Source organism: Hyaena hyaena, unplaced genomic scaffold (assembly GCF_003009895.1).
Source record: "Hyaena hyaena isolate Hyena2069 unplaced genomic scaffold, ASM300989v1 scaffold_652, whole genome shotgun sequence".
NCBI classification, from domain to species: domain Eukaryota; kingdom Metazoa; phylum Chordata; class Mammalia; order Carnivora; family Hyaenidae; genus Hyaena; species Hyaena hyaena.
Genome location: NW_024081284.1, coordinates 150,413 through 221,927, shown reverse-complemented (window position 1 = coordinate 221,927; position 71,515 = coordinate 150,413). Strand labels below are relative to the sequence as shown.

General features: G+C 44.3%; 2 protein-coding genes across 3 annotated transcripts in view; one reads left to right on the top strand and one right to left on the bottom strand.

Moving 5' to 3' along the window:
- DCDC2 (doublecortin domain containing 2) overlaps positions 1–25,639 on the top strand; it is a 164,614-nt gene extending 138,975 nt beyond the window's left edge. The window contains exons 9-10 of the mRNA XM_039216724.1: positions 19,509–19,913; positions 23,989–25,639. Coding sequence (XP_039072655.1) covers positions 19,509–19,913; positions 23,989–24,093 — 510 coding nt within the window. The 3' untranslated portion in view covers positions 24,094–25,639. The remainder of the gene's footprint in view (positions 1–19,508; positions 19,914–23,988) is intronic.
- Positions 25,640–50,626: 24,987 nt separating this feature from the next.
- On the bottom strand, positions 50,627–65,749 carry NRSN1 (neurensin 1). Of its 2 annotated transcripts, XM_039216703.1 has the most exons (4): positions 65,644–65,749; positions 63,810–63,882; positions 56,600–56,797; positions 50,627–51,571 (listed from the first exon to the last, which is right to left on the bottom strand). In XM_039216703.1, exons 3-4 carry the CDS (start codon positions 56,786–56,788, stop codon positions 51,173–51,175), a joined length of 588 nt encoding a protein of 195 aa, XP_039072634.1. In that variant the 5' UTR covers positions 56,789–56,797; positions 63,810–63,882; positions 65,644–65,749; the 3' UTR covers positions 50,627–51,172. The 2 variants fall into 2 exon arrangements, with proteins under 2 accessions (XP_039072634.1, XP_039072633.1); XM_039216702.1 differs by lacking the exons at positions 63,810–63,882; positions 65,644–65,749 and having other exon boundaries at positions 56,600–56,812.
- Between the last annotated feature and the right edge of the window lie 5,766 nt (positions 65,750–71,515).

The following is a 71,515-nucleotide window of genomic DNA, read 5'->3' as shown; positions in this document are numbered from 1 at the left end:
TCAAGAAAGGAAAAATTCTTATATAAGAAAGGACGTGTAGTCATTGGATACTCCTTGGCTCAGCTATGAATGACACTTACATACACTCCCTTTTGGGCCATAGCTATTAACTTCTCTGTACTGATTTCCTATCATCTAAATGGTTCATATTAAAACTTTAGTCAAAGGGCCATGAACAGAGGTGTATGTGTGTGCGCTTGTACGTGTGTGTGCATGCGTGTACGTGTGTGTGCATGCGTGTGTGTATAAATACATCGGTAGTCAGCCAAGTAATTTGTGCCTGAAAAGCAGATCAAGTTCTAGAAGTAAATGTTGAGGCCTCTGCTGGGAGTCGGTTCCCCATGGATCTCTTCAGCAGAAATTACGAGCAGAGGCACAGACCACCTTTACCTGAACTATCTTTTCAAGGATGTTTGAACAACCTTGAAGGACAGACCTAGTGGCTTCCTCTGGAACAGCCATTCTCAGCTGGAGACATTCTTGCCTCAAAGGCTATTTGGCAATTTCTGGGGACATTTTTGACGGTGACAGCTGAGGGACTACTGGCCTCTGCTGGGAAGTGGCCAGGGATGCTGCTAAATCATCTCATAATACACGGCAGCCCTCACAACAGAAAACTGTTTGGTCCAGAATGTTAATAGCAGTGAGATTGCGAACACCTGCTTTAGGGCAAAGGCCTGGTTTGTTTATTGTCTGATGTAGTAAAGATGACGTCTTCCTGTGGTGCCAAGGGCAGGCGGGCTTACTGTCTATTATAAAAGATGTGGTGCCTTTGAACTGGGTGCTCCAAACAAGCTAAAAGAGTAAATTTTGTGTGATGTGTATTTTAGCACGATGAGAGTGTTCAGAAGAAGAAGATCTGGGTCCCCTAAGCTGAGGGCTCTTTCCCTGAAATGTAAGCCTCAGTGTATCACCTCGCCCGCCTTCCCATTGCCCTGTGGGGGCGACGCCTCCGGGAGCGGGTGCGAAGGATGGTACTCTGCTGCTGTGAGCAATAAACTTCTTTGTCTCTGACCTGAAGTCTTCTATCTTCCACCACATCCGTGAAACCAACGGCCTGCTAGTGGGCAGGCTTGTAAAGTTTCAGACCCCCCGTCGCCCCTGATAGCACGGCTGCATGGGGCGTGGTGCGTGTGTGCTTCAACGCGTGTGTAACCGCAGACTAATTCCATCTAAGATCATGGCTGAATTCTGTTCCCACGCCCAGGCTCTTGCCATTTCTTAGAGATAGGCTAACAATCCTGCATCTAGTACTACTTCCAAACCTGTGGAAAACGGGAGAATGGCACATTAAAAAAAAATGTATTTGGGGAGGCCAGAATCAGTATCTCTTCTCAGGAGAGAGTTTAGGTCTAACGGGAATAAAGTTTTCTTTTAAAAATTTATTATTATTTATTTTTGTATGCACACTCCACATCAGTCTGGTTTCTCCTAAGCGGTAGAGCGAGTGCCTGACTAACCAGTACTCGTGTTACACACTGGCACCAATGACTCATGTGGTCTGTATTTATTTATTTATTTAAAGTTTTATTTTATATTTTGAGAGACAGAGACAGAAAGTGCACAAACAGGGAACAGGTAGAGAGTGAGGGACACACAGAATCTGAAGCACGCTCTGGGCTTTGAGCTGTCGGCACAGAGCCCAACGTGGGGGTCGAACTCACAGACCCGTGAGATCATGACCTGAGCAGAAGTTGGGTGCTTAAACTGAGTGAGTTACCCAGGAGCCTCTCATGCGTCCTTTATACATTGATGCTTTCCCAAGCTAAAGAGGTGAGAAATGAGCCTGTTCCATTATAGTCAAGGACGCTGCCTCTGGTACGTAAAGGCTGGATGGGAGGGCACAGTGTCTCAGAAACACAAGAAATAAATATGTGTAAAATAGGCAAATGAGCAGTTACAGTTTACATTTTGTTCCATTTGAGAGAAGAGGGCAGAAGGTGGGGATAGAAGCTTTCCAGTGGTTTTGGATTACTTTGTAGCTTTCCTCGTCCATTTGCAGTTGATTTTGAATAGTAAAATAATGAGAATTGCAAGATATTTTTATGCTAAGTAGTTTCATTAAATAGCATTTAAGCTCTTTGGCTAGAGCAGTGAAACCTTTTTTCGTTTTGTTTTTTATTGCTCATCAGCAACTTTTTTTTTAAATATTTTTATTTATTTCTAGGAGAGAGAGAGAGAGACAGCGTGAGCAGGGGAGGGTCAGAGAGGGAGGGAGACACAGACTCTGAAACAGGCTCCAGGCTCTGAGCTGGCAGTCAGCACAGAGCCTGACGCGGGGCTCGAACCCACGAACCGCGAGATCACGACCTAAGCGAAAGTCGGACGCTTAACCGACTAAGCCACCCAGGCGCCCCTCGTTTTGTTTTTTAATTGGAAGTTGTGATCTATGTCCTTATTTATTTAAAACTTAGTAAACCCTTAACAGTAAAGTTAACATATAATATTTTTTAAAGTTTTAATAAAGATTATAACGAAAGTAGCGACCACGTGCCACACTCCTCCCCACCTGGATTCCCGCTCCACGCAGGTAACCCATTTGAACTGGTCCAGCTCTTTCTCGTAGAATTCACTCTATTTCTAAACCATACATCCTTCTCTCCCTTCCACGTTAATACCTCTGAAATCTTGGGGACTTTTGGTCTTAGAAGCGATTGCATGTCATAATGTAAATGGCTTTTTTTTTTTTTTTTTTTTTTTTACTTTTAAGAAGCACATAAAATAATAGAGATCCTTTTACTAGGTGACATCTCAAACTTGATATAAAGTAAGTTTCATGATTGTGCTTGACAAACTTAGATATGATTAACTTTATCCCTAATGAATGTGGAAATTTACTCACTCTTGTCCCCCACCCCGCAGTAAGGCCACAGGCGTACGAGCACACGCTTGTGACTGTCTTCCTTGTTCTTGCCACTTTAATTTTCTGATGATTTCTGGCTGAGTCAGTATTTAATCTCTACATTATTTTTGCTGTTAATTGAGGCACAGAGTGGGCTCCGGTTCCGCTTCCTTCCTTGCGTGACACTCTCTTCCTCCCTCCCACTTCAGTTGCCTTTTACCCCCCTTTCATGTATGTAGTTTTCTGTGCAGCTATGACCGAGCAATCTCTAAACTCTGCCAGGCGGTTGATTTCCTCGTGGTGTACTCACGCACACGCAGTGATGATGAACTTCCCGCTTCATTTTTCCTTCAGACCCTTCATCATCTGTCTCAGGCTGGGTAACTATTCTCTGGCTCTGCTTTTTCGAGTTATCCCGCTATTTGTCTTTACTGTTATTTTGGGAATTTCCTTCACTTCTCCAGGGCATAGATCTCCTATTCCTTGGTCTCCACATCGCCCTCTTTCCTGGACACACCTTCGTTTTTTGAGGAACTCACCCCCTAGTAGCCTCCTGGGAACAGCTGTGTGAGAATCACATTGTTCTGGAGACTTTGCGTGTCTGAACATGTCTTTTTTTTTCTACTCAAACTTGACTGTATGGCTGGGTATAAAATGTTCGGTTAGACAGTGATTTCTCTCAGAATGTTGAAACCACTGTTCAATGTCCTTCCATCCGGAATGCCATTTGGGAAGTTTCATAACCTTTGTAAATAATCCCCTTCCCCTCTCCGGATGCTCTTTTGTTCCTGGTGTTCTGGAAGTTTCCAGTTATGTGCCTTGTTGCAGCTTCTTTTGCTTACTGGACTGCGTACTCAGTGGACTTTTAAATTTTGGAGATGTTTGTTTTTCAGTTCTAGAAAACTTTTTTTGAACTATCTCTTTGATGATTTCCTTCTCCCCTCCTCTCTTTCTGGAACTGCAAATGTTTGGAATCTTTTTTTCAATGTTTATTTATTTTTGAGAGAGAGAGAGAGCGAGCGAGCACACATGAAGGAGGGTCAGAGAGAGAGGGAGAGAGAGGAATCCTAAGCAGGCTCTGCACTGTCAGCACAGAGCCCGATGCAGGTCTTGAACTCATGAACTTGAGATAATGACCTGAGCTGAAATCAAGAGGTGGATGCTTAACTGACTGAGTCACCCAGCTGCCCCTGCACATATTTGGATATAGGCCTTCTTAGATTGACTCTCCACTTATCTCTCCTTTGTTGCATCTCTATAATTTTTTTTTCTATTTTCTCAACTTCTTTTAAAATAAAAAAGCATTTACCTTCCATCTATTGATTTTGTTGTTACTATATTTTTAATTTTTAAGAACTCTTTCATATTTTTTGAATGTACATTTTTGTAGCATCACGCTCTTGTTTTATGGATGTGATATCTTCTTTTATATCTCCAAGGACTCTTCCATTATTTTAAACATTATTTTCCTGACATCTCTCTGTTTCTTTTGGGTATCTTTGCTTCCTTATGTTTTTATCTCTGCCTCATTGTTAAAGGCTTTTCTTGGCTGTCGGGTTGGATTTTTTAAAAAATTGAAATACAGGGGTGCCTGGGTGGCTCAGTTGATTAGGCGTCTGACTTCGACTCAAGTCGTGATCTCACAACTTGAAGTTCGAGCCCTACATCAGGCTCTGTACTGTCAGTGTGGAACTTGCTTGGGATCCTCTGTCTGCCTCTCTCTCTACCCCTCCTCTGCTTGCTCTCTCTCTCAAAAATAAATAAACATGATAAATTTTTAATTTGAAATATATCTGACATCTGCCATTGTATAAATTTATAGTGTGTGTCCATTTAGGTTCAGAGTAAAGAACTGAGGAAGCTCTGTACAGGCACAACTCCTCAGGTGGGGGGCGTTTCACTGTAGGATGATTGGTTTTTGCCATTTCATTGGCAGACTTCCATTTTTTAATATCTGTGTCATTCTTTTGGGTTGATCTCTTTTCTTTGAATGGAATCTTTCATTCTCTTGCCTGGCAGTGCGCTTTGGGGATCTGACTATGGGAAGGGGGCTTGGGGACCTTGCTGTTAAGTAAGGAGGCTTATTCCTCTTGTTTCAGGGACAGCGCCCTTGTTCTCAGCTTGGCTCTAGTCCAGCTCTCCTGGAGTTCAACATCTTTTTTCTTTCTTTCTCTCTCTCTTTTTTTTTTTTTTTTTGAGAGAGAGAGAGAGAGACAGCATGATCAGGGGAGGCGCAGAGAGAGAGGGAGACACAGAATCTGAAGCAGGCTTCAGGCTCTGAGCTGCCAGCACAGAGCCTGACACGGGGCTCGAACCCACGAACTGTGAGATTATGACCTGAGCCGAAGTCGGATGCTTAACCAACTAGGCGCCTTTGTGATTCAGCATCTTGAGAGAGAAAACATCCTGCATTTCTCAAGGGCAGGGAGGGCATCTTGGGCATCTATCTGCTTCTCTTAAAGTCCCTAAGCCAATCCCCTTATTTTTAGTCACACCTCTGCCCCTTCTTCCAGAGATAGATGGTGCCTCCAGTCTCAGCTTTCTGGAGGTTTTCCAGTGTGCACGCATTTGCTTCTTGGCTTCCCCTCCCGCAGGGCTGCCTCACTTCTGCTGTTACCGGCCCCACATCCTTTGGCTTACCTGTCTCCCAAGTTTTGTGGCTGTGATTTCTTTTGAGGCTTCTGCGTCCTTACAGGTTTATCCCTCTTTTTTTTTTTTTTTTTTTTTTTTTAATTGCCTTTACTGACAGTTTAGAGGGGCATCAGAAAGGAGCTAAGAAAAAACAAACAAACCCTGACGTTTGTTCAGTTTGCTGAGTTTAACCAGAGGTCACTTCCACACTAATTCACCACGGGGAAAAGACACTGACTTTACAGAACCTACGCTGGATGAGACAGCGGCAGCTGTGGCCATGCCTCCTGGGAGAGAGTCCGCCTTGGCTGGCCTGGGGCCCGCTGTACCTTCAGAGGCGGGGTCCTCTTCAGTGCGCCCCAGATGGCGGCACACCTGCGCCACTTGCCCAGCCCCTGGGGGCATTGGCCTTTGTGATTATTGATCTACACATACAGAGCCAGTGCCGTATAAGGGGCGCCTGGGTGGCGCAGTCCGTTAAGCGTCCTACCCTCCATCTTGGCTCAGGTCGGGATCTCATGGTTTGCCAGTTCAAGTCCCACATCAGGCTGTGCATTGGTGGTGTGGAGCCTGCTTAGGATTCTGTCTCTCCTTCTCTCTGCCCCTCCCCTACGTGTTCTTTCTCTTTTATAATAAATGCACTTTAAATAATGCCATTAAAAAAATCTGTAGTCTAGAGGCTGTAACCAGAAACGAGAGGTCTGAAGTCCGATGATGCCCGTGGACGTAGCTCTGTGTTCTGAGCCCTCGTGTGGTCTCCCCACTTACCCACCCTGCACTTGTGGGGCTCAGCCGCCCCCCGTGGCTTCTCCCGTGACAGGCGGGCTGGGTGTGGAGCTTGCCTGTGGGACTTGTTCCTGTGTAATAAAATGCACAGGAAGATGAAGGAGGCTGTTTTTTCTGACCAGACCCTTTGGTCTGCTTCAGTGGAATGTCTTTGTCAAAATCAGAATTACAAAATGTTGAGAACCATTTTTGGTTGAAAGGAAGCTTGTGCAAAGGCCCTGTTTGGGCATCAACGACACAAGCCCCTCGTCTTCCCACAAAAGCACAGCCTGTTGATGTCCACACAGGTGCCCAGGGCTCCTGGCTTCCAGCTTGCATCCGTGTCTCCCTGTCTCCCTCAGAACACCCCGAGGAAGGGCAGTGGGGGAAATTCGGGACATCTGATTATCCCACCAACAGCAACACGTTCCATCTGCATGAAGGGCTACTCGGCAGTCACTGCCTTTGCTGAAGGGAAAGGCAGCAGCATCTCCCCCATTCCTCATCTTCAAGTCCCGTCCTCCCCGCGAATCCTCTTCCGTGTCACCGCGAGCCTGGTGCGCAGCTGGAGGAGTTTACAGGCGCTGATCCGGCCTCTTAATTTCTTCTTTTTCTTTTTTTATTATACAGCCTTTTTAAAAAATAGTTTATTGTCAAGTTGGTTTCCATATAACACCCAGTGCTCATCCCCACAAGTGCCCTCCTCCGTGCCCATCCCCCCCCTCCCCCCCACATCCATCAGTCAAACCACATCTTCTTGATCCATTCGTCCATTGATGGACACTTAGGCTCATTCCATGATTTGGCTATTGTGGAGAGTGCTGCTATGAACACTGGGGTACATGTGCTCCTATGCCTCAGCACTTCTGTATCCCTCGGGTAAATTCCTAGCAGTGCTATTGCTGGGTCTTGGGGGTTCTATTGTTAATGTTTTGAGGAACCTCCACACTGTTTTCCAGAGGGGCTGCACCAGTTTACATTCCCACCGACAGTGTAGGAGGGTGCCCTTTTCTCCACATCCTCGCCAGCATCTAGAGTTCTCTGATTTGCTCATTTTAGCCACTCTGACTGGCGTGAGGTGGTATCTCAGTGTGGTTTTGATTTGTATTTCCCTGATGAGGAGGGATGCTGAGCATCGTTTCATGTGTCTGTTGGCCATCTGGATGTCCTCTTTGGAGAGGTGTCTGTTCATATCTTCTGCCCATTTCTTCACTGGGTTGTTTTTTGGGTGTGGAGTTTGGTGAGTTCCTTACAGAGCCCTTTATCTGATTTGTCATTTGCAACTATCTTTTCCCATTCCGTTGGTTGCCTATTAGTTTTATGGATTATTTCCTTTCTGGCTTCTTAATTTCCCTGTGCATCAGCATCGAGGCTTTTTGTGACATCCTGTTTGTGGACTTCTGCTTACTTGATGGAAATGCTGTAAAACATTAAAACGTAGCCTTCAGGGGTTTCTGATGTAAGAGAAAAATCAACATTTACTTCTAAAGTGAGAGAACTTAACGGGGATTTCTTTTTTCTAATGATGACTAGAATATTCTCAGGCTATCCAAATATATGTTTTCTTGTTTAAAAAAATGTTTATTTATTTTTGAGTGCGTGCACTTGCCTGCACATGAAGGAGTGAGAGTGAGAGAAAGAGAGCGCGAACGCACACGTGCACAAGCGGGGAAGGGGCAGAGAGAGAGGGAGACACAGAATCTGAAGCAGGCTCTAGGCTCTGAGCTGTCAGCACAGAGCCTGATGCAAGGCTTGAACTCATGATCTGTGAGATCATGATCTGAGCCAAAGTCGGATGCTTAACCAGCTGAGCCCCCCAGGTGCCCCTAAATACATGTTTTCACTGTATTATACCTTCCCGAATGGTCATTGTTGGAATGTGGGGAGTGTCATTGTGGGCTGGGTGAGCCAGCTCTCAGCAGGTGGCGGGCCAGAGCTTCCCTTTGCTGGGTCCTCACAGGGTCACATCTGTGAATATAACCATCCTTTCTGTAGGTCATGGTACCTCAAACCATGTCTAAATGTTTTTTTGTTTTGTTTTGTTTTTGTTTTTGTTTAGTTTAGTTGTGTTTTTTTTGTTTGTTTTTTTTTTGCCTTTTCCCTCTATGTAAACTGAAAACAGGAAGCAGTTCTTTGCTGTCATGAAAAATTATTTCATGGAGCTGATTATTTCGAAACACCTCATTCAGCTTGGGTAGGAGATGACTTTTAGTTTCCATGGCAATGGAAATGAAAACCAGTGAGGGTACTTCTGTGTTTTCAACACCAGTGTCCGAGCTCTGTGGGTGAAATCTGCAGAAACGCCTGTCCACTGGGGAGCCGGAAACTACCGCTGGCTCTTTCTCAAAGCGCAGATGTAGCGAGAGTGTCACGTGAGAAGCGGACGTACCCAAGGTGGTCAGTTTTCTTTCTTTTTGTGTCTGATCCCTGGTTCCTGGTGGGAGTGTGTTTCGGGGAGGGGGAGTGAGAGACTTGGTGGTTAGGTAGGACACCTGGACTAGAATGTTCTAACTTGCTCTGTTGTCTCAGATAGCAAGGGTCTTCAACATTAACACACATGCCTCAGGGATTCCGACGTAAATATAAAAACCAAATTTCTTTTTTTTTTTTAAAGTGTGTTTATTTAGAGAGGGAGTGCAAGTGGAGGAGGGGCGGGGGGTGAGAGAGAGAAAGAGAGAGAGAGAGAGAATGCAGGTGGGGGAGGGGCAGAGAGAGAGAGAGAGAGAGAATGCAGGTGGGCGAGGGGCAGAGAGAGGAGAGAGAGCAAATCCCAGGCAGGCTCCGTGCTGTCAGCACAGAGCTTGACCTGGGCCTCGAACTCACAAACCATGAGATTATGACCTGAGCCGAAGTCTGACGCTTAACTGACTGAGCCACCCAGGCGCCCCAGCATTTACTTCTAAAGTGGATGGGACATTAGCTATAGGTCTCTGTTTAGATGCCTTTCCCATTTCTAATTTTTCGTGCTGCCGTGACCCTCAGAAGTGTGATGGGAGTTTTCAAGTGCAAATCATCTCAACCGCCTGGTCTGCCTGCGCAGATGCCATCCAAGTAATTGATGCTTTCGATATTTTGTGACTTATTTCCATATGATTTCCATATTCCATCTTCCTTCCTCTTACCACTCAGGAATCCTGAGTTAACCTTAGTAAGCTGCATGCATATTCTCAAGAAATCCGGAACACTCGTGGTTTCCCCTGAGGCGTCCCCGGCCAAGACGCAGCTGGCAGTAGTAGCTTCCGGACCTTTCTGACTTTCCATGGAAATCAACCATTATCTCAGACTGTCCGCCACCAGACGAGTAGTGAGATATGCATATGAGCAAGTGCAGGCAAAAGTCACTAGCAATACCGACCCTGGTGTCCTTTTAAGGAGAAACACCGAACTTTTCTAGTGGGACTTTTCTAATAACAATATTAAGAGCCATTGTTTACGGTAAATAACATGCTTTCTGAAAGGTATGAGATCTCGGCTTTCTTAGAAACACTGCTGTGTGTAAGGATACATATTGTCTACAGTTTTGCATATATGTACACGTCTGTTATTCTAGCTGTACTGTGAATGTCCTTGATGACCAAGAGGCGGAGGAACTGCAGTCATTTAAATGACTTCTGTGATTGTTGAACTATTATGTACATCGGCTTAGTGAGTATCATGGAGAGGGTATAATGAATATCCTTTCTTGACTCGGGTGAAACATAGGAACTGTACTTTATGCAGGATAAAGGATTCCACAGCTACTCACAGGCACGAGCTAGTCCTGAGATTTTAGGATGGATGGACTCTGGAGAAGCCATTGCTACCAAAACACTGGTCCTCATAAAATTTTGTCACAAGTTGTGTAAAATTTGCTGTAAATACCAGAGGAGAAGATGTAAGCATAGATAAGAGTATCTTCCTGATTTATTGCCTTTGCAATGCTCAGTTTCCTTTTTATAACGTGGCTCTTAATAAAGGCAGGCAGGGCGATGTGATTACGATAAACCTGGTAGAACTGTCTTTATGGCTAAACATCGTTCTGTCAACAGTCAGTCCTGTATCCTACCAACTTTCTTTCAAAAAAAATTTTTTTTAAAAATTTATTAAGGGGCGCCTGGGTGGCTCAGTTGGTTGAGCGCCGACTTTGGCTCAGGTCATGATCTCACGGTTCATGGGTTCGAGCCCCATGTCGGGCTGTGTGCTGACAGCTCAGAGCCTGGAGCCTGCTTCGGATTCTGTGTCTCCCTCTCTCTCTGACCCTCCTCTGCTCAGGCTGTCTTTATCTCTCTCCCAAAAATAAATTAAGAAACATTTAGAAAATTTTTTTTAATAAAAACCGTGAGGTCATGACCTGAGCCTAAGTCAGCGCTCAACCAAGTGAGCCACCCAGGCAACCCAAATATTCTCAATTTTCAATAAAATTGGTATTTTTTAAACTGGTATTTTTTTAACATAAAAATACTATTTTTATGTAAAGAGGCATTATTTCGAGGTACCATTTACAATTAGAGACTTTAACCCAGAGGGTCTTTCTGAAGCTGTGCATTTGTGACCAAGCTATGACCAGGCACCTTGGGGAAGGCCAGTAAACGTGAGCCTCTTCACCATCTCTGCCTTCCTGAAGGTACATACTGCTTTGGCTTTTACCTGTAGGGGGCACCTTTGTGTTTAATTCAAGACAGTGAATATATAATCCCATGGCACACATGGGGATGGACACAAAGATGAGTAAGAAAGAGCCCTTGCTTCTAGAAACTTCCAGATGGCCTCTGTAGAGCCACAGCTTATATTTCCCCACTATTCCATACTCATTCGAAACATTGTTGGTGGCATCTATCTGATAGCAGCTCCCTCTACTGTTTTCGTCTCACACATCAACAGCGAATAATTGCACACAATGCGGAGTGCATTGAAAGCCTTTGCGCGACCCGTGAGGACATAGGTAGGGTGTGCTGGCTGCCTGAGGGAGCCAGGAAGGCCTGGAGAGAAGGCGAGTCTAACGGAAAGGTGTGCTGACGGGCTTCTTAAGGAAACGGGAAGGGAGAGGGAGAGAGAAGAAGGAATATGAATCTGAACGTGACTGTGTTTGGGGCTGGGGAGGGACAGGGAAGTACTTTGTGGTCTCAGCTGCCATAACAAGGTACCACCGATGGGGTAGCTTCAACGGTTGATGGTTCTGGAGGCTGGCAGTCTGCCGTCAACGTGTCAGCAGGGTGGTGTTTTCTGAGCTCTCTCGTTACGTGGAAGTATCTTCCTGATGTATTGCCTTGGCAGTGCCGTGACTTGCACGTTTGTCTGGCTGTCAGATGGACGTCTTCTCCCTGTGTCTTCACATAGTCTTTACTCTGTGCGTGTCTGTGTCCTAATATTTTTTTTAATGTTTATTTTTGAGAGGGAGAGGGAGAGTGGGGAGGGAAGGGGCAGAGAGAGAGGGAGACACAGAATCCCAAGCAGACTCCAGGGTCTGAGCTGTCAGCACAGAGCCCGACGTGGGGCTCGAACTCACCAACTGCGAGATCATGACCTGAGCTGAAGTTGGACACTTAACGGTCTGAGCCCCCTAGGTGCCCTGTGTTCGAATCTCTTATAAGGATGTCAGCTGTGTTGGATTAAGACCCACGCTATGGGCTTCATTTTATCTTAATTACTTCTTTCAAAGCCCCATCTCCAAATAGTCACACTCTGAGGTACTAGGAGTTGGGACCTTAACACTTAAGAGAGAGAGAATCCCAAGCTTCTCTGTGCCACCAGCGCAGAGCCCAGTGTGGGGCTCGAACTCACAAACCAGGAGATCATGGCCTGAGCCAAAATCAAGAGTCAGACACTTAACCGGCTGAGCCACCCAGGCCCCCCTCCACAGGTAAATTTTGAGGCGATACAGTTCAGCCCGAAGCAGTGAGAAAATGGGGTTTGTCTCTGGCCCGACGCTGCCTGATAGATCAAAGGGCTAATATTCAGGGAACGCAGCTTTTGAAGTCTTGTGTCTGTAAGACGGGGGCCCAGATGAGGGGAGAGGGAGGGGGAGACGCGGAACCCAGCTCAGCCAGCCAGTCCCTCCGTCTGTCTTTCTGTCTGTTACACCATAAGGGTGGGGGCTCAGCAGGTCCCCAGGTACCGTGGTGACCAGTCTGTACCCTCCTGGGAGCCCTGTCCCTCAGCTGGAATCTTGGTAAATTTTTTTTCAACTGCGGATGAAGCGTATGGGCCCCTGGTCCCGTAGCCCGCGGCAAGATGCTTGACTTTTCCTCAGGCTCCGTTTCCCGCCCTGCCTGCTGTCGGGAAGGTGCGGTGCGAACATCCCCGTGAAAGTGCTTGGAGGAGCCTAGTGTCCTGCTACTCATCTGTCGTTTTTGTCCCCATAACTGGCTGCTGCTGGCCTGCCCCCCAGCACACGACGAAGTACGCGACCCGGGTGTACATGCTAATTCATGCTTGGGTTCTGGGTACCTCTTGCTGGCACATCTCTGACTCTAAAATTTTTTTTAATGTTTTCTATTTCTGAGAGAGAGAGAGCGAGAGCAAGCATGAGCAGGGGAGGGTCAGAGAGAGGGGGAGACACAGAATCTGAAGACAGGCTCCAGGCTCTGAGCTGTCAGCACAGAGCCCGACGCGGGGCTCGAACCCAGGAACCGTGAGGTCATGACCTGAGCCGAAGTCGGACGCTCAACCGCTGAGCCACCCAGGGGCCCCGGCACGTCTCTGACTCTAGAGGGTGGCTGGCAGTTGAGAAACCCACACGGCTACTGGGTGGCAGACTGGTTGTGACAGCTGCAGGCAGGGAGCTCTGAAGCAAGGAGTCAGCAGCCGTAACTGAGAGCAAGGATGGCTCGTTTATGAAAATCACGCCGAAGGGTCTCAGGGGACCAGACGTGTACACCGGGGCCTGCATTTTAACTGCCTTGACCGAGAAGGGCAAGACCGTCGCTAGGTGCCTCCGTGTGATGTTTTGTTTGCGTTCCCGTGCGGGAGGCTTAGAAGGGAGACGCCTCCGAGTAGCCCGTCTGGAACACGCTTCCATCAGCGCGAACCCCTCAGACAGCCCCTCGACTCCCTCCATTCAATGGCCAGAAAAGTGGGGGTGATGACAGTGATAAGCATATAGCTTGTCAAGTTTACAAGGGTCTTTTATGTGCAGGGTCCCGTTTGCTCCCTCCCTCAGCCCTGCGTGTCGTCGCGGCCGTCCTCAGATTCCCAGGGGTGCGGCGAGGGGAGGCGATCGCGCGGCCTGAAGCAGCCGGCAGCGCGCATCTCACGTCGCCGGGCTGTGCCAGCCTCGCCCGAAGCGCCAGCAGCAGACACAGACCTGGTGCAGGGCCCCCGGATCCTGCTCAGGTGCGGACACGGTCTCTTCGGGGTCACCTGGGCCCTGGCTCCTGCCCGGTGGAGGCGCCCTGTGATCGGCCCTGGGGGAAGGACCTTCTCCCTCCCCGTTTCCCTTCCTCCCTCCTCGCCACGTCTCAAGTCGAATGGCTGTTTCTTTGTCTTACTTTTTCCTTTGGGTTCCCTGCTCCACCCTCCCCACGTCCCCCAGCCCCTCGCTTTGGCTGCCGTGTCTGCCCCTCTGTGTCCAAATTATTAACGTTGCCAGGGTCTTCATCCGGCTCTCTGAGGTGTGGGTGGACGGGGGTGCTGTGCTCGGTGACTTCGCGCCGGGCCGTCCCACGTAGCCGGGCGGTCAGACAGGTCCAGCCAAGTGGATGGAGGCTGAGAGCTACCTGGGGAGTTTGGAGAAATTAAATAGTTCCAAAGGTTTTTGTGGTGGTGGTTGTGGGGGGTTGGGGGAGTAGGAGTATTTTTCTAGCACTTTCTGTATTTTAATTCTAAGTAAGCTGCTGGGCTCCGATGTGTTTGTTAGTTTGTCCATCAAGCTTTGTCATCGTTCGACGTGGCCAGTGACGACCTACCAGGAATCCCGGAATATTTTGTGATGCGAAGCTCTTTATACCCGAGACAGGAGGCGTCTGCCCGGACTGCAGTTGCAGAGCAAGCAGGGAGGTGACCAGAGGTTGGGCCCTGAGGTGGCACATTCTGTGGGCACGTTAGCAGACACAGAGAGGTGGCCACGTAGCTCTATGCGGTGGTCAGGAGTTGGGGCATACAGTTTCCTTGAAAAGCGAAGCAAGATTCTCATAACATGAAATTAACAGTGAACCATTCTATTTTTTTTTTTTAAGTTTATTTATTTTGAGAGAGAGAGGGGGGCGCACAGGGATAGAGAGAGGGAGAGAAAACCCTAAGCGGGCTCCACGCTGTCAGCCCAGAGCCTGCCTCGGGACTTGAAGTCAGGAGCTGAGAGATCATGACCTGAGCCGAAATCGGGAATCAGATGCGTAACCGACTGAGCCGCCCCGACGCCCCTAACCGTTAACCGTTCTTAGATACACGGTTCTGTGGCCTCCAGAACACCCGCGATACCGTGCCACGCTTGTCTAGTCCCAGGGCGTCTCCCGTCTCCCCGAAAGGAAACCTCAGGCCTGGTAAGCAGCCTGTCGCCGTCTCCCCCCCCCCCGTCCCCAAGCCTGGCCGCCACGCCTCCGCTTCCCAGCTCTGTGGTCCCACCTGTTCTGAGCGGTGCGTGGAAGGGAAGTCCTACAGCCCGCGACTCTGTGTCTGGCCTCGCGCAGAGCCGCCTGCCCGCCCGGGGGGGGCCGCCCCCACGACCCCCTAAGGACCGCGTGCTCCCGCGTGAACTCTCCTTTGTGGGCGCCCACTGCCGGGGCCCTAACGCCAGGCCGGGGTTGTACGTGCGGAAGCAGGGTCGCCCTGGAGAGAAGAGGGAAAGGACGGAGGAAATGTGCGTCCTGCTGACCGGTTTTCTCTTCCTCGGTGTCCAAAGGACCGCTCCCTCCCACCGCCAGCCCCCTTCCTCTTGTGGAAGGCGTGTTCTTTTGTTTCTCTGCAGGCCTTCAACACGGTGTAGATTTTATCTGTGTGTGTGTGTGTGTGTGTGTGTGTGTGTGTGTGTGAGAGAGAGAGAGAGAGAAACCCAGTGTTCCTTCTGGGGATGATTTGATTGATGTGTGCACTGGAAGCATCTTTAATAATTTAATGCCTGCTTCAAAGGAGATTACACCAAAAAGCACATTGCTTTTCATTTATTCATTACAGATCTGTCATGGCAGAACTTTTGTTTGTTTGTTTGTGTTTTGGCCTGAATTGTAGTGTTGCAGTAATAATAAATTGTCTTCTACACTCAGGACATTTTAAAGGATTATGCACTTTTTAACTCACGCTACCGTCTTATTTAAATTGGTCAGATCGGTATGGTAGCGCGCCTTGATCTTTCGCATTTCGTCACGTCGAGCTAACCAGATGTGGCGTCGTGTGAGGCCTGTACAACAGCCCTGTCGGGAAAGTCTAACAGAAAGAACGGGACGGAAGTGTAACCCCGCGTGTGAGTGCTGGTGCGAGGGGAGAACAGAGCCTCGGTTCAGGGCCGGCGTCTCCTTCCTTGTAGAGAGGCTGCGGTCTGTCCCCGCCGCTCGAGTGCAAGGGAGGAAACGCTGTACGTGTTTGGGAGCTGGGAGTGAAGGAGACTAGGATGCGAAACACAGAAGTAAAAACGGAAAACCGACTCCCACTCGTTTTGCAACATTAGCTATAAATCCCGACTTCAGGAGAAACAGAAGTAAGTCACCTCAGCAGACTTGAGCGAGCTCTTGGAATATGCCTCCAGAGAGACCGGGGACAGATCCAGATTCCTAAATGACCCCGGTGAATTCTGAGTTTTCTCTGCTACTGTTATTAAATATTTGTTTTTATTGAAAAAAAATCTATATCACTTCCCTTCGAAACCAAAACCAAGCCTTGGTGTTCGTGGGGCAAGTTTAGGTTCACTGACCATTTCCGGGAGGGTGGAGCGCGACCGCCTTGTTCTCAGGAATAACCGGCAAGGCAGTCGGCCCCTGCTGGCCGGCCGTGCGGTGCTGTTTCTGCTTTCTGTTTATGTAATGGCTCCGGGACTCTGCCTAGCAGTCTTTATAGTGTTCCCTCCCTAGATCACAGCAAAAGTCTTTAATAGAAATCCAGAAATGTTTGTGCTTTGGGGTTAGTAATTATTTAAACATGAAAAGCAGTTTTGCCTTGTTGCATCCCGTCTTCTGGCCGCTGAAAGTGCACTTGAATGTACCTGCGGTAGCGACCAGGTGAAACGGCAGCTTCTCCAGTTATTTCTTGAAGGAAGAAAACCAGGACTTTGGGACAGAGTACTGCCTTGGGTTCAAGTCCTGGCCCTTCCTGTTCCCCACCACGTGATGCTGGTGCGGGAAGCGTAGAGCGGCCCCTCACTCCCCTCCCGCATGTGACCGGGAATGCGAAGCCGACCCCGCAGGGTTGGTACGAGGGTTTCACCAAGCGACGAACAGATAAGCCCAGGGCACGACCTTCTGACAGGTGCTCCACATTCATACCGCACCTGTGAGAGGCGGTCCCGTGGGCTTTCAGTTGCCGCCACCAGAGGCCGCCACGCCTAGCATGGAGGGTCCCTGTCCTGATACATTAATGCGCCTGTTACCTTACTGCTCTGAGCTCCTGGATGCCAGAGGCTGTCTGTCGTATTTGTCTCTCAATGCCCAGCATCTAGGGTGCTGCTCAGCACAAGGGGTGCTCTGGGTCCATTCACGTGTGACAGAGCCCTCCTCTGGGTGTCTCTTGGGGTCACACAGTGAATACCCTCATGTCCTTCAGAGTCACTAAGAACAGAGCCTGCTGTCTCAGGGCTCGGGACCCTGTGGCCTTTTCTTGGCTTCTTGTGACACGTGAGTGAGAAGCCACCCACAGTGATTCTCTGCATTGGCCCCTTATTCTGGCTCTTTCCCGCCCGAGTCCCCTCTCCATCCTAGTGTCCTGTTGAGGGGGCCCCTTGGAAGCCCTTGCTCCTCAGGGACGCAGACACGCCACCTTTGGCCCGGGATGTCCCCCCATTCTGCTGTTGTGGTGACAGCGCCCACCCCTCACTCACCAGACCCTCCCTCTGCTAGTGGCTTGGGTGTGTCTTCCCCAGGGCTTTGCTGTGCATTGTTTTCTGGAGGGAGAGAGAGAGAGAGAGAGAGAGGGAGGGAGGGACAGGGCTGCGGAGGCGGGAACAGACTGCTTTGTCTTTCAGAAATTGTAGATTTTTCTCACCATCCTTCCTTTGGTTTCCATTTCATAAATCCTTGTCTTGCCCCTTGGCACCGCCTGGCGCCTGGCAGATTCACCATGTTTTTGTGCCCCTTTCTGTCCAGCACTTGGCCTTCCTGAGAGCCTGGCCCGGGACAGCAAGCTCAGGGATTGAGGGGCCCCACGCTGTTTGACGTTAAGCATCTGCATGGAAATGGGAAGGGCGCAGCCTCACTGTGCTGTAATTTAAGCTGCAGGATGACAGACACCATGGTTATTGGAATATCAAAAACAACTAATTTTTTCCTTCATTTTTAAAAAAATTGCATCTTTTTAAAAAAATTTTTTTATTTATTTCTGAGATAGAGACACACAGCGTGAGCAGGGGAGAGTCAGAGAGAGAGGGAGACACAGAATCCAAAACAGGCTCCAGGTTCTGAGCTGTCAGCACAGAGCCCGACGTGGGGCTCGAACCCACGAACCATGAGATCATGACCTGAGCCAGAGTTGGATGCTTAACCAACCAAGCCATCCAGGCGCCCCTAAAAAGTGCATCTTTGATACTGTGCAGACAAGTCAGAGACCCAACTGAACAGGATATGAGACTTCACAGCTCCAGCTCTTTCCTTTTCAAAATAATGTGTGGAGTTTTGCCCTGAACTTTTCGTCCACTCTGTTTCATTTCTCTACTTGAGAAATGGAGAACATTACGTTAACTTTTGCCAAGAAGACGATTAGGACCTTACGACGAGCATGTGGGCAGCTTGTGCGTGGTCTTCCGGAGCTGGAAGGAGGGGGAGAATCAGGGTGGATTGCAACTCAAACCCTCATTTAATTTTTTTTTAAGTTTGTTTGTTTGTTTGTTTAGAAAGGTGGAGGAGGGGCAGAGAGAGCAAGAGAGGGAGAGAGAATCCCAAGCAGGTTCTGTGCTGCCAGCACAGAGCCCAGCGCAGGGCTCGATCTCACGAACCGTGAGGTCATGACCTGAGCCAAAACCATCACCTGAGCTTAACTGACTGGACCACTCAGGTGCCCCTCAAACTGTCATTTCATAGTTGTTGAGGGACTACATGACCTGTCCAGTATCAGCCAGACAGAGACAGGCCTAGGGGCCTGACTTGGAACAAATCCCGTCTATACTTAAAAAAGAAAAAAAAAAAAGCTATTATTTTATTGGAGACCATGAAGAAATAGGAGTGTTCCGGGACGGAATGTATCAGACACAGGGGGGTGACTCTCATGTTTCCTGGGGATGTGACGTGGCAGCGACTTTGGTAGGCACTGCATGTCACGTCTCTTGCTGACTCTCCGTGGATGTGGATGTTTTATGATACTCTCGTTTTATAAATGGGGGTTCTGGCGCTCACAGAAGTTAGGTAACAGTAAGTGTCTGGCCAGCGTTTGAACCTGGGTCTTTCTCCAGGGTCTTAGCTCTGGTCATTGGCCCCCTGATGGCTTTTAAAGCAGATGTACATGTACCCAAATAACCATAAACTGCCTCATTTGAGCTTATAAATTCTTGAGCACTAACTATTTTTATGGAAAGGACATACTTTCTTGGCCTTGGATCTGCAGGACTGCTCTTGTATTTAGAGACACACCATCAACACCCGGGCGTTGTGTGGAGAGTGGTCCACGTGTGGTGTTAGAAAGCCTCGGTTCACATTCCGGGACCGCCACCGTTGCCCTCTTTTAGTATTTGGAGATGTAGCTACACACCTGGCAGCAGCCACAAGGATGGTGATTTCTCTGTAAAGACTTTTTGTTTTAACCTCCTCCTCTGGGCCAGTTGCTCCACGAGATATGGGCCAAGGACCCTGCAGCCTGGCTTCCTCTCTGCCATGGGGCTTCAGAGCACTGGTCTGGAGGTACATGCTTCGTTCCAATTTGGGCTCTACCGCTGATACACAGCGGGGTCTTGGGCTACACATTTGGTCTCTTTGTACCTTCGTTTCCTCACCTGTGAAAAGCGAATAATACCAACGTCACAGGATGGTAGTGAGGAGGAAATGAGGAAATCCTTGGGAAGGGTCGCATTCAGTAGGTACTCAGGAAAGGTTAGCACGTTGTGTGCACACAGAAGGACTCTTTACTTGACAGTAGCAGAATAATGACTACGGCATTATACTGTGCAGTGGAAAATCTCTGTCACACTTCTTACTTATATCCATTGCTCATTCTGATCCACCAGAGGCCAGCAGAAATAGTAGATGAGGAAGAAGATGGAGAGAAAGCCAACAAGGAAGCAGAGCAGAAAGAAGATTTTCCAGGAGTGAACGGTCAAGTTGAAGAGGGAGCAGGTGGGGAGGCCACAGATGCCCCCAAGGAAGTTGAGGAGGTCCTCGATCACAGTGAGGGGCAAGAAGATTTTTCAGGAGTGAATGGCCAAGTTGAAGAGGGAGCAGGTGGGGAGGCTGCAGATGCCCCTGAGGAAGTCGAGGAGGTCCCCGATCACAGCGAGGGGCAGGCGGGTCCCACTCGCAGTAATGGAGGCACTGATGAAGAAAATGGCGAAGAGCTGGATCAGGTTACGGAGCTTCAGGATGCAGTGGACAAAGAAGTAAAGTCTCAAGGAGCTGGCAGCGGACAAGATGAGGTATTTCTATTGCTTTTGCTCACTTGTGTTCACGTGTGAAAGTGTGTGTGGTATGCATGCTTGTGCACTTAGAGAATTATTCAAACACTTGAGACTTTCCTTGAAACCACTTCTTGTTGAGCAGGGAATGACCCAAAGCCTTGACTGTATTATTTCAGTCAGGTAACAAGTATGTTATCCACCAGATGAATCATCTCCAAAGAATCCATGCATCTCTTCTGTCATCCCTTCACATGTCTTTCCATCCACCCAGCCAGCCGCCCACCCATCTGTCCGTCCGTCTGTCCGTCCGTCCATCCATCCATCCATCCATCCACCCACCCACCCACCCACCCGTCTGTCTGTCCGTCCGTCCGTCCGTCCGTCTATCCATCCATCCATCCATCCATCCATCCATCCATCCATCCATCCACTCACCCACCCAGCCAGCCACCCACCCACCCATCTCCGTCCGTCTGTCCGTCTGTCCATCCATCCATCCATCCATCCATCCATCCATCCATCCATCTACTCATGCACCCATCTGTCCACCCATTTACCCACCCACTCATCCACCCACCCACCCATCCATCCATCCAGCCAGCCACTCACACAGCCAGCCACCTGCACTTCCAACCACTTGTCCGCCTAGCCACCTATCCATCCATCCATGCATCCACTCATCCCTTGTCTCATTCTATAAAGCTTGCAGAGGCTCCTGAGAACGTATATAACACATATAAACAAATACGAATAAGTTAAGACTGAGGAAGGTATGGAGCAGAAACGAACATCAAGATTATGAAACCTAGGCATGAAAGAAAGAACATCACCTCTGTCACATGTGACATCTTTGCTCTCTAGAGATGTTAAAGTTTAGCTTGTTTAGTCCACATTAAATGGATTAATTGAATTAAGTGTTCTATGCACCAGGCATTTAATAATATATAGTTCCACTTATCACACAGAAAGGGTAAGGAAACATGTGGTGAGGCCTCTTCCTAGCCTGTGTTCACCCCACTGGGCAAGCAGGGGGATATGCTCCAGTGCTGGCATCCTATCAGAGGACAGATGATTAAATCAGAGGCTAATGAACAGGCTCAAGTTCAATTTCGCATATAAGAGGAAGGATGAACCCCACAGCAGGCTCACCATCTGCGTGTGCCCTTCCTTCCTGACTGTCCCTCTTTTCAGGGCCCACTTCCCTCTGGCTGTATCCTCACTTTCTTTATTCCTGATGCCCCATGTGATGAGTGGGCTTTTCTTGATGATTTAGTATTTTCACTCATCTGTTTTATTTTGCTTAGGGTGGGTTAGAATTTAGTCATGGTAAAATGCAAAATGTTCTTGTGGTCAAGTTTCAGTAACCAGGACAGATACCTGTAATCTGTTGTCTGGCTTCTACAAAAACATTCTCAATATGTAAATGACAACACTCAGTGCGCCTCCTGCTTCAGCTTTCCTCGAGATGAGAGAATCACAGTGGTGGTCAGGGAGAAAGTCCCCGTATGCCATTCCACAGAGTTACTAAAATTTAGCTAAAATTTGTGTCCTGAAGTTGTTTGTAGCTAACATTCAAAGAAGAATTCAATTACATGATTCTGTTTCTCTCAATAAGGAAACAAAATGAACTTCTCAAGGAGCACACACACACACACACACACACACTCTCTCTCTCTCTCTCTCTCTCTCTCTCTCTCTCTCTCTCTCTCTCTCTCGGGAAGCAGGATGGCTTATCTGAGGGTATCCTGAGGAAAGCACGACAACATAGAAAACAGTGTCCTCATTTATATGGTAACTATGATAGTAGACTTCGTGAAGTTCTTCGTTGTAGTTGCCTTTGCTGGAAGTTTGTAGCAGGAAATCAAAGTGTAAATCGTGTATGAGATCTAGATCATAAGATCCAACTCTGTACTTTCCCAGGGCTCTAGCTTGTCATTCAATGTTATACCCTACATAGATTTGACAGAAATGAATGGATTGCTTGTGCTTCCATTCTGTAAGCTTAGCTTTTTTTTTTTTTTTAATGTTTATTTATTTTTTGAGAATGTGAGAGAGATATAGAGCATGAGCAGGGGAGGTCAGAGAGAGAGGGAGACACAGAATAGGAAGCAGGCTTCAAGATCTGAGCTATCAGCACAGAGCCTGATGCAGGGCTTGAACTCACAAACCATGAGATCATGACCTGAGCCAAAATCAGACACTTAACTGACTGAGCCATCCAGGTGCCCCTTTTAAAAATAGGCCTTTTGGAGCTGCCTGGGTGGCTTAGTAAGTTAAGCATTTGACTCTTGAATTTCAGCTCAGGCTGCCTTCTCATGGTTCGTGAGTTCAAGTCCCATGTTGGAGTGAGGAGCCTGCTTGGGATTCTCTCTCTCCCTCTCTCTCTCTGCCCCCCCCCCGCCACCATCTCTCTCTCTTTGTGTCAAAATAAATAAGTAGACGTTAAAAAAAAAAAAGGCCTTTTATTTTTTATTATTTTTTAGTTTTTTAAATAGTTTATTGTCAAGTTGGTTTCCTTATAACACCCAGTGCTCATCCCCACAAGTGCCCTCAAAAAAGACCTTTTATAAGAACTGGGCCTCAGTCAAGATCAAGCATCCATACTTTGAAGTACAAGTGTTCCTGGTATGTATGGACGGTGAATCTAAATTTGTGGAATTGCAAATGAACAAGTACCTGATATGTTATGAGCTGGGGGTTTTAAGAACTCCGCAGATGGCGGAGCAGAGCAGCTCCCACAGTCTGACCCATCTCTCTTAGAACGGAAGTGATGTGTTGATTCTTTCTCCCCAAGGTACCTGTTCAGGTACGTTTTAAGCATATTGAATATATGCATAACAAGGTTTATATGAATTATAAATTATACATTAAAAAGTAACTTTTTCTGAAGGATTCTTTACTTCTGCAATGACTGAAGACTCAGTTTGTCGTGCGACATTTTGTTCCAGGTAACCATTTTTACAGTCACCGTGTGTTGTGATTGTAGGAAGCGTCGGGAAGCACGTGTCAAATGTACAACCAGCTGACTTTTTAAAAATTTAGTTTATATATTTATTTTGAGAGAGACAGAGACAGCACAAGTGGGGGAGGGGCGGAGAGAAAGAATCCCAAGCAGGCTCTGTGCCGTCAGCACCGAACCCGATGCGGGGCTGGAACCCACGAACCGTGAGATGGTGACCTGAGCTGAAACCAAGAGCTGGACGCTTAAGCCGCTAAGCCACCCAGGCGCCCTCAGCTGACGTTTTAGTGAGCTTGTGTTATATTCAGAATACTACTTGCGACACTTCATGGCATAATAATGTGAAGTAAGAGACAGTCCCAGCAGTTTTTGTTTTCATTTTTAGAGCGTGTGGCATGGCTGCAGAGGAAGGGGCCCTGGAGCCATTCCTCCTGTCCCCACACTGGTGGCCCCTGTGGGGGCTGTGCAGCCTCCAAGAGTCCGTGGAGCAGAGCTGGAAAACGAACTGATTCTAATCTCCTCCCCCTTGGATTTCAGTCTAGTGGGAGAAAGACAGACTGCACAGGACAGCATTCCTAACACCAGAAACGAAGTCCCAGTGGCAGAGATGCCATTGCTCCTGGAGAAATGCCGCCCCCGTACTCGATCTCCTCTCCTGTTCTCATCTCACTGGGTACCATATTCATGAACTCGTGAGCTCTAGTAGGAAACCAACAGAGGGGTCGGGCCGGGGTAATGTGCCCTGGGGGTGGGATTGCAGTTGGACTTTTCCCCTTTTCTCCTAAAATGCTGAAAAGAAAAGTATAAACATGCTGCTGAAAAGAAAAACTTAAAGTGAAATCAAGAAGAAAAATTGAGAAAACTAAAGCCTGTAGCGCAAGAAATGAGTCTGTGCTCTTAAAGTGCATCGGGGATTATGGTCCCAGGAAGGCATTTGATGCAAGTAAGGTATTGAGAGTGGTGTGTTCACTGGGTAATGACCAACCGCAAGACAAACAGAAGCCAAGGGACTATTGTTGGTTGAATGTTTATATGATTACATGAAATATTGAATAATGTTTTTCCTTGTGAACTATGTGGCCTTTGTAACTAAAGAGCTGATAAACATTTTTGTCTTGATCTCTTTTCTTCCAGGCTGACTTAGACCCTCAAAGACCACCGAGACCGGAAGTGAAAATCACCAGTCCACAAGAAAATGAGAACAACGAACAAAACAAGGACTATGCCGTCGTAGCATAGATCGTTTCTAAAAAGAGAGTGCATCGATTATCAGAAAAAATGAAGGGTTACAATACTTGAATGATAAGTATATAGTTATTGCGGAACATAATGTGACGATACGGTTGACTACTACCTACTGAATTTTAAGATTAGAGGCTTAATGGAAAGATTAGATGATTTTGAATAGCTACTTAAGGAGAGTGGCTTCTTTTCATGGGATATGTTTTTAAAAGCCATTTAGAAGCATTAAGAGGGATAGAGGGGCATGTGCACTGGACTACAATTGGCCACTCATCTTTGGAAGCAGTGCAGAAGAATAGGACCACACCTACTGTGTACTTTTCTACAAATTTAGAAGTGAAGTTATTAGAGGGGAGCTTATTCTAAAGCACTTATCTAGGAAGGCATAGCATTTTAAAGAAATGATAATAGGAAAGCATGTACTATATTTTTAAAAGCAATAAACTCTTGAATAAACAAACTGTAGTGTAGTTTCAGACATGGAAGTTGATAGAAATGTTTTGGTGACTTGTTGACATTCCTTCCTTTCTTCCTCCTTATCCCAGACCCCGTTTTACATGAATTAGAAAGGCTTTAACCCAGTTATGTCACAAGCCTGGTTGGATGGTTTAAAAATTCTGGTAATCTTAGAAGACTCAATATTGGCTAGTCTAAAGCTTGAATTCTCTCCAAATTGTTTTTTTACAAAAACAAAACAAAAACAAAAACAAAAACCCAAAACAAAAATACCCCTACAAAGCCAAACAAATAAAAACCCCAAGAAAGCGTAATAGGAAAAAAAGACGAGGCTCTATGGGGAGTTTATCACTGCTTGCTCTAACTTGCTTTTTGGACTAAGGTTTCTATTTCTATTAGGATTAGCCTTGTCATACTGTTGCCCGTAGGGATATTAGCAAATGTCTATTTTAATGGCCAGTTATATTTAGACCTTGAAGCAGATTCCTCCCTATATAATTCCTCCACATGATAGAAATTGTTGAAAAATGTTTAAATTGTCATCATGAAGCCGGTTCCTTATTAGAGTTTTGTGGGCTAATTAAATCCTCCTGCAGTGACCTTATTAGGTAGGTATATGTGGGGAGAACCATAATTGTATTAGTTTTTTGAATTTTTAGGAGATGATGCAGATCTTCCTTAAATATAGAAATAATATATTTTTCTCATATGAAAGGCTATTTTTGTTAATTATGTAGATGTTATAAATTTGAAAAGAAAATTTCTAGTGCTTTCATAGAATTCATTATTAATCTTAAGTTTAGAAGATTTTCTTCCACTCCAGGTTTTCTGTGCAATCACTTGGAATAAAAGTAGTTGTATCAAGCACTTAATAATGCTATAGGAAACTAATGTATTTTTCCTAGAAGCTATTTGAATATTTTCTATTAATAGGAAGCATAAGCAGATACTATAATGCAACAGTATTGGAAAGAGGTTGATAGAGGAGTATATTATTAATCTGGGGAGATGTATTGTAAATGGGGGGGGGTCTGTATTTTTAGTATAAAATCTAGATTGCATTTTTTACTAGTAGGCTTATTTTTTTCAAGCACTATAGACTACCAGCAAGAATCTTGTGTTGTAAGTGAAATGGACTAGCTGGTGTTTTAATGTTAAATTCCCTTGGTACTCCTGGGCCTGGGGTTAATGATTGTAAATAGTTTCTAGAAATCAGGCATTGAATACAACAAGTTATACCTGATTATCAAGGTGATCCTTTCACTTTTCTTTATTTTCTCTTCTGCTTTAATAGAAATATCTGATTTTTTCTTCATGTTCTTTTCTTCATTTTACTATAAAGCTTAGGTTTTCAGGAAGTTTTTAAGAGGCATCTCCATGAAGCACAATGTTGTCTGACATGAAGAACAAAGTATACAAACACTTGAAGAAGGTGATAGGCCATAATAATGGCAGCAAAATAAGTTGAACAATTGGGTTAGAATTCTTGTCTTAGATGTGCCCATGTTACCACCTGGTGACAAGATGTAATTGTGACCTAAGTTGAGGGAAGGTACCACAACTAGTCACTTTAAGATACTCTGCAAACGTATGTTACTGGAAAAAAAAAAACAAAACCATGAATAAAAGAGCATGGTCAGATCAGGGAAGACCCCATTCACAGAGGATGGAAAATGTGGGTGTGATTTTGGAGATGATGTCAACATAAGTGACAAAAGCTGATTCACTTCCCACATGTGGACATTTTCTCCGTGGGAATGGTGGCCTCCATGTCACAAGTTAGTAATTGAGACTCACAGATTTGAGGACCATTTATGTGAGTGAACAGAAGACACTGGTTAGGCTTCGGGTCTTGTTTCCAAGCGAGAGGAGGCTGTGAAACACTCACCGAGCTCTGAGGTGATTACCAAGGGAATGCTTTATGATGTCAGTTCTTTGTGAGGCTGTGTGTACAGACTCCACATTTGTAGTTTTATGGAACTCTTTTCTCAAACTTAATTGGGTTTTAAGACATCTGTAAACAACTGGTTTCTTAGTTGAATTGGAACATTAGAGTTTCGCAGAGCAAATACAGATTTCAGCTCATGTCATTTTCACTCTAAGGAGATTTCATCTGGCGGTAGTTTCTGTTAAACAGCTACTGAGCATCGATTTCTAGTTATAAAACATGAGACCGTGGCCATACGGTAACCCTTATATTCTCCGTAGCCATCAAGTAACTTTTCACTTACCAAGACATTTTTTTTCCTCTATGTGTTTTGGGGGAGTACACGAATATGCCAGACTCACAGGAAGAACACGACACCCTCACACCTCCTGTTTTATTCTGAAGCTGTTGGCCCCTGTGGTCTGCAGAGACAGAACCGTCTTCCATATATGTGGCTCTGAGTCCGTGAGATAGCTCTGTGGGCCTACGACTGTGAAGCCATACTACTGCAAAATTATTCATGTCGTTTCAGCTTGTAACTCACACACCAATTTGTAACTCACACCAGCTTGTAACTCCTATACCAACATCCTCGGACATTTCATGAAGCCACCTACCTGATACACAAGGGAAAAAGTTCATTCGCCTAGGAAACGTCCGTGTATTCCAAATTGCCACAGAACGTCAGGCAGGCATTTTTATGTTATTAACTGACTCTCCTAAGAATTAGCTCTGCCCTTTTATTTTTGCTCGGTAAGTATCAAAAGCAACGTTTTTAAAGGCAGATTAAGTTACTAAAGAGAAAGCATCACATCTGATGTTGCCAATCTGAACAGAAATAGAATATATATATATATAGATATGCACATATACATATCAAATACTCATACAGATGCACTCACACACTTTAAAGTCTTGAAAAGGCCTCCTCAGGCACAGCATTATTAATAGAATAAGGCTCTTTTGAGAAGCAATGTGTAAGAACACGTGGAGAGGAAATGCTAAGAAATGATATATATCATGGTGCTTTAAAACTCGTTTCCTGAAGGCTTTACTAGATTTAAAATTTTTAAAGAAAGCTACCAGAATTTTAAAGAAAAAATTATTCTAGGGAGAGGTGATTGCAGATGGATGATAGATAGATGTAGATAATACATAGAAAGATAGATGATAGACGGTAGCTGGATGGATGGATAGATAGGTAGATAGGTAGATGGATAATCTTGTTTTCCTGAAGTAACTAGAGAGTACAGTTCCTTAGTTCTTTGTTACCAGCCTTAAGTACCATATGCTTTAGGTGCAGAATATTTCATACTAACAAAGGCTCTGGCAAAAGGTTGTCATTGTTTATGAATGTGTGTATATGATTTACATGAATGCATAGAGGACTGTCTTTGGTACCAGGTTCACTATGAATAGAATAAAAGACAGACTGACTACTTCACCACTCTATCTATAATGTTCCAGGTCAGTGCTTGAGCTTTATAGCCTCCTTGGGTGACTGTAAGGTCCTGGAATGGCACCACTTTCTTTTGTTTTTTTTTTTTTTTTTTTTTTTTTTTTTTTGAGGTTAGTCGGTTTTTTTCTAAAGCGATGAGCATATAAGTTCTTTGTTATTAAATATCAGTTTTTTAAATACTCTTAAGATTCTTGCTTTTCAGAAATTACCCTGGTAAGGATATGGGTATGATTTTTGTTCTTCCCACATTAAATTTGTGTATTTCCTACCATGAAGTCTAAGTGACTTGGGTAGAGAATGAAAATGTGTCCCCACATGTTGATGAAGGAGGAAATACTGTTTTTGAAGAGGGAGAACATCCTGTAAAATGGGAAGTAGGAAAGAATTTTAATGTTTTTTAAATTTATTTCTGAGAGAGAGAGAGACAGAGAGAGACAGTATGAGCAGGGGAGGGTCAGAGAGAGGGGGAAACACAGAATCTGAAGCAGGCTCCAGGCTCTGAGCTGGCGGTCAGCACAGAGCCCTACGCGGGGCTCAAATACACGAACTGTGAGATCATAACCTGAGCTGAAGTCGGACACTTAATCGACTGAGCCATCCAGGCACCGTGGCAAGAATTTTAAAATGTCTTGATAACCATAAAGCATTTATAAAATCAGGAGGTAAGTGATGGAGCTCTGCTGACGTAAGCCAGCAGCAGATGGACCTTCAGTCTCTGAATGGGACTAAATGAATTCTGTGGAGTTTTGTCAGCTCAGAGCACACAGTTTAATTGAATGACTTATAGCCACTCAGCAGCTTTGTCATGGCAAGTGGGAGGAGGGAGTGACCGTAGTTGATTTCAGAAGACATTTGGAGAAAACTTAGCCTGAATTTTGCTTTGCTGCTTTTTTTGTGCCTTAAATCTTTACTATGTACGGTGATAATGAGTGATTACTGATGTTGTAAGTAAAGGTTAAGTTGAGCTTATCATTTTTATGTGATTTATGTTTCGAACTTCTCTTTATAAGGAAAATTTATTTGTACTTTGATCAAATTATGAGAGTTCTTTGTTTTTGTTTACTTCTATATCAGTGCTAACTCTGAGATAAAAAAACAGAAAGTTTACTATAGCTTTTGAGTAAATAGATCTGTGTTTTATATAACCCAAATGTGTCTGGGCAGTTTATTGTTTGTTTATGATGTCGTGTTGCTAATATTTCATGTATCAGTTCTCTGCATGACATTTTCCACAAATGCAGTAGAAATTTTTTAAAACTATGTGGAAATTCAGCACACCAAATGATACTTCTGTTTCTATTTAGCATGGATATTAAGCTTTATTATGTAAGAAAAATTTTTTTTACATCTTGATGTACATGTTGTTTAGTTGATAGAATTTTCAAGTATATAAAGAAAATGTCACTGTTTTTTCTTTTATGAAACAGTCTTAGGGAAACACAAGTCCAGAGTTTTTGTTACAATAAATAAAGATATCTTTAAAAATGGAACAAGTTGCACAGATTACACATATTTTGTGTAGATCTCATTATGATTATAAACTTACAATTTTTTTACTCCTAAAATTTTACAAAATGATCAGCTAAAATTCTGCTTCAGTTTGTGGGTGAGTCACTGCCTTCCTTCGCTCTAATGAATTAAAGTCGTTTTGTGTTTTTCCCCTTCGTGTTTGAGTAACAAAAGCAGTTAAGCACAAGCATTTTGCCTTCTGGATGTGTAATAACAAAATATGTGGATCGAGGTCCCCCAACTGAGGAGAATGCATTAACGGTGTTTGTGCAGTTGACCTGCGTATCTTTGTTATTCCATATGAATAAAAAAGCAAACCTCACCAACAGAGAAGGATTGCCACAGTCAGATCTCTTTGGAGACCTCCCACAACCAACAATGACTGTGATTCCGGTAAGGTATTGTAAACTGATGAGTGTGCTCTGGTTATGAGATTCTTCTTTATGAAAATAAACATACAGCTTTTGTGCAGGTTTCCAAGTGGTTTTTTCCTCCCCCTAATGGGACTTTAATCTATTCAGTGATTGTACAGGCTTCTCAAATGCCCTCACAAACTCAGCTTTCCATTAAAGAGACAAATAATGCAGGGATGTTCTCCACTTGTCTTTCCATTTATTATTGCTTTAATCATCACAAACATGATCTTAAGAGGCAAAAAAAATTTCACATTAAGTTTAAAATTCCATGAGGCAACACCCCTTGGTTTCACTGTATTTATTCTTTGTGGATAAGATTATTGCTGTTTTCCCTTGACTCTGGCTGCTAATTTATTGGCTTCCCTTACTTTATTTTTTTCCCTTTTGTATTTTTAAAATTATTATTTATATTTTAGTTAATTAACACACAGTGCAATATTGGTTTCGGAAGTAGAATGCGGTGGTTCATCACATACAATAGCCAGCACTCATCACAACAGGTGCCCTTCTTAGTACCCATTCCCCATCTAGCCCATCCCCCCACCTCCCTCCATCAACCCTCAGTTTGTTCTCTATAGTTTGTTTCCCTTTCTTCTCTCACCTCCGCGCTCCCACTTCCCATATGTTCATCTGTTTTGTCTCTTAAATACCACAAAGCAGTGAAATCATATGATATTATATTTGTCATTCCCTGGTTGGCTTATTTTGCTTAGTATAATTAATATATTCTAGCTTCATTCATATTGTTGCGAATGGCAAGATTTCAATTTTTTGATGGCTAATATTCCATTGTGTGTGTGTGTGTGTGTGTGTATACACCACATCTTCTTTATTCATTCAACAGTAGATGGACATTTGGGCTCACTCCCATAGTTTGACTATTGTTGATAATGCTGCTGTAAACATTGAGGTGCATGTACCCCTTAGAATCTGTATCTTTGTGTCCTTTGGGTGAATACCCAATAGTGCAAATGCTAGATCTTAGGTAGTTCTACTTTCAGTTTTTTGAGAAGCCCCCATACTGTTCTCTAGAGTGGCGGTACCAGTTCGCATTCCCACCAGCAGTGCAAGAAGGTTCCCCTTTCTCCACATCCTCGTTGTTTCTTGTGTTGTTGATTTTAGCCATTCTGACAGGTGTGAAGTGATATCTCACATATGGTTTTGGTTTGTATTTCCATACTGATGAATGATGTTGAAGATCTTTTCATGTGTCTGTTAGCCATCTGGATGTCTTCTTTGGAGTAGAGTCTATTCATGTCTTTTGCACATTTCTTAACTGGGTTTTTGGGGGGAGGGGTGTTGAGTTTGATAAGTTGTTTATTGATTTTGGATATGAGCCCTTTCTCAGATAGGTTGTTTGCAAATATCTTCTCCCATTCCTTAGCCTGCCTTTTAGTTTTCTTGATTGATTCCTTCATTGGGCTTTTTATCTTGATGAAGTCCCAATAGTTGATGTTTGCTTTCTTTTACCTTGCCTTCGGCAACTTGTCTAGTAAGAAGTTGCTCTGGCTGAGGTGAAAGAGGTTGCTGCCTGTGTTCTCCTCTAGGATTTTGATAGTTTCCTGTCTCACATTTAATCTTTCATTCACTTTGAGTTTATTTTTGTGTATGGTCTAAGACAATGGTCTGGTTTCATTCTTCTGCATGTCACTACCCAGTTTTCCCAACGCTATTTGTGGAGGAGACTGTCTTTTTTTCCACTGGATAGTCTGTCCTGCTTTGTGGAAGATGAGTTGACCATATAGTCGCGGGCCCACTTATGGGTTTTCTATTCGGTTCCATTGATCTATGTGTCTGTTTTTGTGCCAGTATCATACTGTCTTGATGACTACAGCTTCGTATTATAGCTTGAAATCCAGAATCTTGACGCCTCCAATTTTATTTGTCTTTTTCAGGATTGCTTTGGCTATTCTGGGTCTTTTCTGGTTCCATACAAATTTTAAGATTGTTTGATCTAGCTCTGTGAAGAATGCTGGTGGTATTTTGATAGGGATTTCCTTAAATGTATAGATTGCTTCGGGTAGTGTCGACATTTTAACAATGTGTGTTCTTCCATTGTGTGAGCATGGAATGTTTTTCATTTCTTTGTGTCCTCTTCAATATCTTTCATTAAGTCTTCTATAGTTTTCACAGTACACATCTTTTATCTCTTTAGTTAGGTTTATTCCTAGGTATCTTATTGGTTTTGGTGTAATTGTAAATGGGATTGATTCTTTGATTTCTCTTTCTGCTGCTTCATTATTAGTGTGTAGAAATGCAACAGTTTTCTGCACATTGATTTTATAACCTGAGATTTTGCTGAATTCATATATTCTAGCATTTTTTTGGTGTTGCCTTTTAAGCTTTCGACATAGAGTATCATGTCATCTTCAAATATTGACAGTTTGACTTCTTCCTTGCTGATTTGTATGCCTTTTATTTCTTTTTGTTGTCTGATTGCTGAGGCTAGGACTTCCAGTACTATGTTAAATAGTGATGGTGAGGGTGGACATCCCAGTCTTGTCCCTGACTGTAGGGAAAAGGCTCTCAGTTTCTCCCCATTAAGGAGGTTGTTACCTGTGGGTCTTTCTTATCTTTGAATCCTTGGCATTTCCCTGAGCAATCTCACACACAGTCATGATCTTAATGGCTACCTATGTAATCTGACTCCTGAATCTGTGTCCTCAAGCCAGGTACCTTCTGCAGGGGAGCTCTAGACCTGGGTAAACAGCACTCAGTCGGATACCCCATAGTTACCTCAAACTCAAATGTTTCATTTTATTGAAAATACATATTTTTTTCTTTTTTTATTGCTTCTGTGAGTGGCCAGCAGGTCAGGGGAGCAGAACTAATATATTTCTTTTTTTATTATTATTAAGTTTTTTATTTTCATTCCCGTATAGTTGACATTTAGTGTTATATTAGTTTCAGGTGCACAATATAGTGATTCAACACCTCCATACATCACCCAGTGCTTATCATGAGGAGTGTATGGAATCCATGTATTTCTATTCCTATATTGTCCATCCTGGTAAATGATGTTGGTCACCAACCTGACTAGAAACCTGGGATCATTGTAAATTATTGCTACTTTCTTACCCTCTATCAGGTCAGCCATTAAGTTCCTTTTCCTTTGTTAATTTGTTTATCTAATGCTTGGAAATGTTAGTTCACTATGTATTACTAGGCATCTTCTTGACCTTGTTTATTGGCTGTGAGGGCTCTTCTTCACTGACTCATTTTTTCTATGAGGTGTTGGACTTTTTGTTATTACTTTGAAGGGCTTTTTATGTATTCTTTATAACCTTAGCTGGTTTATATGCATTATACATACACATGCATGCGCGCGCGCACACACACACACACACACACACACAACATATACTTGTCAGCTTATGGTTTGTCTCTTTTGGTTTTCTAAAAATGATACCAGCCTAGAGAAGTTTTTAATATTAGTCAAATAGATTAATCTTTTTCTTTAATTGGTTATGGGTTTTTTTGTGTTTTATTGAAGAAATCTAAACCCTGATGTCAATTATAGTCTCTAATATTTTTTAAGTTTTGCTTTTTGCATTTAGGATTTTATCTACAAGGAATGTATTTTTCTGTGCTTTAGACTTAGGGATTTAATTTTATTTTTTCATATGGATAACTGCCTTAGCACCATTTATTATTATTATTACTATTATTTTGCTTTGGGCCAGATGCTTTTATTTTTATATTTTATTAAAAACATTTTTATCACAGAAATCAAATCTTCAATGTATAGAAAGACTAGTGCTACTGGGGGCTCGGGGCACTGGACCAGGTTAAGGTGAGCCAGTACGTGATGAGGGGCTAGAAGGATGCTGATCTGCATTGTGATTTTAATCACAAAGCCAATATCACCATGTAAACACCGTTTTTAAAAAATTGCTTTTTGTTTTTCAGTTAAAGTATACTTAACCTACAGTATTATATTAGTTTCGAGTGTACAGGATAGTGATTTGACATTTATATACATTACGAAATGCCCCACACAATACGTGTGGTTGGCTCTGTCATCTTACAAAGTTATTACAATAATGTTGACTATATTCCCTTTTCCTTACTTTACAATACCTGTTAGCACCATGTATTGAACATGCTGTCTTTCCCCCATTGATTTGTAGAGGGAACTATATCAAGTTCCCCCCTGTTTCAGGGAAATCCTTGGCTGCAGGTAAGAGGAGAATCCTGTTGTGAACTGGATTATGTCACCCCCACATTTTTATGTTGACATCTCCAACTCCCAGTGTGACTGTATTTGGAGATAAGGTCTTCTTGGAGATGAGGTCATAAGAGGGGGCCTAATCCTATAGGACTGGTGTCCTTCTAAGAAGAGGAAGAGACATGTGAGTTTCCCCTGCCCGTGTGCACACACAGAGGAAGAGCCATGTGAGGACACAGGGAGAAGGCAGTCATCTACAAGCCAGGAGGAGAAACCAAACCCACTAGCACCTTGATCATGGACTTCTCCATCCAGAATGGTGAGAAAATAAGTACCTACTATTTAAGCCACCCAGTCGGAGGTGCCTTATTACAGCAGCTGAGCAGATGAGCACAAATCCCTTCTTGCTGGGTCCTGAATTACATAATAAGAATTTTGTTTTTAACCAGTGAAAATATGGAAGCTACTAGTTTAGAACTACCTTTTTTTCCCCCAACAAATTCTTTTTATTTTATACTCAAGGTAACATTAATTTTGTACCCTACATTATCCACATTTGTTTTCTAGTCTCCTGCCAATGAGCCCCCTTCTTAGAAGAGGATTAGAGGCTGTCTCAGTGGAAGAGTGGATCCAAGGAGGCTTGCCCAGGGTCCAACTCCTCCTCTAGAATCTGGACACTGCTTCTCTATCCACGTGGTGACCATTCTTTTTGTTTATATCCAGGATGTTGACAAAGTGAGATACAATGGAAAACCTGTCTTTTTTTTTTTTAATTTTTTATTTCTAGGAGAGAGAGAGACAGCGTGAGCAGGGGAGGGTCAGAGAGAGGGAGTCACAGATTGAAACAGGCTCCAGGCTCTGAGCTGGCAGTCAGCACAGAGCCCGACGCGGGGCTCGAACCCACGAATCGCGAGATCATGACCTAAGCGAAAGTCGGACGCTTAACCGACTAAGCCACCCAGGCGCCCCGGAAAACCTGTCTTGTCTGAGGTATTGAAAGGCAGGGTTTCTCTCTAATGAAAAAAAAAATTAGAAAGACCACGCATGCAGAGATAGTCATGACAATGTGCTATGTAGAAAGGCATGTTATAGTCCATGCTTGATTCCTTTCCTTTCCTAAAACTTGTAGATATGATCTCTTGGGACAGAAATGACCTAAGCTTTGGAGGTACCCAGCTCTCCTTGTGAACTTAGTATATTATGTTCTTGTATTCATAGGTAAAAGAAGCCCGTTCATGACAAATGGCCTGAAGAAGAGGGTTTGTCCATAGATCATCTAGCCTCATGTTCTGCCTCCATTCTGTTTGATAGGGCTCCTTATGCCGAAACTTCACTTTTAAATTACCATAGCTTTATAATAAGAAGGGATGTTTAGTTGTATGAATCCCCTGCTCCATTCAAAATCATCTTAGCTCTTTACTGTTTCATATATATTTATAGACTAAACTTGTCAGGATCTGTGAAAAGATTTTTGATTAAAACTGCACAGGTCTTTATAATATTGAGATACCTCTTTATAAATTTGAAACTTACATGTATCCAAGTCTTAAAAAAGTATTTCCAAAAATTTACATAATTTTTATTGTAAAAGTCTTGACTATCTTTTAATATATTTAATCCCAGATATCTTATCATCCTGTGGCTATTGTGAATTGAAAATGTTTTTAAATTGTTTTCTGATGATTTATTCATATATTGAGGATGTCATTGATTTCTGTAAATTGGTTTTATATTTAGTACTTTGCTGAACTCCCTTATTAAAAGTTTCTGTAGGATTATAACTTTCTGTAGAATTATTTTTAGAGAAGGAGAGAGCATGACCAGAGGAGGGGCAGAGAAAAAAAGAATCTTAAGCAGGCTCCATACTCAGCATGGAGCCCCATGACCTGAGCTGAAATCAAGAGTCAGACGCTCAACCAACTCAGCCACTCAGGCGCCTCTCTGTAGGATTATTTTTTTAAGTTTATGTGTTTATTTTTGAGAGAGAGAGGAAGGAGGGAAGGGCAGAGAGAGAGGGAGACTGAGAATCCCAAGCAGGCTCTGTACTGTTAGCACAGAGCCGGTGCAGGGCTCAAACTCCCTGAACCGTGAGATCTTGACCTGAGAGGAAGAAATCAAGAGTCAGATGCTTAACCGACTGAGCCACCCAGGCGTCCCTCTGTAGGATTTTTAATGAAGGCTATCATTCTGTCTGCAAAAGTAACACTTGTTGTTTTCTGTTTGAATCCTTAAAAATCTTTTTGTTTGTTTGTTTCTAATCCTTATTGAGCTAGCAACAACCTCTAGCACATCTCGAATGGAAGAGGCAATGGTGGATATTTTTCTCTTTCCCTGATATTCAGGGAATGCTTTCAGTATTTAATACTAAATGTAATGTTTGTTTATATTTTTGGTAGATACCTTTTGTCAAGTTAAATTTCTCTTTCACTTGTACTTTCTGAGAGGTAATTTTATTTGCAAGCTATGAATGAGTTTTATAAAATTCTGTGTCTGTTAGGATTTTCATTGTTTTTTCCCTTCAGTGTTTTTTATGATGTCAGTTACATTAGTTTTTTTCCCCTAATGTTAAATTATTACTACATACTTAGGAAAATAGTAAGCGGTAATATGTACATGCATTTTTATATATTGCTAGACTTGATTTGCTAGTATTTAGGATTTTTATATCTGTGTTTGTAAGTGGAATTGATCTATTTTGATAGAGTCCCATATGACCTTTTTCTGGTTTTCCTCTCAATGTTATGCTTCTTTCATAAAATAAGGAAAGGTTTCCCTCTTTTTCTGATCACCAAAAAGTTAGTAGGTATGGGTCATTTCTTTCTTAAGGAATTTCTTTGGACTGCTTATAAAACTGCTGTGGCCTGGTATTGTGTGTGTATATGTTTGAAGTAGTTTTTCTTAAAAAAATTAATTTCTTTAATGGTTACATGTATAATAGATTTTCTGTTTATTTAATCAAATTGACAATTTATATTTATCTAGAAAATTGTTCATTTCCTTTGTGTTTTCAAGTTTGTTTGCCAAAGCTACTTATGGTTTTCTTTTAAGGCACTTTATTATTTTTTTAATATTTTAATTAATTCATTTATTTTTAGAGAGAGAGAGAGAGAGAGAGAGTAAGGGAAGGGCAGAGAGAGACAGAGAGAGAGAGAATCCCAAGCTGGCCCTGTGCTGTCAGCACCAGAGCCCGGTGCGGGGCGGGATCTCACAACCTGGGTCATGACTTGGGCCAAAATTAAGAGTAGGTCATTTAAACGACTGAGCCACCCAGCCACCCCAAACATTTAAAAACTATCGTCTAAATGTATGAGGTCTGTTTTTTAATTTCTAGTACTGTTTATATTTACTTTTTTCTTTCTTGTTCACTATGCCAGATATGTGTTTTTATTAATATTTTCTGTTTTTTAAATTTTTAAATTAAAAAAATTTTTAATGCCTTATTATTGTTGTTATTTTTTTTGAGAGAGAGAGAGAGAGAGAGAGAGAGAGACATTGTGCAAGTGGGAAAGAGGCAGAGAGAGAGAGACAGAATCCGAAGCAGACTCCAGGCTCTGAGCTGTCAGCCCAGAACCTGACATGGGGCTCAAACTCACAAACCGTGAGATCATGACCTGAGCTGAAGTTGGCTGCTTAACTGACTGAGCCACCCAGGTGCCCCTTAATGTTTTTTAAATATACCCAATATCCTGGCCCGCTATGCTCTTTTTCTATTATTCTTATCACTAATATTAACTTCCCTCTGTTTTCTGTGTGTTTTCTTGAACTCCTTACTAATTACATTTTGACTTTATTCATTTCTAACATATACTTTTGAGGCTGTCCATGTACGTGGACATATTAGTTACAGGTGGAAGCTCCAGTACAGGTTATTTTTTATTGCCATTTGGCTCTAAATAGTGTTTGCAAGTTTCTCTATTTCGTCGCTGACTCACGGGTCAGGGGGTGGGCAGGGGAAGCCGCCGGTGCCCACCCGGCTCCCATTTCCTCGGCCAGTGCGCCCATGCACCAGGTGCCGCGAGTGCTGACTTTCTCTCAGGTCCCACGGAAGCGGCCTTGCCTCGGGAGTGGCATTCTCACGGCGACGGCAGCCGGTGACTGAGTGACGTGGGAGCAGATCCCGTCAACGGCCTTGCTGGTACGGTGTGAGCCACAGCCCTCCCCGTGCGGCCAGGCTGCTTGGGGGCTGGGCCGCACTCTTGCCTTATTTTCCCCACCTGCCCTCTCCGGTTTCTCTCACTCTTCTTCCCCTCCGCCCACCAGTCCCCGTGTCTGTCCCTGCCCCTAGAGGATACAGTTTAAGACTAGGGTGCCGGATGAGCATGGGCGTTGGAAACCAATTTTTCGGGTGGGATTTCGAAGGTGAGAACTCACTAGCCGGACAGCAGGGGACATCCCATCACCGGATGTAGGTGGAGTTTGCTAGCCTCTGTCCTACCTCATTGTCCTTGGTAAACTCGGATGGCACATAGGTGGACAGGGTGCCCTCAGTGGTGCAGTGTCTCCGGGATTGGAGAGGTACGTGAGGGAAGTGGTTGTGCTAAGGAGGACTGTTGGACTCAGCTTGCTCTTGCTAAGCGCTCTTTAAACACCCAAGAAAGAAAATGACAGTTCAAGTCTATTAATCATCAATTTAAACTAGAGTGTGAAATTCCGAGGGCCTCCGTGGCACGCAGAGAAGTCGTTCCTCCTCTGTTCAGAGGCAGAGAGAGCTGAAGTCCAAACCTAGGACAAATTAAGAAAAAAAGAGAAACTCAAAGTGGTAAAAGTGGAGACATTACAAATGGTATCACAGAAGTGCAAAGGATCATAATAGACTACTCTGAACAATTATACATCAACAAATTGGGTACCTAGAAGAAACAGATATAATCCTAGACATGTATAATCTATCAGGACTGAATCATGAAGAAACAGAAAATTTGAATAGATCAGTAATGAGTAAGGAGGTTAAAGCAGTAATCAAAATTCTCCAAGCAAAGAGAAGTTCGGGACCAGGTGGCTTCAGTGGTGAATTCTACCAAATATGTAAAGAAGAATTAATGCTAATCCTTCTCAAACCGCTCCAAAAAATAAGAGGAAGTACTCCCAAACTCATTTTATGAGGCTAACATTACCTTCATACAAAAGCAAAATAAGAACAGTACAAGGAAACAACATTATAGGCCAATAATTCCTGGTGAACATACATGCAGAAATCATCAACAAAGTATTGGCAAACTGAATTCAACAATATAGTGAAAGGATCATACCCCATGATCAAGTAGGGCTCAGCCATGTGCTGCAAGGATAGTCCAGTACCCGCAAATCAATAAACATGACACACCACATTAGCAGAATGATCAATGTCAAAAGTTACATAAAAAGCATTTGACAAAATTCAACATCCTTTCATCATAAAAACTTCAGCAAATTAAGTATAGAAGGAATGCACATCAACATAATAAAGGGCATGTGTGACCGGCCCAAAACTAACATCATAATGGTGAAAAGCTGGAAGTGTTTCCTCTAAGATCAGCAATGAGACAAGGGTGTTTATTTGCCACTACTATTCAACAAAGTACTGGAAGTCCTAGGCAGAGCAATTAAGCAAGAAAAAAAAAAAAAAAAGGCACCTGTACCAAAGAGAAAGAAGTAAAATTGTCACTCTTTGCAGATAACATAATATATATTGAAAATCCTAGGGGTGCCTTTGGTGGCTCAGTTGGTTAAGTGTCTGACTTTGGCTCAGGTCATGATTTCATAGTTTGTGAGTTTGAGCCCCACATCAGGCCCTGTGCTGACAGCTCAGATCTATACAATGAAAACGATAAGACTATAAAACTATAAGAAAGAAAACAAATAAGTGAAAGCTGTCCAGTGTTCATAGAATGAATTAATATTGTCTAAATGTCCATCCTTCCCACAGCAATCAATAGCTTCAATGCAGTCCATATCAAAATTCTGGTGGCATTTTTCCCCATAGAAATGGATAGGGGAGTTTGGGTGGCTCAGTCGGTTAAGTATCCAACTTCGGCTCAGGTCATGATCTCACAGTTAGTGAGTTTGAGCCCCATGTCAGGCTCTGTACTGACAGCTCAGAACCTGGAATCTGCTTCGTATTCTGTGCCTTCCTCTCTGTCCCTTTCCTGCTTGTGCTCGCACTCTGTCTGTCTCTGTCAAAAATAAACATTAAAACATTTAAAAATTATCATCTTCATCACTAAGAAATGTTGATGGAGCTCCTTCCAGTCTCTGCGCTCCTGTCCATGTATGTGACTGCGGGACAATGAGGGAGTCACCGGAGAGCCACCCATTTTCCAACTGTGATGTCTGATTCTTCTGTGCATTTCTGGAAGGCAATCTCCAGTTAGAAAATAAAACAAAATTGTGATGATGATTTGGGCTACCCAGATGAGAAGTCAACTTGCCCTTCATTTCTAGGAGTGAACTTTTTAAGTCTGGTCAGACTTTTTTCAACGTCCATGTTCATCATCTCCATTTTCTGAAGGAAATTTCCTGGGAAGAGTCTCTGGTTACTTGATGCGGATATTGCTTTCCTCTCTGGATGGAGCCCATCATCCTCAAACTAATTTCCTGTTTAGTGTTCAGTGTTTGAAAGCAGGAAATTGTCATAATAAATGGGAAGCTTGACATGATGGTGGAAATGCATTCAGAAATCTGGTTGCTAGGGAATCACTCTTGCCTACTTTAATTTATTAAAAACCTAGACCTTATTCCCCTCTCATTCTTATTCTCATCAATAGCCCATTATCAAAAGAAATTTATTAAATACCGATCTTTGCTTGGCACTATAGGTGATTGGGCTTCTGCCTTTTAGCACCTTGTAACAGCAAATAACGAAGAACCGTACGAACAAAATGACAGTATTAATTTGATACTTAATTATCAATAGACATTCTGCTAGGAGCCTTAGTTGGCTTTTAAAAAATGTAGTCCTCACAACAGTCATATGAGGAAGGTCCTATTATTACTTCCGTTATATTGATGAAGTCTTGAGACACAAAGTCAATAATTTCCTCAAAGTCCCACAGCTAGTATATAGAAGAGTCTAGATTCACCCCTTCCCAGCTCACATATTAACCACTGTGTCCTACGGCCGTGAATCTAGTGAGAGAGAGAGAAAAAAAAAAAACCAACTAGAAAGAATAGAGAGAATGTACATATAGATCAAAAATATAAACGTGGATTTATTCTTGCAAGCTAGAGATTAGCACATTTTGCAGGAGGGGGGTGAGAAGAGAATTGGGGGAACTGGATACTGAGGAGAATTTCAGCCTGCTTCTGAAAAGACTAGACATTAGTAAATTGATTGAAAGGATGGAGCGAGGCAGGTGGGGAAGCAGAAAGGTTATGTTTCAGAAATGAAAACTCTCTGATGGGCCAAATGGAGAGCGAGTAGGTTAGTGTAAGGTTAGTGGGCTCGGGCGGTAGTTCCGCAGGAAGTAAGGTCAGCACATCAGAGAGACCCAGCTCCTTGGAAGCAGAGTGCCCAGTCCACTCTGCCAGCTCTAGTCTGTGGCCTCGTCGTGACACGTCCACAGCCTTTTGCGTGTCACCAGAGGCAGGTGAGTTTTAATCAACCACCACACCTGTGTAAGCTTTTTATCCCAATGTTGGAGCAACTTGATGTAGTGACGCAAATGCCGGTCTGGGAAGTCAATGTAGTCGGGTTCTATTCTTGGTGTTTTCTGGCATAAGTAGCTGGCTGCAAGTGGTAGTCTTTCTGAGTAGCCGAAAATAACTAACAAGACATTTTAACGAGTTAATAAATCTTTCTTACTGAACTACATGGAAAGACATGAAGCATTACACTTCAGCTCCTCACCAGCCTTAATTAAACTTGATGTTGAAAAGGTCAGTGGCCTGTCTGGCGGGTTTCAAATCACTTCAAGCCTGACAGTAGGGGTGGCTGTAGGGGTGAAGGCAAAAGTGTGCACAGGTACATGGGGGTCTTATGCCAACCGCTGGAGACTTCACTGGGTGCATTGTAAACGAGCCGTGTCCCAGCCAACGACATTAGCATTTATATTGAGTGCTGGCTCTGTGCAAGTCATTGCTCCAAGTGCTTTAGATGCATTAATGTGTTTAGTCCTCAACAGCAACCTGTTGATTATATGCTGTTAGAATTCCTGATAGATAAGGAAACTGAGGCACAGAGAATTGTAATGACTTGGCCATGGTCCTGCAGTCTACAAAGTGGTAGAGCCAAGATTTGAATGCGTGGGTTCATGGGTTGTGACTCCAGAGTCTGTGTGCTTGACCACTAGGCTTTGCTACCTCTCTCAATCAGGGATTGGGCTGTATTCATATAGTTAAAAATGCACCCACCCCCCCCGCCATGGTTTTGGAGCACATCTACCATCCAGGAATTCCAGCAAATGCATTCTATTTTAGGATAGGTCAAAACATGCAAGACAGGTGATTCTTACCAGTAGCCTATGGACTGCTAGAGGTCACTGGGAGACTGGGTTGGTAAGAACAATTATTGCAGTTTTTAGAATTAAAATACCTTGATTTAGCAAGCATTTCCTGAGCTTTTACTGCGAACTAGAAACTATGTTAGGTGTCAGGGAGAAATAGGAGTCAGACATGGTTCTGACCTTCAAGGCACTCGAAGACTAGCACATCTGCCCTTTATAAGATCTCTGGGAAAACCCAAAAATGTCAGTGGGGACAGGCCTTTTGTAAACTCAGCACCTGAGTTCTGAGGGAGTTTTGCCTTTATTACTAGCACTGGTTTAGACTGAATTCCTATGTCGTGGTAACATGTACGTAATACTTCCTGTCCACATTTTTTAAAGTTTATTTGAGAGAGAGAGAGAGAGAGAGAGAGAGAGAGAGAGAGAGAGAACACAAGGAGTGGGGTGGGCAGAGAGATAGGGACAGAGAATCCCAAGTAGGCAGGACTTGAACTCATGAACCATGAGATCATGACCTAAGCCGAAATCACGTGTGAGATGCTTAACTGACTGAGTCACCCAGGTGCCCCTCCTGCCTAAATTTTTATGCTCCATTAAATTACCAAGCTCTGTGGTAAAGGACATATTTAATCTGGGACATTTTGGAGAGAGATGAGATGCCGCTCCTTTCTCATCCTCTCCAGCAGAATCCATTCCCGGGGAGGGCAGTCTTTGAGTCACGCTACCTGGGTGTAAATGCTAGTTTGATCACTTTCTGGCTTTATGTTTTTGAGAGAATTACTTCATCTCTGTGAGCCTAGACTTCTTCATCTGTCAAACAGAAGAAATGAGAGTAGTCACCCCTAGAATTCCTTCAAGGATAAATTAAATACAAAAATGGGTAACAGTGTTTATCACAGTGCGGGCAGCAGAGAAGGTGCTCAGTCAATGCTAGCCGGCTTTATTATTTGCTCGGCATTGTTCCATTTCTGAGTTCTGTCTCATTGTGCAGTAGAGTCTTGAGCAGACTCTCCAGCAAAAGAACAATGATGTTAGTCTCCTTTCTTTTCCCCCTCAGAGCAGATAGTAAATTGGCCCAGGCAAGATGTGGGACTAACAAGCCCCTCGTTTCTTGCTGATGTTTTCTGTTTCTCAGAAGGCAGGAGAAGTTGAACAAGTAGTGATTCCCCTGAACCAGGCTGGGGGGTGGTGATGCTCCGGAGACGGGGACCTAGGGAGTTGGGGTGCAGAGCGCGCACTGTCCCCAGCCGTGTGTTTAGTTCTGATCTACACCCTCTGCTCGCCTGCCCGTGGCTGCTCTGAGCTCTCCTGTCCCCACCTGCCCTTTCTGCTCTGGCCCCATCTTGGCCCTTCTGCAGATAACCTTGCCGTCTGCCGATGCTCAGCCTCAATTCCAGTCTGGCCTGTTGCACATCTCTAGAGGGCGCTGATCACGCCGGAGTTGCGCAGCTTGGTGGCCCTGTTGTCCCAGATGCTGTCCCCAAGCTCATGGGCTGCTGAGCTAGAGTGCACCTGATACGGGTCTTCCCACGTGCCCCACTCAGCTCGGCTCTGAGAGTGTGTGCTGTTGCCTCAGCCTTGAAAGTTCTCTCTCTCTCTCCCCAAGTCCACCTTTCCACAGTCCCCCACTCCCCCCACCCCACCCAAAAAAGAACAAAAATTGCTCCTTAGGTCATGATCATTCTGGTCAACTTCTACTCGTATTTTAAGGCACAAATGAAGTATCTTCCTCAGGGAGGCCTTCCCAGAAACGAAAATCTACCATAGATCCCTTTGTTTAAGCAGGATCCCTTGATGTTCCTTTCTGGCAAACTCTAACACAACAGCGGTTTGCTTAAAGGCTATCAAAGCTGCGTGGACAGGAGAGCTGTCTGTCCTGGTCTTCACTGTGTGGACTAAACTAGCTCTGCCTACCCACCCCTGGCCCCGCCCCAGGCCCCTCCCACGGCCTCTCTGCGAGGAGATCTCTTTAATAATTCCTGTTGGACGCTCTTCGTACTGAATTCTTCCACAATGGTAAATCACATCCCCATTTATGATTTCTTGATTTATTAACGGAGACAGTAGTGACCGATTTCCTATCATTGAAAGATGAGGATTTCATTCACCTTCTCTGGATCTCATTTGATTGCTCTCTTCTTTCTAATGCTGATGGTTTGTTTTTAGTTCTTTCATTGGGCCGTCTTTATCACTGCAAGTTATAAAGTCAAGCCATTATATGTCTTTTTAAAAGTTTTCCTTTTTTTTATTACATTTTTGATTTTACCGCATTTCTTCTTCCCCTGAACTTCACTGACAGTGACTCTTCATTGTCCTGAGGTCGGATGATTCTGTCAGTATCCTAACCGCTGTCTCCCCTCATCTTTCCCCTTCTGCTTTCCCAGACTCGCCGGCTCGGCCTTTATTACCGCAACATCTCACTCCCCACATATACAGTCCGTTTCATAATTGTAGTGTAGGCATTTCTTTGTCTTCGGTTTTGCAGGGTGTGGCCTCTGCAAGCCAGGGTTGACCTGAAGGGTGAGGGTTGGAGTCGGTGAAGAAGACGCAGAGCCAGCCTCTTCCGGTGGACTGCTCCAATGTATTTTTCAGTTTAGGGTTTTTATAGCAAATCCAAACAATCATGCTTAAACAATCCACAGTTTTAGAAAGCAGTCATGGGACTTAACATTTCTAAGTTTTCTTGGCAACAGTGATTTCACGGTACGTGATTTCCACTTAAACCAATAAAATTTAACCGGGTGGTCATAACAAAGTTCTACATGTTCTTTACTACGTAAGGCAGGGTATCTAAGGTAAGAGAAGCATATTGCCAGAATACATGAGATCACAGTGCCCTTTAAATTTAAGTTTAGCGGGCAATAACAGGATATACTTGTACCCGCGGTTACAGGTGATAGACTTTCACAACCCCTTACTAAGAAAGAACAATATCAACATTTATCATAGAGGATGTTTGGAATTGTTTTACGTGGATCAACTAGAGTTTGGTCTCTGCATTTACAGGTCTCATTCTTTGGCCAGAACAATCCGTAAGTTGCCTCACTGGCTTGGGGCCAGGGGCAACAGGCAAATATTTCTCTAACACTTTTCCAAGAAAGTCCTCTATGACTATTAAGTTTTGTTTTGTCTCTGCTTAAAGCGTAATATGGAGTATCATTGGCAATTAGACCCCACAAGGAAAATGAGTTCCAGGTCTCTTATAGACCCCGTGCATACCGGACTGTCTCCAATTTTGTTAATTACTACAATATTCATAAGACAATATCTGATTGAGGGGGCAGACGTGATATTTAGGTACATCCCATTTTGGAGGAAGAGGGGGAACTTTGGGCGATTCTGGTTTCTTATTAACCCTAGAATAGACTCACAGCGGAAGTGACCGTAAAAGACACAGACTAAGCAGAGAAGAATTCTTCAGGGGGCTCTTCTGACTGCCTTGCAGGCCTTTCCCACAGGTTTCTCCCTAGGCCTTGCCATCAGGGATGACCCGCGCAGTTTCGGTCTCCGGCACAGTTTGATCCTGAAGGTGGGCAACAATTAGTTCGCATTGTTTTGGCTTTGTGAATCCCGGCAGAACCCTGGGACGCAGGGTTCGGTGCTGTCTCTGTGGCTTCACGTCAAACTCCTGTCCTGCCTGCAATCGACTGTACCCGGCGGGAAGGTCAGGTTTCACTTGGTTTCCCTGGTCTTAGACTCTTACCCGGTCTTCCCCATGATCCCAGAATCATGCTTACTATTTGGACCGTGATTTCATTGTGCAGTTTATTTTCAAAGTTTCTTTCTTCCTTCCTTCCTTCCTCCCTCCCTCCCTTCCTTCCTTCTCTCTCTCCTTCAACATTTATTTATTTATTTATTTATTTTTAAGAAGGCTCTAAGCCCAACATGGGGCTCAAACTCACAACTCTGACACCAAGAGTTGCTCTTCCCACTGAGCTAGCCAAGCACCCCTACTTTTAAATGTCCTTTTTGGGGTTTTTCTTGCTTGTCATTGTTTTCTCCTTGGTGAGAGTAAATGCGTATTTCTGGAGACTGAAAGTAGCCGTACCATCTAGTGCATGGAATCACAGCCCTACTCTCTTCCCGGGATGGTGTTCATTATTCTGTGGATGTCTGGTTGTTCTCTCTGGAATCTTCCGGGATCCTTTTCTTTTTTGCCCTAAACTGTCACGAAAATGCATCTGACCCTCTTTTGCCACTCATAGTGCTGCATATTCCACAGACCCGTCCAATCTGAGGATTTCTGTCTTCCGTAGCCGTGAGAAATCTTCTATTATTTTATTGATATTTTCCTCTTTTTTCCCCTATAATCTTTTTATCTTTCATTGACTCTCTGTGTCTTTTACTTTTTATCTCTTTTTAATTTTTTTTTTTTTTTTTTTTTTTTTACAAATAGTTTATTGTCAAATTAGTTTCCCCCTATCTCTTTTTAAATTTTTATGAGAAGGGATTTTACTTTTGGGGAAGTGCTTCCAAATTATTCATGTAGTAAATTGTTATTTTAAAATAAATAATAAAATAATAAATAAAAAATAATAAAATTAAAAAAAATTTAAAAATGAAAACTATTTGATGTTCCTTCTTATTGTATTCTGTTTTTGTCTTATGGCTGCAATTTCTTCTTGAAGACTGATTAGATTTTTTTTAGAGTTCTCCTGTGACTTCTGAAATGTGTATGTTTCCCATGGACTGATATTCTCCATGTGTATTCTCTTTCAAGGTGCAGATCTGTCTGATGATTCTGGCTATACTTTCATGTTTATTTTTTTTTATTTTTTTATTTTTATTTTTATTTTTTTAATGTTTTATTTATTTCTGAGAGAGAGAGAGAGAGAGCGTGAGCGGGGGAGGGTCAGAGAGAGAGGGAGACACAGAATCTGAACAGGCTCCAGGCTCTGACTGAGCTGGCAGCACAGAGCCCGACATGGGGCTCGAACCCACAAACTGTGAGACCATGACCTGAGCTGAAGTCGGACGCCTAACCGACTGAGCCACCCAGGCGCCCCAATACCTTCATGTTTAAAGATGAAAGACCAGGTTGTTTAGAACTGTTGGAGACAATGACTCTGCTCTTTTGGGCTCTTTCAGGCCATTTTAGCTCTTCTGTCAGTCTCCCCGAGGAATGAGAAGTGTGCCTGGTAGCTCTGGGTCAGTGAGTAGGGCTCCTCAGCTGGAAGATTGTGCTTTTAGATGTAGTACTGGCAAGTTAGCCATTAGACTGGGCTCCCCCAACCCAAATGTTGAGTTGAGGACAGCTTTATTTTGGGACACCCACATCCACACTCTAGTCTTAGTCCCATTCAGAAGACCTGTGGTTTCCCCCCGTACACACACACATACGTGCACCTGCACACACACTCACACGCATGATGGGCATACAGAAGCTTTAGTGCCGCTGTCAGCCACCTCTTTGTTTTCTGTAATGTGAGCAAATGAACACCTGGCTCTAGCTAAAAATGCAACAGTTGTTTTAAAGGGCTGCATCATATTAGTGTAGAGCTTTTACATATTCACTTCTGAGGATTCATCTCATTAAGATATGGTCCCGGGACCCAAGCGGCTAATAGTCTAGCTTCTAATGTAAGATAAATGTGTAAACAAATCACTATAGTAAAGAGAGGTGAGTGCGATAGAAGGTGTTTGTACAAAATGCTGGCTGTACTGAGGAAGGGACATTCCGTGTGAACCAGGGATGGGGGCGGGGAGAGAGGGACAGCTGCAGGGGGCAGGAGACTCTAGAGCCGGGACGCTGAGATGTGCGTCCTGGTTCTCCTGGGGCAAGGACTTTGCCTGCTTCCTCCCTTGTCAAATAGACCTATGACCACAGCCTGACCTCACAGGGGTTTTGTGGGAATAGATGAATTACTTATATACAATGCTTCTACTCAGTACATATTAGGTCCTGTTATTATTGCTATTATTTCCTGATGTGGCCTTGATGGGTTCAATAGCCACCAAAAGGGCAGATGGTTATTGCTGGGAAGATCAGTGCAGTGAATAAGGGCATATTGGGTGTCCCTGGGGCTGGGGTGCAGGGCCCCGGGGTGAGTGCTTCACGGGAGACCTGGGCGTCCCTGGGGCTGGGGTGCAGGGCCCTGGGGTGAGTGCTTCACGGGAGACCTGGGCGTCCCTGGGGCTGGGGTGCAGGGCCCTGGGGTGACTGCTTCACCGGAGGCCCCAGCACCGGCCGAGGTGGTACACAGTGTCCTGGCATCAGTTCTTTGGCTTGGGGTTCTGTGCACATAGTAGGGCAGGGATCCCCTGCCTACATACACACACTCTAAAACTTGTAGGGACCCCATAGGTGGCCGGGACAAGATGGAACAATAAGAACATGCAGATGTGTCTCCATGCAGAAGACAACCTGGGAGGGGGACAGGATGGAAATAGTTGAATGACAATCGTCCTAGCCTGGGACTGGGCTGGGGTGGCCTAATGGGCCATTGTAAGAGGGGTTCGGCTTGTAGGTAACTGAATTCCAGAATTTGGTGTGATGTGTGGAAGGTTTAGAAAGGCAGATTTTGGAAAGAATGAGCATAGACTTACTAACCACACAGGACCACCATGGAGACACAGGGGTTGCCCTGTGAGGCCTCAGGGTCCGTCCCTGGAGCCCCTGCTCACTTGCTGGTGGGCCCCAATCCTGTAGGGCTTCGACCAACTCCATAGGCCTGGGCCAAGCCCTTCCTGTCTCTCTGCTTACAGAGGGAGGGAGGTCTGCCCAGCTCCCCTCCCCGGCAATGGCCATGCATTTATGCACTGCTGTGGAGACGTCCGGACTGGGGAGGAGAGGCTGGCTCCCTGCACTGGCCTCAGACTGAGGCTCTACGGCCATTCTGGCCACCATGCCACTGACAACTGCCCACTCCGGCTTTAAAAAGTACAGGAGCCGCTCCCCGTGAGGGAACATGGTCTACACTCTTTCCAAAATCAAACTGTGTTTCTTACTCCACTGCTTTCTGAAAATGCCATCCCTCCCAAGGGCATCATGAGGGTCTTCACAAGTATCTGCTCTCACAGAGCCTGGGCAGGACAGAAAAGGTGTGCATGTTGAACTGCTTTTCACACTCAGCTTCTCCTCTCTGTATCCTGGTTTCTTTTAGGTCTTTGGGGGCAGGGGGTGGTGGTGGTGAGGACAGAACTGCTATTTTCTGGCCACTATCATGCCTCTACCTGAAGGTTCCCAAGCCCTGCTAACATGATTTTTTTTCCTAGAGGCTTTTAAAACTCGAGTCATCTTCCAAGAGTCATCGGTATGATGCTTCAAATGATGTTGCCTTGAACAGGTTCTTGGGGCTTGTATGAGGCTTCAAAGAATAAAATTAAAACGCCGTTTTCACAGCAAGGCGAGAACCTGCGGAAACTGGAAAGATTTCCCCGATGTGGCTGGTGCTCTTTGCTGCGGGTGCCAGCTTGCCTTGCGTTTCCTGCTGGACTGTGCAGAACGGACAGCGCGCCCCAGGAATACTCACCGCTTCCTTTATTCTTCCATTTCACCAGGGGGGGTGTGAGCTTGTTCAGCCTCAGGATGGAAACTCAGGAGGAGTGACAGATGCACTGCAGATTGAGCTAGTTCACATATTTTATTTATCCAGTGAAGGAAAAGAGAGACAGAACTCGAGGGTGGCACAGATTCTGAGCGAATACCGCGGCCGTGCGTTCCTCAGTCCAGTTTCAATCCACAGCTTCAGTAAAAGTGCATAGGGGCGAGATGAGCATCTTGCCGGAGCATAAAACATCTTATTTGAGAAAGAAAACCCTTTTAAAAGTTAACACCGACTCACGGGTTTCTTATTTGAGGATGGCTTACTTTTGTCTTTATAAAAACACGACAGCGCTGTGTAAACTGCAGGGGCTGGATATTGACAGGTAAGTAAGTAGCTGCTCACTCGGAGATTTTTCTGGGAGTCCGGATCTGAAACAGTGCCACCAAGGAGAGAGCCATGGGGACATCGCAAACATGTCCTTGGAGAGGGACGAGGACACCACCGTCCAGGACCTCGGTCATACAGATGGGGAAATTGAGGCGGGAGGGCTAAATCCCCCTAAGGTCACACGCTATTTAGTGATAGCATCTCATTCCCTGGCTTGTGGACACTGCAAAGATATCCCTAACGTTAATTTCTGCCCTAAGATTCTAAAGTTGGCAATTTTAGCTTTCCAAGTGTGAAAAGATAAAAAAAAAAAAAAAAAAAATCTGGAGAAAACAACAAAAGATTTGTGGAGAACTCCAATACATTCACGTCCAATCTCAGTAACTTCATGTTAAGATATCCTAAAAAGACTAATGTTTGGGTCAAAATCAAGGAGCTCAATTTTTCTGTGAACACACACGACAATATCTTACGTGTAGTGAGACAGGAACGGAAGCAGCACCACACAGGAAAGATCAAGAAAACCAATATCAGAAAATAAAACAGCACGTCATCACTGGCCATCTGGTCTACCCGGCTCAGCGCCTTCCAGTAACATGGGAGACGTGCCTGGTGGGCACACAAAAACACCCTTTCAGGAGCTCGGTGCAAACACACAGGTCGCCGCACCACCTCACCGCCACCTGAGCCACCTACACTGAGCGCAGGTGAGCTCATGCCCCCACCGAGCCCCGCCCCGGGGGTGTGGGGCAAGTCAACGCCAAAGCCCCATCATCTCAAAGCCTGGCCCCCGCTCCACGTTAACACTGAGTAATCAGAGAGAGGGGAGCCCAGGGTGGGATGCACCTCAGGTCGCCGCTACAGGCTGCACATTCTGAACCCTGGACAAAGTGACCGGAATCTTGGTTTCCCCCGGGCCCGGAGCTCTCGTGATGGGCTGGGCGTGGGCCTTGATGTCTGCGATCCGCTCTTTAAACTTCTGCTGGAGAAACTTCTCTTCTTTGGAGTAGCTCTTCGCGAACACGGACATCAGCAGGCACCCTGCCATGGACGTGCCCCCCAGGCAGAAGAGAACGGCCCCCGCCAGCTTGCACGCGTCAAGAGCTCCGTTAAACTGGACGGCGTGGGTGTCGACCACCACAAAATCGGCCTCGCCGAAGGCTTCGATTTTGGGGGGCACGAGAAAGCCCGCTGCCAGGACAGTCAGTCCGAGGATCACGAAGACCGAGCCGGAAATGAGTCCGACCTGGAGAAAGACACAGCAAAGCAAGACAGGGTGAGCTCAGTGCTTGGGCTCTACTGAGCCCTTCCAAGGGAGGGCTGGGTTTTGGGGGGAAGTTGATATTCCCATTCACCCCAAATGTGTAGGAGAAGCCTACATCATTTGTAGGAGAAGCGTACATAATTTCCCAGTTATAAAAGAAGAGAGGACCTTTCTGATTTTAATGCCATCCGGAATCTGCAGCACTGCCTTGACTTTTTCCTCTGAGCTGTCTGTAGGATGCTTTGCAGCTGACAAAGCTGCCTTTGGTTTACATGGTCTCCTTCAGTCTGTGTTTGTCTGTTTGTTTTGAAATATTAAAACAAGTTTTTGATGTTTTATTTTTGGGAGAGAGAGACACACACGCAGTGCAACTAGGGGAGGGGCAGAGAGAGAGGGAGACACGGAATCCAAAGCAGACTCCAGGTTCTGAGCTGTCAGCGCAGAGCCCGACGCGGGGCTCCAACTCATGAACCTGAGATTATGACGTGAGCTGAAGGCAGTGCTCAACCAACTGAGCCACTCAGGTGCCCCTGAGCCTCTCTCATTTCTAGTATAAAACCAACTCTGTAATATCTAGCAAAGCTTTAAAGAAACATCTAAGACAGAAGCTGAAACTCTGACTTAGCTCAGGGGGCAAACCAGAGAGATCAAGACAGAGAGGAGGAGGGTCTTGAGAGAAAAGAGAGGGGCCGGAGTCCCTCTCACGTCCCCTGGCTGTGGGGGAGCAGTCTTACTCTGCATGTGCACACTGCTGCGGAGCACCCTTTGAGAGGTTTCTAATGTGGGTTGAGAAGGTGAGGATGAGTCTGAGGTGAGGAACGCATGAACAGGAGGGCGGGGGGAGGAGATGGCTCCCATTACTTTATACCTGCCTTACTCGGGTGGTTGGCTGCACGGTCAGGTGGCAGCAGCCTTAGTCAAGGTCAAGTGCAAGGTTAAGAAAGAAAAGTGCCACCACAGCCCAACAGATTTCTGGGCAGCACAGTGAGTGGCAAGGGGTGGGTGGGACCAGATCACAGGGACTTTTGCAAATGGCAGGAGTTGCAGGCACTGGGATAAACTGGCTGTGGCTGAGGCAACCATGTGGTCATCCAGAAAGCCTAGAATCATGAACTTGCCCCCTTGCTGTACTCAAGCTGGAAGGTTCTGGAGAAATTTCAATTATTTTTTTTTTAAGAGATTTTGATTTCAAAGCATTTGAAAGTCTTCTGTGATCTGGCCCTAATTATACATTTCCCCATTCATCTCTTGACCCCTCTCCTCTAACTTCTAAATGTTTGTCCGGGCACACTGAGCTGTCTTCAGTGTCCTGAACAAGCCATCATCTGTCATGTCTCGGCTTTTAGAATACATTTCCTGCGACCACGATGCCCAGGTTCCGCTTGTTCACGGGGGTCTCTCTGTGGAGCCCTTCTCTTCCAGGCAGCCCTTCTCCTTGGGGGTCCTCCCTTCCCCCAAGTGCCTGTGCTCCGGGTATGTACTGGGACTACTCTTAGGGCCGTGCTTATCATGTTGGGTTGTAACCTTGGACATGTCTACCTTCATTATTTGTGGACCCCTTCAGGTCAATGGTGTATCTAATTCACAAGTGAAGAGCAGGGTCTTACTCACAGATGAATCCCAGAGCCAACCACATAACCTTGTACACAGTGGACACACAAACATTTGTGGAAAAGGGAGGAAGGAAGGGAGGGAGGGAGGAAGGAAAGGAAGAAGGAAGGAAGGAAGGGAGGAAAGAATGGAGGAAAGGAGGGGGTAGGGAGAAAGGAAGGCAAAGAAGGAAGGAAGAAAGGAATGGAGGAATGGAGGGAGAGGGAGGAAGAGAGAAAGGAAGGGAAGAAGGAAGGAGAAAGAAGGAAGGAAAGAAGGAAGGAAGGAAAAGCAAGGAGAAGGAAAGGGAGGGAGGGAGGGAGGGAGGAACCAAGGAACCAAGGAGGACAGCACTGTGAGATACAGCTTGTACAGATCCCTGTGACGGGGCAAAGAGTCTAACTCAGGCCCCCGTGGCTCAGTCTCCATTCTCACGAAGCCCCTGCTGAGGCACAGCAGACCCAGCCTTAGCGGGAGACCGACATCGCCTTAAGCACCACTTTACTGGGACTGGGGAAACGGAAGCCCCTAACTTGAACCACCTACAGGTGCAGTCTGAAATGAAAGGAACCATGAAGAAGAATCGTAACGGAAACGTGCACAATTGATACAAAGCACTTCATACACCCGCTGGAATAAATTCACTTGTATTCCCCAGGAGGAAACGGAAGACCAGTTAGTTTATTCCCTTGGTAGAGGTGAGTCTCTAAGCCCACGAATTCAGTGAATTCTTAGGTGATTCAGGTTGACTACAAGTTTCTGAATGGCCAGTCTCGTGTCTTGTGATTAGGATCTGGGTCTAGGATTTGGATTTTGCTGGAATATCATCTCTAGGAGGCCATGGACTTTTGCCTGTTTTTAGTCTCTGAAGTAGGCCCAGCACTACAGGGAACAAATACGTGTGGATCTTGTTTGTAAACTAGAAGGGAGAAAGTACTAAAATCTGGATTCTGGGGCTGGTAACTTACTGCAGGTTCTTTATTTTAAATCCATACCTATATATTGTCTGACAGATTTACAGCTTCTTAAATCCCACTGCGAGTGCTTTGGAACCGTGTGAATGCTTTCAATATCCTGTATGACAGTGGCTTTTTATGCTCTTGGCACAACAGATCTGTCAGGCAAATATTTGTTTTTTTGACACATAGGAAAGCAACCACCCACTTAACTGGGTAAATACAAGATGTGCCAAGCTTGGCTATGTATTTCATCGGTCCCTGCCAGTAAGGATTCATCAGAGATGACATTTCTACAGGGCAAGGATGCAGGCTCGACCAATTTGAGTATAGACAACATGACAGTAGTGAGATATTAAAATAACACAGGTCTTGGGGAATCTGTACTAACAACTATGTTACCCAGTACTTTATTTATTAACTAGATTTCAAATTTTATTTCCACTTCAGGACCTAATGTTCCATATGACATCTGATAATAGTAGCTAATACACGAATGCTTGAGTGCATACCAGACATTGTGCTAAGCTCTTTGGTAAAGATTATCTTAATTACCTCTCACAACTTTACCTGGTAGCATCACCATTAGGGCCCAATAAGGTCCTAACTTGCCCAAAGTCATAGCCATTATGGAAGAGCGGAGGTTTGAACCCATGTTATCTGGGGACAGAGTCCATACTCATAATCATTATGTGATACTGCCTCTCATTAAGCTATCTTGCCAATACATTGTTAAGTTTATGACAATATCAATGTAAAACACTCTGGGATCTTTTGGGAGAAAGTTGAAAAGATCGGAATCCCAGAGCTGGAGGGGACCTGAAGCCCCGCCTAAGTTTGTGTCTTCTCAGCATCATTTCCCATATCCTTACCCTTGATTTCTAGGTGTTCAAACATCCCAATGTCCTCTTCTCTTCCGTGTCCATATTCTCTTCCTGGATCACCTTATCTAGTCTGGTGCCTCTTATATATTCTGCATGTCATGGACTCCCAAGCCATGAGCTGTGTTTAAATTGCTACTAGAGACCCCCACTCACATGTCTGACAGGCAGCTCTGACATATCATGGCCAAAGTCAAACGCTTGGTTCCTCACCACCCCCACTGCTCTCCCAGTGTTCCCCATCCCAGCAAGTTGTGACATCATTCTCTACATGGCCCAGGTTACACTCCTTGGAGTCATGTTGGACTCTTCTTCCTCTCCTCTACTTCATGAGCATGTCCTGACATCTTGGTCTTCAAACTTTGTGGTAATTTGGACTACTTCTCTCCATCTCTACTAACACCATCCAAGCCATCATCATCTCCTGCCTGGCTTCTTTCATAGTGTCCCAAATACCCTTGTCTTCCTATAATCTATTTTCCATACTGTGGTTAGAATGATCCTATTAAAATATTAGTCAGATCATGTCACTCCTCTGCCTAAAATGCTCAGGTGGGCTTCCCATCTCTCTCAAGGTAAAAGCGAGCATCTTCATTATCATCCACGAGGCTCTATATAAATCATCTGTGTCCTGTTATTTTTCTGGATCCTTCTTCCTTCTCTCAATCCACTCCATCCAGACTGTACCTCTTTGCTATTTTTCAAACACCAAATTTGTTCCCATTTCAGAGCTTTGGACTATCTTCCTGGCCCAGAAAGGCCTTCAGCCAAGTAATCTTATGATCTCATCCTATTTGCTCAAATGCCATCTCCTCTGAAGGGCTATCTAGGATCAGCGTACTAAGGTCCAGCCTCCATCGCTCCCTGCCCTCTTGTCCTGATTTATTTCTCTCTGCAGCAGCTGTTACTACGTGACATTCTATTATGTGGTTTATTTGTTTATGGTCTGTTTCCCACGATGGGCTGCAAAGTGCTGTCCCTTCTGTTCACCACGTTAACCTCTAGCACTTTGCAAATTCTTGGCACAGAGTAGGTGCTCACTAATTTTATGAGGAGTGACTGAACACATTGTCTGGTGGGGTGCCTTCATTCGAAGGTGCTGGGCTCTCAGAGCCCCATGAGCATGTGTCTGGTAGAGGCTGGGCTGGCATCCTGACCATCGTATCATGTTTCAGCTCTCTCTCGCAGTACCCAATGACTCCTTTTTCCTAATTGTTGTAATGTGTCAAATGATAATTACCGTCTATAAGGGGGGCTGGAAGTGTATAATGTTTTGCCTATGGACGGCTTCACAGTTGATGAATTTAGTAGCACATGAATAATAATAGCAGAAATAATGATGATGACAATGATGCCTATTTATGTTTAACCTGCAAATCAACAACCGTACTGCACTTCGGGGCTTTCTTCAGTGCAACGTTTATATTCTCCATCCCGAGGGGAAGAGAACTGCACTGCGTATCACCAGGAGTGATGCACACAGAGAAGACCAGACCCATCAGCTCTCCGTAGCTATGGGATTGGATGTGGTAATATCCAATACCTTTGCCATTTCTTGACTTACGCATATGCTCTTTCCTTACCTTCCAGAATACTGAGCTCCACCTATTAGGTGATCTCTGGATCTGGAAATCATCCTCATACTCCCAGATCGAGGTGGTACAGTCCTCATAAAACTGGTGTAGGTAGGACCGGACTCCGTAGCGCTGGTGCCCGCCCTCGGGAGCGGCCTGTACTTGTTTGGATCCGCAGATGTTGCTGCAAGAACTCATCCTTACGAGCTGGAATGACAACATCCACAGCCGTCAGCCCCATGAGCTCTGGCTTCAGGATTAAAAGGCATATTAAAAGTGCGAACCAGGCTGAGTAATGTTAGTCTATTTGAGAGTCTATTTGAGCTTTTCTTAAAAGCTGCTCTGCTTTTCTACTTAATGCAAAATTACCCCCAAACACTCAAGGACTAGAAACTGGTTCTCCATAAATGAAATGAGACATAATAGCACAGCTCGCTTAAATTATGCAAAAACTTAAGCATGAAGCACAATGAAAAATGGCAAGAAGCCGAGATTTCCATTGTCTTGACAAGAAATCTTTCATCTCTAAGAATCCAGTAGTGTTTACACTTGCACGTTACAGAACTAGGCAGGTACCCTCACTTGCTACAGATGGAATTTGTCTTGGGTTGTCCTTTTGGATGCTTAACCATGTTCCCTTGTGGAAAATACATAGTTTACTCTTAGCAGCTTGCAATTTTGCTTTCAGATCTCATGGACCGTGTTCCAACATTTTAGCTAATTGTCAAGTTGTACAGAAGCTGTAGCTGTGTACACTTCATGCTTTATTAATCACAAATGGCTCAGCCAATAATTTACATCTTACAGAACGCTAACACTAGACATTTAAGTTGTTATTTGTGGATACGTCTGTCCATGTGGGATGCTAGGGCATCAGGGAGAGGGTAGACCCAGCCTCTCACTAGGCGCATGAAGTGGCTAGTATATACAAGAAGCCAGGGGATTGTTAATGAAAGTACACACTAGGTGGGCTGTTTGGGGTGCTGTCTTCTCAAGATGGTAATTTCTGGGGTGCCTGGGTGGCTCAGTGGCTAAGCATCTGACTTTGGCTCAGGCCATGCTCTCACAGTTCGTGAGTTCAAGCCCCACGTTAGGCTTTGCGCTGATAGCACAGAGCCTGCTTAGGATTCACTGTCTCCCATTCTCTCTGCCCCTCCCGCCTCTCAAGAATAAATAAACATTTAAAAAAAGATGTTATTTATATTTGATTTGCCCTCATCAATACAGTTAGAAAACATTTGATTATTAATCATGAAAAAAAAAGGAATTGTTGAGGGACAGCAATTTTGGTGAGTGAGGCAATTCTCTTTTTGGTATTTGGTTTTCTTGTCTCTATATAGACAGATAAATATGTAGCTGGAAACGTGAAATACTTTTTTAGATTTTCCAGTTATCCTCCAGATGGCTTTCCCTGTGTGGACATAGTCAAGTCTCAAAATAACAAAGTGAGGAACGATGTAGAAGGGGTCTCTCAGAGCCTGCCTTGAGTCCAGGCTAACAGAAGACATATTAAATGTTTCCAGTTACTTCTCAAGAACCCACATAGTGATATTTTATCTACTGACAAGGAAAAAATTAATCTGAAGGTCTGGCAAGTGCCCCTGTGTGGCCACTTAGTTTGGTTGGATAGAATTATGGGGCCAAAATCAAAGTTGAAGCCAGCGATAGTTAGCATTTTCCTGTCCCCTGACCACAAAGCAAATCCATAAGATTATCTTATTAAGGGGTGCTCTTAGCCAAAAACAGGTCCTGGTTACAAAATGGAGTCAAATTAAGGTAGAAAATGGCCCTGATCTTAGAAAAATGATGCAGACAGATGCTACTGATGGTGACCTCATATTTTTTAAGTGTTGGTCACTACGTTTAGTGACTTTCTCCCTGTTTCAGATATGGCAGCCAGGAGAAATCACCCAGGAAGAGAGGGCAGGGGAGGTGATTTAAACATTTCTTTTTTAACTTTTAAACATTTCAGAAGATATTATTTCATAAAATATAAAGATTTTAGAATGTACTTTGCCAGACTAGAGCAGCAAAGCCTGATAGATCGAATTCTTTTGTCAACCTAGTTTTCATATTTTAAATGTTAGGATGATTGCTTCAGTACCTTTAACTTGATGGTTATACAATGAAGATGATTAATAAGGGCCTATTACTAATGATACATAAGCAGGATAATTTTAAAGCCACTTTCTTTTAAGACATTGTCATAAAATTTTGGTGAAGGGGAGATGGGAGTCGTATGTTACTAATTCTGCTTTGTCATTGAAGAAACTGAGGCACAGGAAAGTCATCTGCTAAAGGTCACAACATGAGTCAGGGAGCAGACGAAAGATGACAATACAGAAAGCTGGAGTTTGGACTGAATCATGTACTTGCATAATCAGACCAACTCATCCAAATAGTGTATTTTCAGGTTTCCTACAAAGCATCAGAGATGTTAACATGGAAAAAGGATGAAAATAAGACAAGAGCAAGAAGAAATCCGTCATAGCAACAGTACGAGTTATCTTCCCTTGATGCTAACTGAAGTCATTTGTTCCCTCAAGGTTGAGCTCTGATGCAGAGCAGGACTGTATGACATATTGTAGTCCCTCCTGCACAGCTGTTTCTGGTACACAAGGTCGAATGTTTCTGCTTTATAGGATAAGACTCAGTAATCCAACATTGTTAAACAAAATATGGGTAAAATCATAAAAAAGATACAAGGTGTCATAAAACAAATGTTGTTGGGGCCAGAGTGATGGAAGGCTCCCCTCTGAGTCGGAATGGATTTTCAGTGATGCTTGATACATCCCAGGACAGGATCCCAATGAGACTAATTTCTTCTCCAGTAAAACAAGCACAAGAACATGGCCTGTGCTGTGCTCACCACACAGGGCACAGGATGGGTTCTCATCCTCGTTCTTGATCTACAATGTATTGGTCATGACATGAGAGGCCAACTCATTAACCTCCCTGGGCTATGGTTTTACCCCCCTTAACATGAGATGGTTGAGCCAGATAACCTCTAATTCCTTCCAGATACACTTTTCCAGGAGTCTTTGGCCATGTATTTACAGAAGGAATCAATTATTTTTGTCAGATAGACAACTGAGTCTACTGTTTACCCACCTCCTCCCATACTCTCACTGACTGATAATCAGATTGTCCCAAATTCTTTACCATTATAGTATATATGAAGCTTCAGTTTAAAAGAGTGTATAAGCTACTAGCTAGGTTAGTGATTTGGTATTAAGTAGACTAAATGGCTGTGTATTTTTTTTTATCTGTTTAACAACTTACTTCAGTATTCGTGTATGTTGCCTAAATAGTACAGGTGTATCTCAGGTATGGCAGGTTTGGCTCCAGACCCCCAGAAAAAAAAAACAGATATCATATAAAACAAGTCAAATGAATGTTCTGGTTTCCCAGTGCCTATAGATGTTATTTTACGATGTCTATTAAGGGTGTGATAGCATCATGTCTAAAAGAAAATGTATATACCTTAAGTGAAAAAAAACCCACTTTATTGCCACAAAATGCTAACCATCATCTGAACTTGCAGCAAGCTGTGATGTTTTTGCTGGTGGGAAGGTCTCTGCCTCTGTGTTGGTGGCTGTTGACTGATGAGGGTGGTGGCTGCTTATAGGTGGGGATGGCGGTGGCAACTTCTTAAAATCACACAACAATGCAGTTTGCCACATCCACGGATTTCTTCTTTGAGTTGAACTCTAATGGCCACTAAATAGGTGTTGATTGGCCTAATTTCAATATTGATGTCTCCCAAGGAACATGGGGGCCGAAGGAGAGGGGGAGAGATGGAGGAATGGCTGGTTGGTAGAACAGTCAGAACACAGGACATTTATTGATTAATTTTGCTGCCTTATACGGGCATAGTTCCTGGTGCCCCACAACAGTTACAACAGTAACATCAAAGATCACTGATCACAGATCACCGTAACAAATATAGCAATAATGAAAAAGTTTGATTAAATCTTGCAAGAATTACCAAAATGTGACACAGAGACTGGAAGTGAACAAATGTGTTGGAAAAATGGCACCGACAGACTTGTTTGATGCAGCGTCGCCACAAACCTTCGATTTGTTAAAAACACATTGTCTGTGATGCATATTTAAGTGAAGCACCAATAAAATGAGGTGTGCCTGTCGTCCCTGGGGGTCTTAGAGGTTTCATACGTCTTTCCTAATATGTAACTTGTTGGATTCATTCTTAGAGGAGAATGATCACTAGAAAGAACAGGAGTTTTAAAGTATATCATGTTACAGTGAGGATTTTAGTACAAAAACCTAACAGAGTTACATTCCTCAGGAGGAAGCCAGTATCATTTTGTCCCAATAAAGAAAATGTTAAAGCTATTTATTTATTTAAAAGAATTTTTAAAACATTTATTTACTTTTGAGAGAGAGACAGGGACAGAGTGCAAGTGGAAGAGGGGCAGAGAGAGATGGGGAGACAGAATCTGAAGCAGGGTCCAGGCTCTGAGCTGACAGCTCAGAGCCCGACTTGGGGCTTAAACTCATGAACCATGAGATCATGACCTGAGCTGAAGTCAGACGCTTAACCAGCTGTGCCACCCAGGCGCCCCAATGTTATTGCTATTTAGACTCCACTTGGTTGATTGATACCTCGAGTATCAATATATGAAGGATATATGATGGATATAGATGTCACTTCATAAAGTCACTTTAAAAGCTGGGTAATTAGTATATAATAAACTAGGGCTGACAAGAAACGGATGGTAGGTACAAAGGCTTTTCAGCTTGGCTCAGCATTTACCTAGTGAGCAAAGTTTCATGGGAGCTCTGGGGTTTGTTTTTGGATAGCTACAGTAGCAGCTGCAAAAACAGTAATGTTATATCTATGACTGTCCTTGAGTGATGGATTCTTGAGGGCTCTCTTCTTCAGAGAAAGCCTTAATGTCCCCGGAAGTGCATAAACGGGGTGGCCAGTGAGTGGAACTCTTTTCCAGTGTTGTACTTAAATGAGTCCACGTGAGTATTCCTTTTATAAACACCCCAGGGAGCCTGTTGTGTCCCTGCTGCCAGCGTGGCCATCATGATGGGCCACAGGCAACCTCGGCATCTGGCTGTTCGGTCGTCTATGAAGAGGGAGTTACTTTCATTCTCCAGGAAGGACATCCTAGGTGTTAATAGGTGAGGATCCATCCATGGTTCCATGGTTTTCTTCTTCTTTTTTTTAATTTCTTTTTTAAAGGTTCATTTTTGAAAGTGTCAGAGTGCAAGTGAGGGAGGGGCAGAGAGAGAGACACACACAGGATCTGAAGCAGGATCCAGGCTCTGAGCTGCCAGCATAGAGCCCAACACGGGGCTCGAACCCACGAACCATGAGATCATGAACTGAGCTGAAGTCGGAAGCTTAACCGACTGAGCTCCCCAGGTGCCCCCTCAGTTTTCTTCTTTTTATAATCTGTCTGTGGTATCTATCTCAACTTTTTGCACAGTTATACATTTAAATGGATATTCAATTCTTAGCAGCACAGCACACCTGTCATGTCCCACAGACCCACAGGAAGAGAAAACCAGACCCTAACTCTCCTTCCAAACACTTCTGAGAGGCTTCCTAGAATTAGCACATTCAATGTCAGCTCTCTATTCTCTTGTCTAAATGTCTTTCTTTTCATAGTGCTTGCTACCATCTGATGCTCCATTATGCGGTCTATTTGTTTATGGACTGACGGACTATGTACTTGATAGACTATAAGCTTCATGAGGGTAGAGGATTTGCCTGTCCTGTTGACAAGCACTTTGAATGGAAGCTTCTCGGCACAAAGTTGTACATGGGTTGGTGCAGATGATGGCCTGAGTGGTCCTTTCGTTTTCATTCCTCCCTTCCTTCATTGTTTTCACTAATTATGTGCCAGATTACGGGACAGGGTAATAATATAAATGGGGCGGTCTGCTCTCGGCAGACACTTAGATTAGGAAAAATGCGCCTGAAGCAAGAAATGCAACCTAAGGGGGCACAAAACTGAGTATTTGTAGCAGGCGATTTCTCCGTGCAAATGCTGAGAACCCCTTGAACAATTCCTCTGTCAGCGAGGAAACCGGTATTTGTATTATGAGCTCTGTGTCTACCAATACATTACTGTACCAATTTGCTGGAAATTTGAATTTCATTCAAATAAATGCAATTACTTTTTATTTTATTTGGAAAGGGTTCATAGCCATGGAAATAGACATAAGTCTTTATGCCTCATGAAACTCCAAGAACACCACAGACTTTATCTTATTTGTCTTCATGGTCTCCTTGAAATAAGAGAGGCAGAAAATTGAGGCACAAAAGAGATTAGTGTTTTCCCAGGGCTCCACGTGTGAGTCAGTGGTGAGGCCAGGGGCAGGCCCTGTTCTATTTATTCTCTTTGAAATATCATTCCATTTTTCATACTGCTTTTCTCTCCCATAAAATCGTCCTGAGATAATGAGAGTGAAGTTGCCATTAGAGCCACTTTTCCACAGAGCCAAGGCTGCAAGATACAGGCACAGCACTGATTTTGACCATTTATCTGACGCCAAACCGAAAGGTCAGTTTGCTTAAAGGACTCAGTCAGCCTCAGTGTGGATGCAGGAAGGCATGAGGGCCTGCTAACAGGGTTTTCATTTTTAAATCAGACATTCTAGAATCGTATAGATGAGACCTTAACACTTGAAACTGTGTTTCTACCAACAGATCATTTCAGTATTTTATTTTCTTGGATCAGTGTTGGTAGGGATTGTGGCTTCATATGATGAGCTTTTTAATACCTTCTAAGTTAGTGGATATGTAGCACTTCAATAATTTTTTAAGAGGGGATAATGATATGCAATAATCTTATTACTTTACTTCTTCAAGATGTGTTTTTTTTCTAATTTTTTTAAATATTTATTTTTTGAGAGACAGAGAAAGACAGAGCATGTGCAGGGCAATGGCAGAGAAAGAGAGAGACACAGAATCCAAAGCAGGCTCCAGGCTCTGGGCTGTCAGCGCAGAGCCTGACACGGGGCTCGAACCCACAAACCGTGAGATCATGGCCTGAGCTGAAGCCGGACGCCCAACGGACTGAGCCACCCAGGCGCCCCAAGATTTCTTTTTAAGTAAGGTATACAACGTCAAAAACCAAATGGAGAAGAGTAAACCTATAATCTCATTAAATCTCTCCTTTATCTACATGCAAACCACAAGGTGCTTATGAATTTACATGGGGCAAGGTTTCAGTCTTACCTTTGAAGGTTTCCTCTTCCTCTTCTCCTTGTCAGTCTTTGGCCTTTCTTTTTTAACGGCACATCCTTCAAACCTATTTAAGGAAAAAAAATCTCTGCAGAATGTGACACAGATAAAAATCTAAATGTCATAAGCCATCTTAGGATCTGTAGAGAATCATTTTATTGTTGACAAACATATTGATAAAGGACTTCTTGTTGAAGAGCAGGGAGATATTTGGTTTTTTTTTTTTACAAAAATATTCATGTTCTATAACTTTTCAGTTGGCTCTCGTGAGACTTTATAGGGTAGATGAGACAACATAAACGAAAGGGCTTTGTAAACTATAACAGACTATACAAATGCTATTCTTATTTTGCTATAATTCTATTCCACTACTCAAAAATACCATGTAGACTAATCCATGTGTATTTTAATAATTCTAAATAAAAAGTTTATTTGCTCCCTAGATACTCTAGAACTGATTTGGTGCCTGTTCCATTATATTATAAAAATTAATCTTATAGCCATTGTATTTTCTGATCTGTTTACATGCATTTTAGACTTCTTAAGGTTTTTTAGATGAGATAGTCATTGGGTTGATTTTTACTCCTATATCCATTTTTTCCTATCAGGACCATTTTACTTTCCATGTGCCTAAGAAAAGCAGGTGCCTGTGCAAGATTTAATTAAAAAGCCATTGCCAGCTACAGAACTAGTGGCTTCCTACATTACTCTAATCACGTGAAATAAAATAATAGCCGGGTGATATTTTTCAAGAGGTCATTAAAAATTCTTTCTGAAGAACACTTCCCCATCCATTTGCACGAGAACCTCAAAGACTTGAGGGGAGCCAGCCTGGCTGAGGCCTGACAAACTGTGTTTAGTATTTCCCAGTTTCAGTTGATATGAACCATAGTCGAACCTTCTTCAAGACTCATTTCTTTGCTCTAAAATTTTATTTTGCAGGTGGTATGTGAGCAGATTCTGGTGGGGGGAAAAAGCAAATTTTATCAGAATCCTGGATCTGGATAAGCAAAAGAGAACAAGATCCCCCCTTCCCTCCACTCCCCGCCCCCCCCTCTCTTTTTTTCTCATCAGTGTCTGTCTCTCTCATTTAAATGTCCTTTCCTTTTATCTGTCGCCTTCCCCTTTTCTCGGAAGGAAAGGACTCTACATAAGCCCTTCACCAAAGGCTGGCCTGGTCTGGAGCCCAGAGATCTCTCCAACGTGCTGAAAACATTTCTGCTACAGAGCCAGGAACCAATAATTAAGTCAACACCAGCTGTTTAACTCTAGCTTTGTCTTCTTTGAGGTCACCAGCTTTGGTCTGACCTTCCCCCCTCAACCCACTTCTAGCAACACAAAGAGGTAGTAGGTCCTGAGATTATATCAAAGCACGCAGATATCTTTGAATATGGCAAGAGAATGGGGAGGGCAAGTGAGGGTTAAATTCAGCTCGGAAAACAAATCAAACCGGCTTTGCAAACTCCAAATACGTGCATTTCACTCTTACCTAATATATAACTTTTCTCGTCTCCCGGGAGAGCAACTCCTTAAGTTTTCCCTGTATACGTCCCCAGCTCTTACGTAACACAAACCACAAACCACCAAAGCAAGGAGTTGGCTACCCCTAATCTGTATGTGTGCACGGATTTTAAGATGCATGCTTTTACAGAGATGTGTGCACATATAATAAACGCGAATGAGTAAGGAGTGCGTGTGACAGACACAGGAAGAACACGATGTTTGTGCGGGAGGAGAGAGGAAGGAGAGAGAGAAAGGGAGGGGTGGGAGAGCTGGGGAACGCCACACGGAGCGCAGAAGCCCGCCCCGGGGGTCCGCAAGGCTTTACCTGCCCCTCCGATCCCCTGACCCGTGGAGCAAGTGCAGCCAGCTAGCCGCAGATCTCTCGCTGGGGTCCCATCGCCGCCGCCGCCGCCGCCGCCGCCGCCGCAGCGCCCGCCTGGCGGAGCTCAGCCCGCGGGTGATTGACAGCTGGGCGGCCCGCGCGCCCGAGGCCCGCGCAGCTGCGGCGGCCGCCGGAAGGGCCACGTGCGTCCGCGGGGCGCGCTCGGGCGGCGCGTGGGCGGGGCCCCGCAGGGCGCGTGCGCGGACTGGCGGTCTCCCGGCCGCGCGTCCCCGGGGAGCGTGGCGGCGCCCGCAGCGCGCTCTGCCTTCCTGCGCTCCCGGTGCGCGCCCCCGCCCGGCACAGCGCCTGCCCGCGGCAGGTGCCGCGACCGCTTACTTTTTAAGTGAACGTGTGCGTCTTGCGCCACCGCCCCATTTGGGATTCATTTGGGGTGCGCAGAGGCTTCTCCAGACGCTGGACTTTCGTGCTTGATGAGACGCGAGGCGAGGAGCCCCGCTGGAAGAACCTTTTGGCCGTGTCCACACCGGCCACAGTCCGCCCCTCACCTGGGCCCCTGACCCCAACTTCAGGGGCGAGGTAGAGGAATTGTCAAGAGAGTGAATTCAGGGATGCTGTGCAAGGACCCCCCCCCCCCCCCCGGTGCGTGAAGGAAGAGCACACTAGAAATTACCTGTGAATAGCTCGGAAACCGTGTGTAGGTGTGGGCAGGTTGGCATGTAAACAATGACCCCTGCTTCTGGAGACTGCAGACCCCTGGTAAGTGGCATTTAATGAAAATGATTGCTAAAATAGTTAATATTTGCACAGCCATTCTGCACACACAGTAACAACAGGTGACATTTACATAGTGCCTACTGTGTGCCAGGCAGGCATTGCTATAGACACATTACGTATATATTAATTCTATGCGTATCAGGTCATTAAGTTGTCACGTCAACTCTACGTGTGTGTCTGGGGGGGTATTCTTTATTATCCCATTTTTCAGAAGAGGAAGCCAAGGTTTAGAGAGAAGCGACTTGTACCCATGATGACACAGACTCACAATTACTTGGCACAGGTCGCACAACTACCAAGTGGAAGAGGAGGACTGGGATCCATAGATGTATCTCCTAGAGAGGATTTAGGATATACGTGACATGGTGTCTGAAAAACACAGAAGCAACTCTGTTTTCATGAAACAGTAGACAGACCAAAGCAAAGGCTGAGCAAATGCTCGGAAGCAAAGCAACCACAGAGATGGCTTTGTTTCCTCCGTTCTTCTGGTTCTCAACTCTTGCCCCAGGTTTCAACATGACTTCTCAGCCCTCTTCACACCTGCAGGTACACTTCCTTCTCCCTTCCCAGGCTTCAAAAAGGACATCTTTCAGGACTTTCGACAGGTTGCTTATTAGCTTGCTTTTCTCAGATTCAGTGAGTAGATTTGGCGAACATTAGTTTATTCTTAGATTGGGACATGGCTCCTGGGTTTCCCTTCCTTAAAGTCCGTGAGAATCAGCACACGTACAAAATCCAGGGGCTCCGTGACACGTCTGTCAGAGCTTAGGCTTTGGAAGGGCACAACTGGCTTCCAGCTGTCCCCAGTGTTGGTTTCTCCTAAGTGTCCTGGCTTCTTCTCACGATGCGTGAAGACTGTATCATCCATTAGACATTCAGAGAGCTCAGAATTGGACCGACCTGGGTTTTAATCCTGGCACTGCCAACGCCTGATATTCAAGCTGGTCCTGTGGCTTCAAAACCGTATACCTCATTTTCCTCAGCTCCAAAATGATCATAGGAATATCTACTTCATAAGGTATTTGGAAGAATTAAGTGAAATTCTGTTTATAAAGCATTTATCATGATGCCTGGTACGTAGTAACTATTCAGTAAATTATAGCTCTGATGATGATGACGATGATGATGATTTAGCTGAACATTTTGGGGGCTTATGAATATTTTCAGCTGGAAGTCTCAAGTCTTCTCAATTTCCCAAGCATTCTATCTCCTCTGTTACCAGATCTGTTTCCAACCAATGCTATCTCTGGCCTCTCTGTGGACATCTCTGATAAAGTGGCACAGGGGTGGGTATGCCTATTCAGGAGCCCCGGGGGTAACACAGGTCTTCTGAATTCCACCTCTAGCACATCTGCTTTTGGTTCCTTCTCAGTCTGAAGTACCTTGAGATAAAGTAAGATGCTTTACACGTCCCAAGATGCCCTTAAAATGTGAATTATCATAATTATCTTGCCTTTCTCAAGTCCATAGTTTTTATTTATTAGTTTTGCAAACATTTGGGAACAAAGATGATCATTTAGAAGCAACTAAATTTTCACTTAAAACATGCTACACGATTTCCCTGGGTTATATTACATAAAAACATTTACCAGTGAACGTCTTAATTCATTATTCAACACATATTTGTGGAATGGCTGCCGTTCAGAGCACGAAGGGTGAGATGAAGGCAGAAGCATTATGGAAAGTCACAGAGAAAAGGGGTCAGGAGAGGTTGTAGATGTTTTCCAGAAGGGATGTTATGATCAGGTCTTACCCTGTCTTTGTGGATACTTCATGATTCCCTTCTAAGTTCATTTCTCGCCACACTGAATGTATTCGGTGTTCTGTAAATGCAGAGCACACATTCCTCCTTCCATCTATTTCCTTTGGTGCTTCTTTGTACGGTTTCCCCCATATCTGTGTCTCCAAGTGCCGCTCATTCTTCAAGTCCAAATGTGACCACCGCCTCTTCAATCAAGCCGCCTTTGCTATGCTTGAATAGGAGTCATTCTGTATTTTGAACCCATACAGCATCTCATCTTACCTGTCTTATGGTAACACCACTTTTTTTTTTTTTTGCTTGGTATTGGCATTATTTACCTATTTAATTGCCCTCCAGGCTTGTAAATATCATAAGGGATCTACCTGCAATTCACTTTGAATTCTACACAGTGCCTAGTATATCAGTTTATATAAAGTAAGTATTCATTTTTTGTAAATGCACAAGTGGGTGAATGAATGATGTGGATCTGGAGATGAGATGCAGATAATAGGAGAGCAGGGGTATTGTGGTAGGCTGGGGAATGAAAAGCACAAGACTCAGCTTGCAGTCTTAGTTCCCAGATTTGCCCCTGGGATCCCCAGATCTGCAAGGGGGGAGGGGACAGCGATGGAGGAGAGGCTCTGTATAGTTTGTTCACTCACCGGTGGGAGGCAGAGCCTTGAGCCGCAGGACACCGGTGGTGGCCTCCATTGCCTGGGAAGAGTGCCGCCTGTCCAAGCTGAGTCCAGAGCGTTCCATACCAGGCAGTAGCTTGTGATTAGTATGCTGTCTGTGTTCCCGGACAGAACAGATGTCTGTCTGCTATTTTCTGTTTAATGATGATGGCAAGTTCCCAATGATCAAGATCCAGTTTCACATTGTCTGAAATGCTGTGGCTGAGAAATCCTATTTAGCCCAATTCTGAGGCCCAGCCTCCTTCTTTGCAGGAATCTTTACAGATTCATATGGACTGAGGGCCCAGTGGCAGGGTGGCCTCACTTAGCCTTGCTCAGATGGAGAGGGTGGTTGAAGGGTGTTCTAGGCATGGGCTGTACCTAAGGATGTTGGCTTTTCTGTATTCCTTTTCTCCCAGCAAGAGGTAACAGTAAGACTTTTGCAGATCTTGTAAACCAATTGGTACAAGAGGATTCTTGGCATTTGGAATAGTTTCTTTTTATAAGTTTATCTTTGGAAGGGGAAATATATTAGCTGCTACTTTAGTGATTAGTGAAAAAGTCAATTAGATCCTTTCCTGTACAGATTGAGTTTAGGGGTCCAGGGGCAATACAGATTCAGAGCCTGAAAAGCTGCCCCAAGATCTCAGAGCAATATATGAACATAATGTTTTTTCTTCTTCTGTGTTCCATCCCCAGAGCTTTATTGAGATCCAGTTGACCTCAACATTGTTTTTAGATGTACAACGTGTTAATTTATACACTTACATGTTGCCAAATAATTACCACAAGAGCATTAGCTAATATTTCTATCATTGCCCATAATTACCTTTTCTTTTCCAGGTGAGAACATTTAAAATCTATTCTCTTAGCACCTTTTCGTATACATAAACAATATAATACAGTGTTATTAGCTATAAACATCGTGCTGCACATCAGATCCCAGAAGTTCCTCATCTTATCACTGGAAGTTTTGAACCTTTTACCAGTATTTCCCTATTTCCTCCACTCACCAGCCCCTTGTGCTAGGTTTTATTGAGATTCACAAATACATAGATTCTGTCCCCCAGAGCTTCCTAATCGAATCTGGCCCTCGAAATAAGTCATGCCCGTGAATAATTATGATACAAGGATCCTAGGAGAGAGACCGATAAGCTGCTGTGGGAGTTGAAAGAGCTGAGAAATTACTTCTGATGTGGGGATAAATGAGGTAAATCTTAGACGGCTGTGAAAAAAGTGAGTCCAATGACCTGGATCTTGAAATACAAGTGAGACTTTTAAACTTGTGACTATAGGGAGGAAATTCAGAGATGGGACTGGAAAAACACCCAGCGAGGACCCCCTTGTGGGTCTAGAAATCAACAATATTTTACTTCATTTTCCAAATTTTTACTTTTTTCGTTCTGTATATCCCCTCCCTCCTCCAGTTACATTGGAAGCTTCTGAAGTGTTTGTAACTCTTAGTCCTGGCACGTGTTGACACACTTACAAATGCTTGGTGGCCATGGTGGTCACGGCCTTCTGAAGTTTTACGTTCTTCCTAAAAGTGGAAAAAGATGTGTCAGGACTTAATCTTGCGTCATGGCTAATATTTGGAGGGAGAATCTTCTGAATCATTTTTCTTTTTTGAGAGAGAGAAAGAGACAGAATGAGAGAGAGAGACAGAGAGAGACAGAGACAGAGAAAGAGTCAGGGATTCAGGGAGGGACAGAGGGAGAGGGAGAGAGAATCCCAAGCAAGTTCCAGTCTCCATGCAGAGCCCACGGGGCTCTATCCCATGGCTGTGAGATCATGACCTGAGCCGAGATCAAGAGTTCAAAACTCAGATGCTTAACTGACTGAGCCACCCAGGTGCCCTGCAGGGAGACTCTTTTATAGCCAATTGGTATGATGTGAGAATGGACTGGAGTGTGTGTGTGTGTGTGTGTGTGTGTGTGTGTGTGTGTGGTATACACGTATTGAACACAAGGATTAAAGATTTTAAATGTGAAAATTAATTTCAGGTATGCTTTGTGGTCACTACAGAGAGATCGTCATACTTTGGCTTCAATATCAGTGATGAGGTAATATTTGAGACAGAAATTAATAAATAGATGATAGATAGATTAAGTGTAGCAGCATGTGGCTGTGAATATGTTAGAGATACTATGTTAGTAGGAACCTACTCTGTAAGTAGGTTGATTCTCAAAGAGCTAAGACCCATTCAGTTGCCTTCTGGGTAGGTCACGGCTAAGCAACTCCGCATTGCTTCGTGGGTGGAAGAAAAGTGTTGATTCCTTTTGTCCTAAATCTTTGCTAGCCAAGCAATCTTCTGATTTATTATGAAGGATAGCCTGAGCCAGATGCACATTTCTCAGGCTCACTCCTACAGCCTTAGGCAGCTTCTAAAATCATTTCAGACTTAGGTGTTCAGTTCTGAACCCTCAGAAAAACTGACAAGGCCTGAGCTTACTTATAAGTAATTGGTTCATGTTAAAAGTTGCTGGTGATCCACAAAATGATGCCTGTTTGGCACCATGCTTGCTGGAAGGGATTTTATATGACAGGACACAAAATTGGCTGACATGTAGGCATGCTGTGATTTCAAGGGCTCTAGGGAAGATCATTGCTCAGAAAAGTCTTTCTCCAACTTCTGCCTAATTTCAGAAATATTCCAAAGTATTCT

Coding starts and splice junctions, on each gene's coding strand:
- NRSN1 (XM_039216702.1), bottom strand. CDS start 56,812: ATGTTGTCATTCCAGCTCGTAAGGATGAGTTCTTGCAGCAACATCTGC. Junction 51,572..56,599: donor GGAGCTCAGTATTCTGGAAG/GTAAGGAAAGAG, acceptor GTCTTTCTCCAG/GTCGGACTCATTTCCGGCTC.